General features: G+C 56.5%; 2 protein-coding genes across 6 annotated transcripts in view; both read right to left on the minus strand.

The window, feature by feature from the left end:
* Positions 1-4491, minus strand: part of LRRC32 (leucine rich repeat containing 32) — a 13665-nt gene extending 9174 nt beyond the window's left edge. The window contains exon 1 of one of the 5 annotated variants that reach the window (XM_003129671.4): positions 4004-4491. The gene's annotated coding sequence lies outside the window, so the exon portion shown is untranslated. The other 4 variants (XM_013979161.2, XM_013979163.2, XM_013979162.2 and 1 more) reach the window with 4 other exon arrangements.
* Positions 21609-56423, minus strand: LOC100523457 (olfactory guanylyl cyclase GC-D-like). Its single transcript, XM_021062551.1, is given in 21 exon segments — positions 21609-21941; positions 27241-27326; positions 28171-28223; positions 28226-28264; positions 29386-29484; positions 30432-30606; positions 37315-37507; positions 37914-38077; positions 41155-41303; positions 44641-44746; positions 44749-44789; positions 45060-45216; positions 45426-45602; positions 48654-48734; positions 49888-50016; positions 50100-50196; positions 50877-50961; positions 54641-54719; positions 54721-54846; positions 54848-54997; positions 56083-56423. Coding segments are annotated over 21 exon segments (2778 nt in total). The 5' UTR covers positions 56362-56423; the 3' UTR covers positions 21609-21628.

The following is a 70154-nucleotide window of genomic DNA, read 5'->3' on the forward strand; positions in this document are numbered from 1 at the left end:
CTGCCCTGCCCCCAGCACCGTGGCCGTGGCCGTGGACTTCCCCAGGAACAGGCTGCCAGACCTTAACTTTCACTGACACCGCCGGCTGCTCAGTGGGACACCCAGGCCTGCTGGGCCAGCCCTTCTCTCTGATGAACAGCTCGGGGGGGAGGTTGAGGGGCCCACAGGGGCCTCAGCAGGCTCACCTCCCGCTTCTGCCAGGGACTCCCTCACTGAGAATCTGGGCCAGGTGCTAGGAATACACAGCTCAGTCCATCAATTTCATTCATTCATTCATTCATTCATTCACATGTTTACTGAACACCTCCTCATGTCCAGCTCTGCACTGGGAATTGAGGACACAAACAAAGGCACACAAGTGACCATAATACATACAAAACATTAACAAGGAGAGACACATAAGCTGTCCGAGAGCCCTGGACTCAACCGCCCACACCAGATGGCTTCCTCTTCTCCTCCACTTAACCAGCTGTGTGACTTTGGACAAGTGTCTTCACCTCTCTGAGCCTCGGTGACCTCTTCTGAGGTTCAGGCCCACCTCGCCAAGTTCTGTTAAAGATCAAATGAGACATACTCTATGCAAGGGTCACTTCCAGAGCCCTCACTAAGCACCAGGCCCTCTTCTAGACTCTTCACATGTACGAATTCATGGCATCCTTACACTAATTCAATGACTTGGGTCCGTGGGTATCCTTCCCAGTGTGCAGAGAGGAGAACTGAGGCTCAGAGAACTTAAGCAACACGCCCAAAGTCACACAGCGAACCAAGGGCAGGCCCAGGAAGTCTGGCTCCCGGGTCTGTGCCCTCAACCTCTACTCTCTAAGGCCTCCTGCAGGTGTTCGATGAAGAAGTACTGAATTGTGTCTCCGAGGGACGCTTGAGAAGAAGAGGCGTTTAGAGACTCTTTAAGGGCTGAGTCTTCTCTGTTAGAACCACAAGCATTCTTGCTATGAATTTTACCTGAAGGCGGGTGCTCTGAGGTCCTTTCTTGCTCAAATAGGCAAAGGCCCCGGTGGTGACTTTGAAGCCCTGAGCGCCGCCTGGAATTGCTGTTCTGCTGTTTAAAAGGCAGAACATCTCTGAACACCATTGTGCTCAGAATTGAGTGGAAACCCCTCTGCCGGGCCTTTGAGACCCTTGGGGAGTTGGCCCCGCCCAGCCAGCTCGGCGCTCCAGCTTCATTTCTCACTGTGCCCTCTCCCGCTCTGGGTCCTGGAAGCCGCCTATTTCCTTCAGCTCTCTGAGCACCTCTTCATTGCCCCAGACCTTCACTTCCTCCCCTCTCTTGTGCGCAATCTCTCCTCATCCTTTGGGTCTTAACTTGGACGTCACCTCCTCCAAGAAGCCTTCTTGAGTTCGCCACGTCCGGGCCACGTTTTGGCCCCTCCTCCAGCACTGAGCCCTCTGTGGCTCCCGGAGCCCACCCCCAGCCCCCAACATGGGAAGTGCCCCCAGGCAGAGGGGCCTCTCTCTGCTCTGGGACCCATCTCACACGCTCCCTCCAGTGGGCAGGCTGGGGAAGGTATGAGAAGTGACACAAGGCATCACTGGGGTGACACGGCGACCTGGCGAGAATGGTTGTTCTGAGGTCCCCTTCCTGTCACACTCCTTCCCGGCTCTGTCTGCTCTCCTTAAAAAGTATTCCGCGGCTCTGCCTCCCTCCCCCATCACTGCCGCAGACTGAGCATCTCCAGGACCCTGGGCCTTGACCCCAGCAGCACCCTGTTTCCAGCCCGACCTCTTTCAGTCTGTCCCACCCAAAGCAGCTGGAGCGATGCCTTAAGTCATGTCTCAGATCACGAAGCTCACTGCTTGAAAACCTCCCACAAAATCCAGGCTCTCCACAGTCTCCTCTCTCCCGTCTACCCTCTGCCCTTCTCTCACCCACTTCTGGCTTTCACGCCATTCCTCAAACCCAGCAAGTGCATTCCTGCCTCAGGGCCTTTGCCCTTGCTGCTGCCTCCACCTGGAAGGCGCTTCCCAGATCTGCACACGGCTCACTGTTTTCCTCGCGTGGATCATTTCCACTTACTTCTTATTCTATGAGATCAGGGGTCTGGGAGGCGGGGCTCACTAAAGATCTATGGGACAATTAGCAAAGCCAGGGTTAGGTGTGCACGGCAAAGGGCGGAGTGGGAAGTGCAAAGTGCAAGAAACGAACAAGGAAGGACCTGGAGCAGTTCGGAACTTGAGGGCATCGCTGCCCAAAGGGGCCCTCCTTTTCCCCTCCTCTGCCTAATTCCACCCTAGCCCCAAGGCGGGCATCTGAGCATCCAGGAGGGACCCTCCCTGCAGCAGGTGGAACTCCGCCCTGCCATCTGACAGAGAGAGAAGGCCCGTGGCTGCGGGCACCCTTCATCAGCACCCAAGACACAGTGCCTAGAATCTGAAGGCTCAGAGGGAGGACTGGGGTCCCTGAGACCCAGGCTCCCATCCAGCCTCTACTGCTCACCAGCCCTGCTCCCTGGGCCAAGTCCCTTCACGTTTCAGTGCCTCAGTGTCCCATCTGCAGGGCAAGGAGCCTGGTTCCTGTTTTGCCACCTTTTGCTGCCAATGGTTGTGATAATCAAGCCGAGAATGGCTGTGAACATGCCCTGGACATATATTGTGTCTCCCAGCGGGGACAAACCCTTGGGCTGAGCCGCCCAGACAAGGAGAGAAAGGCTGAAGGGGAGACCCCAAGCCTGAAGACAAGTGGCCCAGAAGAGAGGAGGCAGGGGACATCCTAGAAGCCTGAACTTCAAGAGAGAGAGAGAGAGAGAGAGACACGAGGGGGAGAAATGGGGTGGGGGCGATGCCTAATACCACACTAAGCCCACTCCTACTGTTTAAGGACGTTAGACACTCCTCTAAGCACGTGACCCGTATCATTTCATTTCACTCTCACAACTCCAATGAAGTAGTTACTACAATTTCCATTTTACAGATGAGAACACTGAGGCTCAGGAAGGCGAAGTGACTTACCCCACAGTTACCCAGCTCATAAGCCTGATGGGATTCAGCCCAGGCCTACATGGCCCCAAGGCTGTGTTTTCTCCAGCCCAGGCTGAGCTGCCTGCCCCAACAGTATCTGCCCATGAGGAAAACCAGGCTCGGAGAGGTGACTTACCCAAAGTCACACAGGCAGGAAATGGCAGAATCGGGAGTAGAATCCAGTCTGTCTGCCTCCAGAGCAAATGGTTCCACAACACCAGGCCCAGATCTCACTCCCCAACCCCCTCTAATGATCCTCTAACCTCAACACACACACACACACACACACACACACACACAGGCTCACGGGGCTGGGCTCTGGGACACGCCTCTCCCACCTCTCAGCTCCGATCACCGGCAGAGTGGGGTCCTGGGAGAGCTGCTGCTGCCGGTCCCACCAGGCAGTGAATCACTAAGGGCAAGGCCCATTCTGGAGACATGTGCAACCCACGGGGGAATTAGACCTTAACCCAAAGGAATGTGGCTGTGATGGCGGAATTTCAGGCAGCTGAGGGTGGGGGCGGGGGTCCCTCACATCCTACCACCCAGGAAGACGGCTGGCTGCGGAGCCCCTTGGAGAGAGGTGGGTGCCCCGCCCCCCCCACCGCCCCCCACATCCCAGAGACAGGCAGGCTATCTGGTGCGGTGGAATGGGAAGACCACGTCCGGCCAGGGTCAGAGGGTGGGCCGAGGCCGGGATGCGAACCCTGAACCTCCCCGGACTCGCCGTGTGTTCCCTGGGCAAGGGCCGGCCTTTCTGCAGTTGTTTTCCCATCTGTCAAATGGGACCGCCAGCCTCGTCGTCCTTCGCGGGACAGATCTGCTGAGCTAGGAGCCTCGGAGACGTCAGGGGCCGAGGGAGGTTCAACCCTGGCTCCACGCGCGACGCAGGGGACCGCGATAGGAGGGGCCTGTTGGGGATCAGCGTCTGGGTGGACTTGCCCCAGCTCTGCTCCGCGCCCTGGGCTCCTGAGGGGCGCGGGACCGCGGGTTCCCCGAGGGCCAGCCTCGCCCGCCGGGCGGCTCCTACCTGGCTCAGCGCGGCCGCCGCTCCTCTCCCGGGCAGCCCCGGCACATTTTGCGCGAACCCGCCCGCCCCCCGCCCCCCGGCTCCACCCCGCGCCAGACCCCGGGGTCACGGCCCGAGGAGGTGCACAGCCAGTCCACCGCCCCACGGGAGCCCGACCCGCGAGGGGGCGGCTCGGGCTCCAATTTAAATAGCTCTCCCGCCGACCCGCCCCACCACGCCCCCCCTCGGGCCAGCCGCGGGGTCCTAGCGCCCGCCCGGCGCGCCCCCGTGACTCGGTTTATCCGGACCCCGCCAGCGGGAGAAGCATTTTCCAGAAGCTGAAACCCGGCCGGGGAGGGGGCGGGATCCGAGGGCGGGGAGGGAGAGGGGTCGCTGAGGAAGCGCAGACCGAGAGAGGCCGAGCCCGGCCACCACCGCACGTGCAGGTCGGGGCCCCGCGGGGTCCGGGGGGCGGGTGGCTCTGGGAGCCGCAGGTCCGCAGAGGAAATCCGCCCTGGCCCCGATTTCCCCCGGCCCGGTAGGCGCCGCCGCACTGAGGGGGGAGCACACAGGAGAGGTGCCGGCAGCGCCGAAGGCGGAAGGAAATGACCTTTCACTGGCCCTGGGGTGGCCGCAGAGGGGGTTCCCCACACCGCAGCCACCCCACCCCACCCCGCCCCGGGAGATCCAGGCCCGTCACTTCTCCTCTCTGGATGGTGCTCTAGGGCCTAGACCCGTCCTCCTCCTCCCCGTCTCCCGGTTCTGTGAAAAGGTGTCACCAAAGTCCCCAGAATCCAGATGGAGAAACAGGCCAGGGAGGGGCATGGCGAGGATAAATAAAAACCAGTGCCAGGGTCTGGGGAAACTGAGTCCAGCGAGGTTAAATGGCTTATGCGAAGTCACACGGATTCTAAGAGACAGGGATTTCAACCCAGTCTGTCCCCAAAGCTAAGGCCAGGCCAAAGTGGGGGCCCTTTTCCAGGCACCATCTTTCTCAGGTTGGCTCAGAGCGCTGTGCAAAAGCAGCCCCGGTGGCATCATTCTTTTACACCAGAAGCTGAGGGTCATCTTCCCCAAAGCCACCCCCTCTCCTACAGGCCATGGCCCTACCAAATCTAGCTACCGTGCCCTGCTGGGTGGGGCCCCCTGGTAGGGGTGCCTAGGGGCGGAGGGGCACAGCTGTCCTCCAGTCCTCCAGACCTAGTTCCGAGGGCAGAAGAGAAATTGTCTTCCTCGATGTCTCGCTTCCCTGATGGTCACAGCCCTGAGGGTGGCACAGGTGCCCCACTTTACAGTTGGGAAGTTGGCCACCCAAAGCCTTGTGGTAAATCGGGGTGAAGCTGGACTTAGAAACTGAGGTCCCTGAACTCTAGATGGCAGCTGCCTTTCGTTGTCGCCCCCCGCCCCAATCTGGCTTAATGTGGAGGACAAGCCTGGGAAGATGGGCACAGCCCAGAGCAGGGCATCTGTGATAGCTGGGAGGGGCCTGAGCTGCAATGAGGGCCAGGGTAGGAAAGGTTGCAGGACCTGGGAAGGGTGCACCCCCCCAACCCACAGGTTCTAGATCTAGAACTTCAGATCTAGGCTGAGGGAGGGCCCCTCTGGCCTTTGCAACCCTCTCTCTGGGCTTTAGTGCTCATCTGGTCAAAGGAAACCTCAGTTTCCCCATCTGTAAAGTGGGTAAGATGGTAGCTTCTTCCCTGGTACTAAGAATAGTCCCAGAACTAAGAATAACGGACCTCTCGCTGTCTTTATTGCAGCGAGATTCCTCTGCCACACCCTGGAGGCTTCCTTTTCCAGATCCTTGTCCAAGGGAAGCACTTCGTGGTAGTCCTGCAGCGCGGGCAGAGCATGGCTGAGTTGGAGTCGACAATTCCCGGCCTCTCGGGACCAACCCACCCCCTGCCCCCCAGCCCATCAGCGCCACCTCACTCTCTTCTGAGCTGCTGCCAAGCAGAAACCGCTGGGCTGGTGCAGAGCTTTGGCTGGGGTAGGGCGGGGCAGGGGCTCTGGCGGGCTGGGGGTTGGGGGAGCAACCGCCTCCCCGCACCGCCCCCCCCAGCCTGTGGTTGTGGTTAGTCAGTTCACAGAGGTCCACCTCACTCAGTGCCTGGATGGGGCACCCCAAGAGTTGGAGACAGATGGGCAACCAAGCGTACCTACCCGCTGCAGATGCCTCTTGGGACTGGGGGCTGAAAGCGGGAACCCCACGTGCTCAGCGCCCCTTCCTTCATCTCTTCGCTTCTTCAGCAGTCAGGTTGCTGTGTGACTTTCAGCAGGTTGCTTGATCTTTCTGACCTCGGTTTGCAGATCTGCAACGTGAAACTCATAATAGTACCTGCTTCCCAGCTTGCTGGGGAGGCGAAATGCAGCAGCGAGCATAATAAATACCTCGTCCGGGGCCTGGCCTGTGGTCCTTGCTCAGGGAACCGGGTTTTCCTTCCCTGGCAGCTTTCAGAATAAAAGCATCCAGGACCTACCCTTGTGGTGCTCCCAGACCAGATGGGAGGCAGACAAGAACATAGGATGATGGAGTCCAGAGGCTTCAAAGACCAAGTCCAGGCATCAGAACCTGATCTGAAGAGGGAACCGAGCAGGGTGAGATTTGCCTGGTGGCCCTGCGGAGGGTAGCTTTCTTTTAAAGGCCACCAAGGCCTGCTTTCCATCCAATGTTGCTTAGCTCCTGCTCGCACCCATCAGGGAGGGGGCATTCTCCTGGACAGCCAGCAATGGGCAGCTCATCTTCCCTGTGTTGGTATTTTTGTGAAAATGCTTCCGCTCATTCATGCATCTGTCAGTGAAGCTAGGAGACAACTTTTCCTGTGTCTTGAGAACCTGAGCTGAGAAAACCCTCTCAGGCACCCAGGCAGGCTCGAGGTGCCTTGGGAGGGTTTCTCAGGCCAGGATGACACCCAAGCATCTCCAGTAAGAGTGAGTGACCCAGGAAGGCAATGTTGTACACATCCTGTGTGACCTTGGACAAGTCACTAAACCTCTCTGAGCCTTGCTGTCCTTATCGAACTGTAGAAAAGAGTGGGAAGGATCATGGCCCCCTGGACACCACCTCGGGTTCCACTGCTCTTTGCTGAACACCTACTGGGGGCCAATCCTTCATCTCATAAGGTAAATCAGGATAAAGATAGCCCCAGACAGCCTCAGATGCCTTTAGTCTCAATTACTGACTAGGAAACTGAGGCTCAGAGAGGTTAAGTAACCAGCCCGAGTCACACAGCTTTGGAGCCAGGAATTGAACCTGGGTCTCCGGGACTCCCAGGCCAGATCTCAGTGCAAGGATGTGGCTCCCCTCCCTCCCTGCCCCTATTTAGCCCCTCTGCGGGCCCCTGGGAGTCTGGGAGTTCCCTCATCAGCCCCTTTTGAGGCCCTGCCTTCTGGGGCAAAACCCTGGGTTCCCCAGGTCTTCTCCTGCCCGTCTTCCCTTGCTTCCTAGGGCAAGACCTTACCAGCTCTGGGCCACCTTCTGGGGGGACAGTAGGATGGGACAGCGAAGGTTGCTAGGTGTCAGCTGGGGGAGTTTGTGAGCCGAAAAGCACCGCTGGGCGCCTGGGGAAACAAACGCTGATAGAGAGACGGGTGGGGCGTCCCTTCCTCCGAGGACCGGCTTTCGTGTTTCATGGGAACGATGCGGGCTGGTGGGACCAGGCGTGGTGCCAGGTACCGTCCTTGAACCGCCTCCTCCTCACAGCCAGCCAACCAAAGGGGGACTATCGTGGCCCCCCTTTTACAGAAGAGGGACGGAGGCTCAGAGGGATCCTCGGTCTTGCCCGCAGCCACACAGCTAATAGGGCACGGCTGCCATTGCCATCAAGCCCTCGGATGTCTGGGCCCTCCTGAATAGCCAGCGACTGGCTTGGCTGATTTTCTGTTCTCAGCGGGGGCACAAGGCACCCCCTCGTTAGGTGCTTGGAGCCATCAATTCGGGGAAAGCGGGTGCTGGTAAAGCCCTGGGTACCCTTGATTGCCACACAGGAGGCTCCTGCTCTGAATCTGGCCAGTGATAACCGGAGCTGAGGAGGCTGGAGGCTCCCCGAGGCCCCCAGGGAAGGGCGGGGGGTGTTAGGTGAGAAAATTCGAGACCGGGTGGAGCAGGCAGGACAGGATCAGAAGCGTCTCCACAGCTTGACTGTGCTGCGCTGTGGACCATGAAACCACAGCTCTCTGCACTGCTCAGGCTGCTGGGAACCTGGGGGTTTGTCCCTTTGCACCACACACAACTTTTTCATCTGTTTTAACCATTTGAAGGTGAACCTCGAGGTACCCTTTTCCTGATGACCCGGGGTTATCAGGATGGGCTTTGCTTGGGGTCCGTGACGTCATGAGGTGTCATCTCCAAGTTAGCACAACAGAACCCAGCCTGGGGTGAGATGGCAGCAAATATGTGAGTGTCCCCAGAGGGGCTTTAATTAGAGGCCAGGCTGCTGAGGGGCAGCGACCTGGGGGAAGTCATTCTTTGCTGGTGGTCTCAGCTGTCAAGTGGGGACCGTCGCTCTGCCAACTACAAGGGAGTGGCTGCGAGAAAGACGCTCTGGAAAGCGGAACGGAGTGGGGGCTGGGTCAGCCTGGCAGACATCATCTTTCCCCGTGAAAGCCTGTGACTCTGTGGCTGAGCGAAGGCACCCGATGGCGGAGGCACCAGCGATGGTGACTGGGAGGGGCTTGGTCGGAGGGACCCTAGCGCCGTAAGCTCAGGACCAGGGCAGAGGTGGGTCCTGGACCCCTTCAGGGGAAGGGCTGTGGCCCAGATAGACAACCCATAGTGGGGGGAACCCTGCCTTTGGGGGTTCCTTGGAGGTCCTTCCCCCAATTTTTTTTTTTTTTGTCTTTTTGGGGCTGCACCTGTGGCATATGGAAGTTCCCAGGCTAGGGGTCGAATCGGAGCTGCAGCTCCTGGCCTACACCACAGCCACAGCAACACAGGATCTGAGCCACATCTGCCACCTTAAGGACCTCTCAGATCCTTAACCCACTGAGCGAGGCCATGGATGGAACTTGCGTCCTCATGGATGCTAGTCAGATTCATTTCCATCGAGCCACAATGGGAACTCCCCCTCTCCAAATTCTTATCCCTTCTGGACTTTGGGTTTCTCACTGTGCTGACTCCCGGCAGGTTCCTGACTTCCTCCAGGGGTTCAAAGCCCCAAGGCCAGGTAGAACTTCCAGAAACTGGCTCCCACATAACCTGATGATCCCCAAAGATAATGGCTACCTCTTGAAGTTTCAGAGATTCCTGCTGGCCTCCTCTACTCCCGCTCCTGGAGGGACAGCCAGTTCTGGCCCAAAACACATGCGGATGCGGCCTGAGATCACGTGTGGCCGAGGGTTCAATTCCCCTCCCCCCACCTCCCTGCACGCACCTCTCGGGAGGTGCTCCCCGTCCAGCAAGCTCCTCAGAGGCCTCACTCAGTTCCTCTTAAACTCAGGAGAGTGTCAGAGTCCCTGAGGGCTTGTGAGGACAGGTGGCGGGGCCCTACCCCCGGAGTCTGGTGCAGTAAGTCCGAGGTGGGCCCGGAATCTGCATCTCGAGCCGACCCCCAAGGGTGCTGATGCTGCCAGGATGCCCTACAAAAACCCCATGCCTGTGAGAGTGGGAGGCATCCGGGCTTTGCGGTCCTTACAGAGGCACAGCCTCATCCCGCTGTGACGTGGAGCTAACGACAGCCCCTCTCCACCGAGTGTCGGAAATGAAGGGTGAAATTTAAGGTTATGGTTAACAGAATTATGACTCTTCCTTACCATGAGTGAAATTCTGAGACCAGCGTGAGGCCTCTGTACTTTTTTTTTTTTTTTTATGCTTTTTTAATTAGAGCTGCATATAGAGCTTCCCAGGCTAGGGGTCAAATTGGAGCTACAGCTGCCAGCCTACACCACAGCCACAGCAACTCGGGATCTGAGCCACGTCTGCGCCCTCACCACAGCTCACAGCAACCACAGCTCACAGCAACGCCGGATCCTCAACCCACTGAGTGAGGCCAGGGATCGAACCTGCAACCTCATGGTTCCTGGTCGGATTCGTTTCCGCTGCACCACAGCGGGAACTCCAAAGCCTCTGTACTTTTAAGTTGAAAAGGGGATGGGCTGGCCCAGGTGGCTTTCTGATGCAGCTTCCATGCTGAAACCCATTTAATCCTACAGCACTCAGTAAGGTAGATACTATTATTATTATTATTATTGTTATTATTATTATTATCTCTGTTTTACAGATGACACGTGAGGAAACCCAGAGAGGTTAGGTAATTCATTCAAGTCTGCACAGGCTCCAGGGCCTGCCCACTTAATTCTCTACTGTATTGTCACAGGATGGAAGATAAATTAATTAGCCGAAAGAGCATATAATCTAGAACTCTTTAAATTTATCGTTGTATCGCAGAAAGGGACAGAACATTGTAAATCACATAATAGAAAAAATAAAAACGGAATAAAAAAATTAAAAAAACAATTATCACGACACCCACTGTGCAGAGAGTGGTATTTCCCCCTCTCTGGGGTGGGGTGAGGAGAGACCCGAGGACAGAACCGAGGAAGAGAAGCAGCCCAGGTTTCAGAAGCGACTCACCTGAGCTCCCGTCCTCCCTGTGCTGCCCACTGCTGTGTGACGTTGAGCTGGTGGCCTCACCTCTCTGAACCTATTCTGTCTCTAAAGTGGAGCAAAGATGGACAGATGACTAGGGCTGTTTGGAGAGTGAGCCCCTTGGCGTCAAGCACCTGCCCGCCTGTGGCGCCCACTCCGGGCGCTCATCCATCCTTGGCGCTGCTTGTGATTCCTGCTGGCACTGTTACCACTGGGGGCAGCAGCTCTGTCTTCTTCATGCTGGTTTAGTTCAGGGCGGGAGAGCAGTGCTTCTGGAAGCTTCCCTTGTCTGTGCTCAGGGGATGTGGGGCGGGGACCTGCCTACAATGTACCCAAGACAGTGAGAGGAGGCAGAATCCCATCCTGCAGAGGGACAGGTGGGGCCCCCAAAGGGCGGGCGAAGGCCTGGCCACACCTGGCTCTCCCTGGGCCTGTCCTTTTCAGCACAGCGCGCTGCGGTCCCTTCTCGCCGCCACATCGCCTTCCTCCTCATGACCATAAGGCCTTTCCCAGAAGTCACCAAGTGCTGGCCTTGAGGGGAGGCTTGAGGGGGACAGACACTAGCTCAGGTCACACAGCCAGGAGAAGGTGAGGAGGGAGCTGCACCTCGGCCCCCTCTGCTGTGTTGGGCTGGCACGCCTCCCCCCGTGAATGGATTCAGAGAGGTGAAGCCACCAGCCCAACGTCACACAGCAGCGGGCAGCACAGGGAGGACGGGAATTCAGGTGAATCGCGCTCTGAGACCTGGGCTGCTTCTCTTTCTCGTTCTGTCCCCCTCGGGTCTCTCCTTGCTCCCCCACAGACACAGGGCACGGGCCAAACACACTCTCCCCCCAACACACACACACACACACACACACACACACCTTCATATATACCCTCAGAGACCACACAGGACACACGGGGCCACATCACAAAAACAGGAAGCACATATCCACCCCCCACAAAAATGTCACACGGGCAGACACGCTGTCCACAAGCATTTCAAACATTTTGCAGAGACACCGTCAAAAGTCACACAGCCGCCACACACAGACACCCCCCCCCGCCAAGCTCAACTCTCATATCTACGCTTCACAAGCACACTGAACATACACTGCATGTGCAGGGTGTGTACGTCTCCCGTGCAAATGCCAGTCACAAACACGCCATGCACGTCGCCCGCAAACACACTTCACATCCCTGATACACACTGAAGACTTAAAATACCCAGGCTCCCTCCCCAGGCACGCACGCCAGACACGGTGCACAGATAAGCACGCTGTGCGTGTGTGTGTGTGTGTGTGTGTGTGTGTGTGTGCGTGTGTGTGCACGAGCCCGTTCGCAGACCCCCAGGCACACACGGGCCCACCCTGGCAGCACCTCCCATTGCTGCTGATACTGCTCTGCTCCGAGGTGGACCACACCCAAGCCGAGTGGCTTCCCCGAGGGCTGAGTCCCCGGCGTGTGGATGGAGGGGGAAGGGCACAGTCCGGCTGCGTGGCCTCCCGGGTCCCTCGGATCATCCCCTTGGGGGAGGTGGGCTCAGGACCGCAGCTCGGAGGTGGCTGGGGCTCCAGAGCGCAGAGGGCGAGATCCTGTCCTCTGAGGAGTGGACGCCCAGCTCTGTCCCCAAAGCCAGCCCCTCTCTCTGGGTCTGGAAGCTTGGGAGTGGGTGTTCCGCCTCCCGGACCCCCGCTCTCCTGCCTCTTCTGGGCCCGGGGACTTCTGCCTGCTTCCCTTCCCCGCTGTGCACAGGGGGAGGGGGCCCGGAGGCCTGGGGTGAGGCCCGAATCAGACCCTAAAAGCCAGCCTCGCCTCTGCGGCCCCAGGGCCCGCTGGCCTCCCAGTGGGGAGGCTGCGCTTTCTGCTGGTGGAGGCCGACTCTCAGGAAGCCTTCTGGGCCGTCCGCCTCCCCCAGGTCCTCCTGTCACCTCACGGGGACATGCTCTATTTGACAGCTTTCTTCCAGGCCTCCCGGGTCCCCTCCAGCTACTGCCCACCCTCCCCGGTCTCCTCCCGGCCAGGCCCGGCCAGGCTGTCGTCGTTCTCCATCACCTCCTCCGGGATCCTCTTCTGGCCCCTTGCCTGGCTCTTCCTCCTTTTTTTTTTTTTTATAGCTGCACCTGCGCCATATGGAGGTTCCCAGGCTAGGGGTCCAATCAGAGCTACAGCCTACACCACAGCCACAGCCACAGCCAGGCAGGATCGAAGCCATGTCTGCGACCTGCACCACAGCTCAGGGCAACACCGGATCCTTAACCCGCTGAGCAAGGCCAGGGATCGACCCCGCATCCTCATGGATCCTAGTTGGGTTCGTTAACCGCTGAGCCACAAAGGGACCTCCCTCCACCTTGGCCTTGCTCGCTTCCCTCCTCGCCCTCCCCCCAGGAGAGCTTCCTGCCCTGGGGTCTCCCTTTCCCGTTCAGCCGCCGGCCAGCCATGCTCCACGTGGCGGCCAGATGGAATCTCTCGAAAACACAGATCTGACCAGGTCACTCCCCAGCTTAGAACTCTTTGATGGCCCTGGGGGTGCAAGCGCATGTCACGTTTCCCATCTTCCTGTCTCTTTCACTATGCACGGGGGCCAGAGTCCCTATCACGCGCCCACATACATCCTCCGTCGTCTGGTCTCTCCCTTCCGGCGTCTCCCAACTGTGTGCAGTTATCTGTCAAACTCCCTCTCCTGGCCTCCCTCGCTTCCCTCGCCCTCTCCCGCCCTCTCCCTCCTCTTCGTCGCCGTCTCTGTCTCCATTTAGAGTTGCCAGAAGTGAGGGCTGCTGGAAGCAACCGTGGGGGCCCCTCACAAAACGAGGCCAAGCCGTCTGATGGAAAGGGCCCTTCATGCCTGTGCTACAGAAGTCCCGGGGTCAAGAGAGGGGAGCTCGTGGCCACAGAAGTGAGAAACCCACCCTCCATGGGCGGCCCACAGGGGAGGGCACCCTGCCTGGTGCCTGAAGGCCCTTATCAGCCCTTGAAAAGGCTCCCGGATGGTCAGAGTTAATTGGCTTCCCTGCGATTTCATCCTCCCACTGCCCCACTCACACTGCAGGTTCTGACCTTGACCTCTGTCCACTGCCTCCTCTGACGTCCGGCCCATTCAGCTCTGCCCTCCGGACACCTGGCTGTTGGCCTTGACTCTCCCCCACCCCTCCCCGGGGCCCCAGGCTCACCTGCCTGCCCCTCCAGACCTCACCCCAGAACCTGCCCGTTTCCTTTGGCTGGTCTCACCCTGCGGCTGGTGACTGAAGCTGTCCCAGTGTCTGTGTCACTTTTTCTGTGTAGGAGGTGACTGTGGCTGACAAGGCAGCCTGGATGGCATACATGGTGGGGCCTTTGGAGTTGAGGTCCAATTCTGCCACCAGCTGGGTGACCTTGGACTGAATCTCAGGGGCTTCATCCAAAATATGGGGAGAACATTGGGAAAAGCAACCTAGGAACTTGTTTGGAAACAGTAATTTCATGTTTTAATTTTTTTATTTTTTTGTCTTTTTTAGGGCCGCCCCATTGCATAGGGAGGTTCCCAGGCTAGGGGTCTAATTGGAGCTGCAGCTGCCAGCCTACACCACGGCCATGGCAACGCTGGATCCTTAACCCACTAAGCGAGGCCAGGGATCAAACTCACAACCTCATGGTTCCTAGTCGGATTCATTTCCGCTGCGCCACGACGGGAACTCCAGAGACAAGTAATTTCAGAAGAATGCACTGACCATTCTGCCCCTAGACCGCTGCCCTCATCTACAGATCCTGGGCTTGCTGCAACATTTCCAGCCTCCAGCTCACCCTGCTTGCTCCAGACTGGCCTCCCCAATCTGAATTGTCTCTTGCCAACCTGTTCTGTTACTGTTTGTCCTGACATCTGTGAGTTTTGGAGACTGAAAGATTCCTTGGTTTGTCTCGAGTCCAAAATCAAGGGGAGATTCCATCAGTAACCAAGGACCTCTCCATTTGGCCTGAGCCTTTCCTCCAATTCAGGGCTTGTCCCCATACTTGTGTAAAAAAGTATCGTTACACCACCTCTTAGATTTTGTTAGTATATTACTGTGTTTAACGTTGCACCCTTAAAGCTGTCTATGTGCCTTTATTTCAAGAATCTGAACATAAGGCATGACTAGCACGGTTTGACAGTGAATTTTTTGTTCTTTTCCGGCCACCCTGTGGCATATGGAGTTCCCAGGTCAAGGATCCGATCTGAGCTGCAATAGCAAGTCACACCACAGCTGCAGCAACACTGGACCCTTTAACCCCCTGTGATGGGCCAGGGATCGAACCTGCATCCTGGAGCTGCAGAGACACCGCCAGTCCTGTTTCGTCACAGCAGGAACTCCTGATAGTGAAATCAAAATGTTCATAAAATAGCACACCCATTAAACTATATTGGGAGAATAATGTCTGCCTCACATGATTGTAGTGAGAATTAAGGTACAGATACTGCATCCTCATCAGTTCCTTCTTTTCAGTGAAATAAAGACTCTCCCAGAGTTCCCATTATGGCTCAGGGGTTAAGAGCCCGACTAGTGTCTATAAGGATGCGGGTTTGATCCCTGGCCTCGCTCAGGAGTTAAGGATCCGGCATTGCAAGAAGCTGCAGTGTAGATGGCAGAGGCAGCCGGGATCTGGTATTGCTGTGGCTGTGGTGTAGACTGGCAGCTGCAGCTCTGATTCACCACCGAGCCTGGGAACTTCCATAGGCCGCCCCTGCGGGCCCCGAAAATGTAAAAACAACAAAAAGGACCCTCCCATAGGCTGCCTATGGGGGGCCTTGAAGACCTCCTGCCTGGAGACTGGAAGGCCCTTATCAGCCCTTTAAAAGGCTCCTGGGGAATTCCTGTCGTAGCGCAGCAGAAACAAGTCCGACTAGGAACCGTGAGATTGCAGGTTCGATCCCTGGCCTCGTTTAGTGGGTTAAGGATCTGGCGTTGCCCTGAGCTGGGGTGTAGGTTGCAGACGTGGCTTGGATCTTGCGTGGCTGTGGCTGTGGTGTAGGCCGGCAGCTGTAGCTCCGATTAGACCCCTAGCCTAGAAGCCTCCATATGCCATGGGTGCGGCCCTAAAAAGCAAAAAAAAAAATTTAAGAATAATAATAATTTTTAAAAGGCTCCTGGGCCTTTGATCAACCCTGGAGGTGCTCTTTGGTAACTAACTACCAATGAAGCAGGGAGCTGAGGCTGGATCCTGGCTGACTGGGGACAGAGGGGGAGTGGGGGGGGGGGTTGGAGGGCAAGGGCGGGGGGAGGAGGAGGAGGATGGGGGTGGCCGCTGGGGAGCACCCTGGGAGGGAAAACGAGGTGTGGAGCCATGAGTCTTGGCTGCGTGATGCGTGATGATGCCATCTCTTCTCCAGCTCCCAGGAAATTTCTAGCAAACTCCTCATTTCTGATGACTGCCCTGGGACGTTGGACCTGGCTTTAGGGTTGTGTCAGAGCTGAGTGTGGGCTCAATGTGGACACGCGGGAAGAGCAAAGGCTGTGCCCACGGCCTAGCTACCCCCAGGCCACGCACAGAATGACAGCCCTGGGAACGGGCCAAGGGGCTATTTCGAGGTTCCTCGGGCTGTTAGGGTTTTGCGCCCGGACACAGCAGGGACGGAGCCAAGTCACGCAGTTTCCAGGCTGCTGGTCCCAGGTCTTGGGGGTTTATTATAACTACTGATAGGAAGACTTTTATAATGAAAATCCTCTAGGTTGAAACTGGGCGTCTGAGCACTTTGAGAGGACAGGATGGGGCTGCCCACAGGGTGGGGGAGGCTGGGCATCAGGGGAGATGGTGGGGGTCCGTGGGCAGAAGCTCCATGGCAAAGGCTGTGACCCTCAGCAGCGGGGACGGGGGGCGGTTGCTAAGTAGGAGAGCAGCCCCTCTAGGGCTGCGTGGGACCAGCACAGGCCAGAGGGCATGGGGCCTGGGGAGCAGCACGGAGGCCGGGGCCATCTGAGGACCCAGAGAATGGAGCCTGGACTAAGATACGGACCATCGTGGTGAGTGGGACAGACCCGGGGGCTGATTATGGGGGTCAGGGGAAAGGTCACGGGAAGAGCAGAGGAGAGAGAGTGGTCACCCCTGACTCCGGCCAGGCAACGGCAGGGCACAGTCACGGTGACATGTCCCCGGGGAGATGCCTGACCGGAAGCCGGGTGCTGGACTGGAGCCCAGACGGAAGGTCTAAGTCAGCAGCGGATGAGAACGGCCAGCAAGAGCCTCGCTGTCGCCCGTGTGTGGGGACCTGTGGCACCTGCCTCCAGGAGAGGGTGCGGCAGGATGCGTGAGCCAGCATCCTGGAAAGCCCCGGATACGATTAGCATCACCTACCTGTTATTTCACAGGAAGTGCAAACGCCTGGAGGTTGGACACACCTCTGACACATGCCAACTCGTGCCAGGCCTTTCGGAAGAGGACGGGGCACCAAGGTCTGTGGTCCTCTCACTGCCCACCAGTCGTCAGAGAGATTCTCCAAGCGAGGCTCCTCCGTGGGGTGGGGCCCCGCCTGCCTCTCTGGGCAGCGCCCTCCGCCCTCCCTGGCAGGGGAGGGGGCCTGGGATCTTGGGGCTGCCGGAGGGGCTCTGGTTCTTTTGGGAACAGCTTGCCCGCCCCCTAGTGGACTTCTGAAGAGTCTTGAGGACGGAAACCTTTTGGAAAGAAAAACCTCAGAGATTCAGTCCCACCTCGCACGTCCTGATGGGGAGACTGGAGCTCCAGGCAAGAGCGGCTTCTACGAGCAAGTCCAGAGGCAGAGGCAGGACAGCAGGTGGCGTGGCCGGCCCTCGGGAGAGCACCTGGGCTCTGCTGTCCCACAGCCCCAGGTGAACTCAGCAGCAGTGGCGGTGCCAGGACGGCCCCCTGGGACAGTGCACACACATGTTGGGTCCCCGTGAGGAACTTCCCTCCTGCTCTGTGTTCTGCGTCGCTTTGCAGCCCCTTGTAAGAGTGTAGACGCAGCTCTAAACGCTTTAAGCAAATCTGGATTTTCACGCAGGTGCGTTTCCTTAAAGCGAGATTCGCCAGCCGCCACAGGGTCCTCCCCCACCTCCCCTGCCCTGTGACATTTCTTCTCCCACGGAGGACGGAGAAACAGGGCGTGGATCTAACCCTGCCCTCAGGAAGCCACCAGTCTGCAGGGACAGGGCAGGACAGGATGGCAGGGGGCCGAGAGGCCAGAAGAGTACCCTGCTGCTGTAGGCAGGGGTGGAAGGAGGATTTCCAGGAGGGCTTCCTGGAGGAAGTGGCAGAGGAACAGAGACATGGAGGAGTTGGCCAGAAGGAGTGGGAAGCAGCAGAGCTGAGAAGAGCTGCCTCGGGGTTAGAGGTGAGAGCACCCAGAGCAGCAGGATGGGTGTTGGGGACGAGAGACCGGGCAGCCACGGGAGCCACGGCCCGACACGCACTGCCCACACCTACCTAGTGTGCAGGATCCCAGCTAAGCAGTTAGTCTACACAAGCCCAGCTGCAGATACAGCAGAGCAGAATCCAGGCAAGGGACCTCAGGAGCTGGCCTTGCAGGCAGGGAGACTGTTCATTGAAAACCTTCAGGCTGACTAGGTCCTTTGTCTTCTCCTCCATCCATTCAACCTCCAGGGCATGGCTCTTCCTGGGCATCGGATGAGAGGAATGAACTCGGTAAGTTTCCTACCAACTTGTGACGGGCAGGCAAGGCAACTACCAATTACATACAGAGGGCAGTTAGGAAAGGGTGTCAGGAGGAGGTGCCTTTTTAGGTGGGCCTGGCAGGATGAGTAGGAGTTCACCAACATGTTGGCAAAAGGCTAAGGTCTTCCAGGGAAACAAGAACAAGCTGGCATCATGAAGGGTTTGGGGAAGAGTCAGAAGTCTGATGCGGCCAGAGTGGTGGACGCACAGGAAGCAGAGGAGCTGAAGACAGTGTGAGCAGAGCCTTGAGTGCCAGGCTAGTGTTTCGGGTTTCCAAGACCATCCCCAGCGGTGGCTGCCTGAAGAACCACGAACCAAACAACTCCAGATCGCCCGGCCCCTCGAGGATCTGGCGCTCCATGGCCCCACCTCCCATCGGGACAACCCCAGCCCCTAGAGATGCCAGGAGTGCCCCATTTCTGGGAAGCCACCCCCTCCCCGCCCCCCGCCTCAAGGGACCGGAGGGCGGCCCCAGCCTGGTGGGGGAGGGGAGGGGACTTTATGGGGACCAGCTGGCACTGATTCACCCTGAAAATCATGACTTGAGGCCCCATCGGTGGGGACACACCCGGTCCTGTGCACAGAAGCCCCATGCAAATGCTAGGACGGCTCCTCGTGAGGGAAGGCCAGCTCCCGGAGCCTGCTCTGCCTCGCCAGGAAGCTTCTGTCCTCACTTTCTTCATAAAAAAAGGGAGCCCTGTGCCCCTGAGGCCCCTCCTCCTGGGCACCTTCCAGGAACTGTGGCTGTTTCTTCTCTGAGCTTCTGCAGCACAGCAGAACCCCCTCAGATCAGGAGACGGGGGCCACGTGGACAGCCACCTCGCCCCTCCGAGCCACTGGCTTCTCTTCCAGAAAGTGGGCAGATACCCCCTGTCCCAGGGCATGGCTGTGGTTGAGCTAATGTGCATGGAAGCTCCAGGCACAGGGCCAGGCCCACGGCAGGCTGCCGGAAATGTAGAGCAAATGAGCCCCAAAGCCTCCGAGCGCAGAGAAAACCGGCTCAGCCCTGGGGGCGGGGCGGGCAACACGGGAGCCAGGCCGGCACTGGCTGTCCGTCCCCCTGACCTTGTCCCCCACCCGTGGGCGAAGGTTGGGGAGAGGTGAGGACCCCAGGGTGTGGCTTTGGGGACCATTTCCACCCCCTGCCCCCATCCAGAGCCCCCGGGTTCTGCCCTGAGTAGGGGGTTTTGAGCTGAGGCCTCTGATAACAGAGCTGCCTCAGCCCTTCTCATCATGGCAGCTCAGAGGATGGGCAGAGTGCCAGGGGCCACTGTCCCCACGCTGCCACTCTGCAGGGCCCAAGAGCAAGGAGGCCCACGGCCTGATCCAGGCCTGCTCTGACACACCCACACGGCACAAGGCCTGCCCTGCAACACACACCACACAGGCGGACGCCTCGAGGGCATAGACAAAAATGTCAGGAGATCTGCGGCTGCTCTCAGAGTTTGGTGCCCAGACAGACACACCTGGACACAGACTGCACGTGTGCATACAGACCCACCAATGCCCACACACACCACACACACACCACACACACACTGAAGCACATATACACAGATGCACAACACACACAGCCAGAGACAAGCAGGTGCAGACACAACCACGTGCAAGGGAACACGGTCACCTGCCCACTGGGGACCCTTTTAGCATGATCACCCACACACTGCACAAGAGGCCACCCAGGCCTGGTCACAGATGGGCACCCTACATCCTGGCTGCAGCACACTCCTTGGGGACAGCGTGCTCTCACAGCTACGCCTCCTCTGACCTGACAGCATCCCCGTAATGCCGGCGGGGGTGTCTGGTCCCCGACGTGCAGCGAGGAGCTGAGGACGTGCAGAGGCCCCGGGCCAGCTCCTGGGCGGAAAGCGGGATCCTGCCTTGAATCCTGGTCTCCTGTGTCTGCTCCCCCACTCTTGTGCCCATGGATACGCACAGAACCTCATGCCAAAGGGAAGCTCGTGGGCACTGGTCCCTAGACCAAGAGTTCCTTTCACAGATGAAGAGACTGAGGCCCAGAGAGAAAACCCCCAGGCCTCCGGGGGCTGCGCAGACTCCAGTGGAGGATCCAGGGCCGCACCTCGGGCCCAGCCCCCGGGTCGGACCGCACAGACACCGTCACCCGCAGAGCCCTGAACACGCCCGCAGGCCGGCCCGTGCACACCCTCCCTTCTCAGCCGTCCCGCAGGCTCGCTCGGGGCCCTCGGGGCATTTCCAGTGCTCTCCGTTAATTCTCAAAACAACACAGGAGGTGAGGGTGACTGGTCGCATTCCGCACGTAAGGAAACTGGGTAAAAGATTAGGCCCAGGGAGTTCCCGTCGGGGCTCAGCCGTTAACGAACCTGACTAGGATCCATGAGGTTGCGGCTTCGATCCCTGGCCTTACTCAGTGGGTTAAGGAACCAGCGTTGCTGTGAGCTGTGGCTGTGGTGTAGGCCAGCAGCTGAAGCTCCGACTGGACCCCTAACCTGGGAACCTCCATATGCCGCGGGTGTGGCCCTAAAAAGACAAAAAAAAGGGTTGTGCAGGTCCAGACAGCAGGGGCATCTTCCAAAGCAAATCTAGTGCTTTCCATCACACGGCACCTTCCAGCTCCACACACATCCTTCTCACACCTACACACACACACACACACACACACACAGCCCTCGGCATTTTCCCCACGACCCCCAGCTCAGTTTTAGTGCCAGCTCCCCCTCCCAAGGGGTCTTTGGAAGAAGGACGAGTTTGTTTAGGGCTTAACCTGCCCCCCAGCCCCCACCCTCTCCCCTCCATCGAGGAAATGAATTCCACGTGCGCCTGGTCTGTCTGCTCCGAAATCAGCCTCCAGGGTTTGGAAAGTCCTCTTTGATGTTGGAAGCCAGTTTAATGAGTTGGTTGGGTGTGTTTTGGGGGTTTTTTTGTTTTGTTTCCTGTAAGACAGAAGTCTCATTTTCCTAAGAACCCAAGAATTATCACTCCCTCCCCACCCCTCCCATGAGATTCTGGGATCCCAAGGCCTGGACTCCCAATACAGTGCTCGCAGATGCCCTAGGGGTTAGGCCAGCTCGGGGAGGAGGCAGGGGCAGGGCCGGAGGCGACCTGCTCTGAATGTCTGCGGTGGGCTGAGCCCTGTGTCGGGAACAAGCCTGGCGTGGGCCCTCCCCACGCCCATTTCAGAGATGACAAAACAGAGGCTCCCAGAAAGGGTGGGACGTGAGCCTGTGGCCAGCGAGGCCCGGAGCTCTCGTCCGCCCGGCTCCAGTTCCTGGTCCCCAACCCGCGTCATCCTGCAGCTGCTGTGCCACCCAGGACCAAGGAGCTCCTCTTCTGCCCCCCGGGCACCTCGCTGCGCCACGGGGCCAGCAACCTTCCTGATGGAAGGACTGCTAAGCTCTGTAATGACCTCTCAAGCCGAAACCATTTGCCACCGCGGGAACGGAAGGGGCTAATTTCTGTTTTTATTGTTTTTGTGACAAGAGGCAAGTTGACCTGTAGAATTCACACAAGAAGACATCAATTCCTATCGCTCTAAGGCTCGTGTTAATGAGCCCCTGGGGGGCTGCCAGGGAGCTCAGCAGGAGAGTTCTTTGTGGGGAGTGGAGCAGGGAGAGGGCCTGGGGGCGTTGCGTCTCTGGGGATGCCACTGGCCCCTGCCCCTCTCTGTCCTTCTCCCCGGGGCCTGGCGGAGGCTCTCCCCAAGCTGGCGGTGCTCCTGCGGGCTTCGGCAAAGGCCACCTTGATTGTTGGTTTATGAGGTCCTGCCAGGGGTCTCTAGGAGAAAAGGACAGACAAGAAGGATGACGCCCCCAGCCCCAGAACAACAGTGGTGGGCTTTTAGAGCCCACGGCTGCTCATGACCTTTTGCTTCTCCCGAGCCCTGCAGCAGTCCTGCCACGGGTCACACGTCAGGGGACCGAGATCCCGGGAGGTGCAGGGCCACTCACTCCTGTGCCCGTGTGGCTTTGGGTCCAGAGGCCTCCTAGGGGATGGGGAGCCAGTCCCAGCTCTGGCCCCCGCAAAGCGCTGGGGTGAGGAGCTCTGTGACCCTGGGGTGCAAGGCAAATCAGGACGGGTCACTGGCCCCCAGCCTGCCACACTTTCATTTTCTCTTCTGCTTCCCACATGCGCCCAGAGGAGCGTAGAGCAGGGTTACTGCCTTTGCACAAAGGGAACAAGGCCGTGAGTGACAGCCAGGACCTCATAGCAACCTGGCAGGGGACACTTCTTCTTTTTTTTTTTTTTTTTTTAAAGATTTTTATGTTTTCCATTATCGGGGTTGACAGTGTTCTGTCAATTTTCTACTGCAAAGTGACCCTGTCACACATACGTATACATTCTTTTTCTCACATTATCCTCCATCCTGCTCCATCCCAAGTGACTAGATACGCAGCAGGATCTCATGGCTTATCCACTCCAAAGGCAACCGTTTGCATCTGTTAAGGCAGGGGACATTTCTAAGCCTGGCTGTCAGAGGCAAAGCTGAGAGAAGAGGCCCCTGTGCGGAGGGTCTCTGGGACACTTCTGTGGGCACTGCTGCCCCTGGGTGGCTATGCCAACACCCGAGAGGAGGGTTTTGTCCCCTTCTCCGGATCTCCTCTAGCTTCCCCGACATCCCCAAATATAAAACTAAATAGCTTCTCCAGAATAGCAAATACAGAACCTGAGGATAAAAGCATCTTTAAAAAACTTGACTTTAGGAGTTCCCGTCATGGCACAGTGGTTAACGAATCTGACTAGGAACCATGAGGTTGCAGGTTCGATCCCTGGCCTTGCTCAGTGGGTTGATGACCCGGCGTTGCCATGAGCCGTGGTGTAGGTCACAGACGCGGCTCAGATCCTGCGTTGCTGTGGCTCTGGTGTAGGCCGGTGGCTACAGCTCCGATTCAACCCCTGGCCTGGGAACCTCCATATGCTGCGGGAGCAGCCCTAGGAAAGGCAAAAAGACAAAAAAAAAAAAAAAAAAAAAAGACCCTTGACTTTAAAAACAATCAAGCTATAGGGGTTCCCACTGTGCCTCAACAGGTTAAGAACTCGACCAGTATCCTTGAGGATGTGGGTTCAATCCCTGGCCTCACTCAGAAGGATCCAGCGTTGCTGCAAACTGCAGCATAGGTCACAGATGCAGCTCAGATCTGGCGTTGCTGTGGCTGTGGCTGTGGTGTAGGACGGCAGCTGCAGCTCCAATTTGACCCCTGGCATGGAAACTTCCATATGCCACAGGTGCAGCCCTAAAAAGAAACAAACAAGTAAACAATCAAGCTATAGTGCACAATTCAAGAAACGTTTGGTACCTGCTTCCTAATATCATGACAAGTCCCATCCAGCCGGCCCTTCCTGCAGAGATTCTGTGTCTGCCTGCGGGTCTGTCTGTCTGCGGTCTCCTCTCCAAGTAAACGGGGGGTCGTTTGGTGGTGTTTCTGCTTATGTTTATATGTGATGCCGAGAGGCTGGATGTGCGTGTATGTGTGTGCGCATGCGTGCACTTGTGTGCTTGGCCCCTGGGCGCCCACCTGCTGGATCGGAGCCTGTGGGCCTGGGTGTGCGTGGGATTCTCCCTGCTGCCTGGAGGCCTGCGAGGCTCTCTGGGGTGAGCTCACCAGGGCTAATCTCCGCTCTCCTCCCTCCCTCAGCCAAGAAGATGGAAACATTGCTGGCACGTTCCAAAGTTTCTGGCACATTCCACAGTTTCTGGCACGTTCCACAGTTTCTGTCTTGGAGCAGAAAAGTCATCAGCTGAGAGAGCTCAGGATGACAAACGGCTGCCAGACACGCTGGTTGCCACTCCCGGGCAGGGCAGGTGGAGAGAGGCCGGGAGCAGGGCTGCCCGGGGCCCGGGGGAGCTGTGGAGCTCACCTCCCAGGTTCCTGGCCCTGGCAGACCTTCCGGCGCGTGGGCCAGCCGGGCTCTCGTGGGGCCGGTTCCACAAACACATCAGCAAGAAAACAAGCGCGACAGGGACCCCGTGTTGGGAGATGGGATGGGGGGTGGCAGCAGGGCACTGACTGGAGTGTGTGACAAGAGCCACCTCACGAAGGAGGCAGCAACAGAGCTGAGGCCTGCTCTCCAGGCACAGGGGACAGCGGGAGTGAAGGCCCTGAGGTGGGGAGCTCGGTGTGTCCTGAGGAGCAGCAGGGAGGCCCTGAGCAGGTGACTCACCGTGGAAGGTGCTGGAAAGCTGAGCCAAGGGGCAGGCCCAGGCTGGATGGAGTGGGACCTCAGAGGTGGCATGAAAGAGTTCGGGTAGGAAGCCCAGAGGGTGTTAAACAGAGACTGTCCTTATGAACTGTATTGGGGTTTTTTTGGTTTGGTTGGTTGTTGCTTGCTTTTTGTTTGTTTTGGGTTTTTTGGGTTTTTTTTTTTTTTTTTTTTTTTTTTTTTTTTTTTTTAGGGCTGCACCTGTGGCATATGGAGGTTCCCACGCTAGGGGTCAAATTGGACCTACACCAGAGCTACAGCCACACAGGATCCAAGCCTCGTCTGCGACCCACACCCCAGCTCATGGCAACGCCGGATCCTTAACCCACTGAGCGAGGCCAGGGATCAAACCCTCATCCTCATGGATACCAGTCAGGTTTGTAACCTGCTGAGCCACGGTGGGAACTCCGTGTTTGTGTTTTACTTAAAGATCCTCGGCGGATGGGGGGACAGGCCAGGCGGCCCTGCGGTGGCCAGGAGAGCAGGGGTAGGGCTGGAGGAGCCAGCGGCCGGGGCCGCGATGGAGGCAGAGCTGCGGGACTTGCTGAGGGGACCCCAGGACAGCAGCCAGCTTTCTGGCTGAGGATGGCGAGGCCACCATGAGAAGAGAACTCGGGTGGAGGCCAGGCCGTGAGCGCTCCAGAAGCAACTGTTGAGGGGCAGCGTGAGCTCCCCAGCCTGGAGCTCGGTGGGGGGTTGAGGGCCGGGGCCCATGAGGGGTGTCATTGGCATCGGGGTAGGAAGGGATGGCCAGGGGCTGGGGAGTGGAGAGGAGCCAGCGGGGAGCCCAGGGCGGAGGAGCTGGAGCCAGGAGAGCAGAGCCGGGCCACCCAGGAGGCCTCGGAGAGTACATTTCTAGGCAGAGGGAGGTGGGAAACGCTAGCTCGCAGTCAGGCTGGGCACTAAAACTGCCCACGGAGCTGGTGACACGGGCAGAGGTCACCGGTGAGCCCACAGAGCCTTCTGGGCGGGTGGGGGCTGGGCAGGGCGTGGGAGGGAGCAAGTGGAGTCAGCAGACGGGCCTTCTTCTAAGAAGAAGGCAGAAGCGGGGTGGGCGATCGAGGGCTCTGAGCTCAGGGGACCACTTGCTCTTTGAGACCAGAGAGGTGGCCAGAGCAGAGGACTGGGACGGAACAGGGCCGGGGGCTGCAGCGGGGCTGTGAGCTGGGGCTGCTGTGGCGCGTGGGAAGGCTCGGAGGCCGGGGACCTGCCCAGGATCACAGAGCCAGTCTTGAGCCGGGCTGTCACCCAGCAAGCCATCTACAAAGGATCTGGAGCTGTGTGGAGGCTTTTCTGGGAACACAAGCAGATTCTGCGCCTGCGAGGCTGGCGTGTCCTTATTCAAAGGGAGCATCTGGGGGGAGTTCCCATCGTAGCTCAGTGGAAACGCATCTGACTAGCCTCCATGAGGACACGGGTTCGATCCCTGGCCTCACTCAGTGGGTTAAGGATCGGCATTGCCGTGAGCTGCGGTATAGGTCACAGACATGGCTCGGATCCCGTGTGGCTGTGGCTGTGGTGTAGACTGGCGGCTACAGCTCGATTGGACCCCTAGCCTGGGAACCTCCATATGCCACAGGTACGGCCCTAAGGAGACTAAATAGATAAATAAAAGGGAGCATCTGTGTGTCCTGCCCCCCGAGGGCTCCTCACAGCACAGGACATCCCCATCCATCCCCTGCCTCCTCCCTACCTCGCTGGACCCCCGAGTGTGTGGGGGAGAGACTCAGAGATGAAGATGGGTAGGGCTCTGTGTGGCCGCAGCCACTGCTCCACCCAGGTTCCTGGGGGTCCTGAGGCCTGTCGGGGGGGGGGTTGTCCCTTGACAGCAGGGGGCAGGAAATGGCTGCTCTGACTGTCCATGGCCCCTGTCCCCATGGGTCCTTCTGCTTGGAGGACACCCGGCCTCAGCTGCTTTAGCACTGGTCTTTTCCTAGGAAGCCCATGTGTCCCCACCCATTTCTTATCTTTGAGAGATGGGAGGGGGGCAGCCTGGGGTAGGGTCACCCAGAAGAGCGGAGAGGAGCCAGCTGGAAGTTCAGATGAAGGCAGGGCCCTGGGCAGGACGCTCTGATGCAGTCGTGCAGTGGGACCCTGGTGGGGTCCGGACCCCGGGTCGGCTGCCCCCGTGGAATGAGCCCATGAGGCCCCGGTGCTCCCCACAACCTCCTCATTTACAGGAAATGAATTCTCCGCAATGGGCAGCCTCTGTGCCCTCCGGCCCTCCGTGGACTGTCCACGGCTCGAGAGGAGGGAACTCAGAAACAGCACCCGGCAGCCAAACCCTTCCTGCTCCCCTGACCCCTGCACCCGTGTGGACACTCAGAGGACAAAGGAAAGAGCCCAATGGCAAGGCAGGCACCAGCTCTCCGGGAATCTGCTTCTTCTGGCCCCTAAAATAAGAGGGCCTTTGATCTGTCAGTTCCTCATCTGCTGAAATCATCTGCACGGTGGCAAAGGCCCAGTGGCATCTATCACCTGTCACCGGCTCAGAATGGGACGGTTCTACCTGCTCAGGGACGGGGGACCCAAGCTAATCACGGCGCACCCGCACATGGCAATCCTGCCGCCCCAGGCGAGAACAAGGGCTCTGGACGATGCGGGAGGGCGCTCAGGACGTTGAGTGGAGGCACGGACCCGAATGAGAAGTTGTGCAGGCAGCGTGACCGCGCTCACCGCAAACCCGTCAGAAACAGGCCAGCAGGAACCAGTGACTGTCTCTCAGGAGCCCAGAGGTGGTGATTAAGCATTAAAGAATTCGGTATTTTTCAAGTTTTCCCTACGAGGCAGGTAATACCTTTACGATCAGAAAAATAACAGATATCAAATTTCAAACAAAGGAGGCCAGGCTTTGCGGGAAACTCCTCTTACTCACCCGGGTTTGCTGTCCAGAGGTGTGGGGAGGGACCTGAGGAAGCCCGCCTTTCCCACCAGCCAGTAGGTCTCCTCGAAGCCCTTCCCCTGGAAGAGAGAGGAGAGGGGCTGAGCAAACCGTCTCAAGCGGAGAGCAAGGCCGGAGGCATGAGATTCCCACGGCTGGCAGGAGAGCAGCCTAGAACCTGGAGTCAGACGGTCTGGGTCGCCCATTGCCAGCTAGAAAGACAAAAGACCAAAAATAAATAAATAAATAAATGAAAGAGAAGGCCGAGGTGACAGACGCATCCCCGCCTTTGTGGTGCTCGGGAGCAGGTACCACCCAGTGTCACGCCTACAACCGCACAGGACTGGCCGGGGACCCCCTGTGGGTGCACAAAGAAGGCATGAGAGTTACTGCCAGGGGGGCAGGGGGGAGGAAGAAGAGGGGTGTTGCTGGGTCAGGGCAGGCTTCGGCAAGAGCTGAGGTCTGTGCTGGGGTTCAGAGGGATGAGTAGGATCCCAACAGTGCTATGGAGAAGGCATGGGCTTTGACGCCTCCAGCCCCGGGAGACAAGCTACGTGACTTTGGACAAGTACTTTGCTTCCCGGATTTCATTTCCTCAGCTGTAAAATGAGGGCACAGATCTTCTCGTCATTTTTGATCTGGTGATAAATATGTTCGTACAGGTTGTGCACCAGCACCGTGCCCAGGACGGCCACTGACAGAAGCGGCCTCTCTGCCTTGTCCCTTCTCCCCGTGAGAAGCCAAACAAGGGGGTGGCTCCCGGGCATCAAAGTGGCCTTAGAATTTGGGGAGTTTAAAGGCGATCCGCTCCCTGGCTGGAATTTCTTCCTGCCACATCAGTCAGATGAGATTCTTTCTTGCTGCCCATAGAAACTGGACCTTTGGAGACATTTCCCATTAATCCCGGGAAAGAAAGTCTCTCACCTTCAGCTCAGTCTGGCCTCGAATGTCAATTTTATAGCCTTCATCCAGGCTGACAGTGTCTGGACGGTGCTTCTGCTGACGTGAATTCTATACGCTGAGAAGAAAGATAATAGTTGTTGCCACTTGGTGACAGCATACCTAGGGTTTGGCCAAAAATCATTAAGAGCCTGTACCAGCTCCAGTTCCAGCCAGTAATGCACACAATTTGGATTCATGCAATATCCTTCCCTGGCCTTCTTGTCCCCCTAGTAGATTGCTGGTCACTAAATCAGAAGTCTCAAGGAAAAGCAAATGACACAGACGGAGGGATAAGAAGAACTTGAGATGAAGTCAGAATCCTAGGAACACCATCTCTGCTTATAGGGCAGTGTGTGATGGCTGAACCAGCACAGATAGGCATTCTGTTTCTTTTAAGGGCAGGACTCCCCACAAGGGCCCCACATCTGGTTATGCAGGAGGAGTCCTGAGTGACATGAGGGAACCCAAACCTGTGACGCCAGAGGCAGAAGCTAACTTTTTTTGGCTGCTCTAATCAAGCCATCAGGGTGGTTCCTGCCACCAGCAAGGACCTAAAATGGCATTTTTGAAATCGAAAGGGGGTCTCCTCACTGTAAAGCTGGGGAAACCGAGACCTGGAGGAAGAGCATTGTGTTCAAGTTCACTAAGCACTGGCGTTCTCATCATGGCGCAGTGGTTAACAAATCTTGACTAGGAACCAGGAGGTTGCGGGTTCAATTCCTGGCCTCGCTCAGTGGGTTAAGGATCCAGCGTTGCCGTGAGCTGTGGTGTAGGTCACAGATGCTGCTCGGATCCGCATTGCTGTGGCTCTGGCGTAGGCCAGCAGCTACAGCTCCAATCAGACCCCTAGCCTGGGAACCTCCATATGCTTGGGAGCGGCCCTAGAAATGGCAAAAAGACAAAAAGCCAAAAAAAACAAAAAAAAGTCGCTAAGCACACAGACCCAGTCAGGGCAAGAACCCAGGTTTCCTGCCTCTTGCATCATTGTTTTCTCTGTAATTCTCTCATCCCAAAAACCCCATAGAAAGTTAAAAGAATCAGGGACATAGCACCGTCTCCTTATAGTTGTTTTACTGATAACTAAGGTACGCTGCCACCAGGTGGTGATTGGTTACTAGGCACTGTTTCAAACAGCCAGGCTGCAGGAGGCATTGAGGGAGTCCTTCCGGGGGCAGAATAGAAATACAAGACACTCACGCAGCCCTGTAGACTCCATCCGAGATGCGGTGTTGACAGTGTCCCCAAAGAGGCAGTACCGAGGCATGGTGAGACCCACGACCCCTGCCACGCAGGGCCCTGAAACTCAAATATGCCCAGTGAGCTCCAGCAGGTCCTGGGCCCAAGAGAAGTCCCTACAACCGTCTGGTCATTTCCACCCCCACCCCCCAAATGTCTGTCTTTTCCCAACCTCTTGGGCTCCAGAGGAGGGGTGAGGATGAAGCTGTATGGAGTCTCCAACACCACCTAGAGAGGACAGGGCATCTGTGCTAGGCTCCGGGCTGGGGGTAGGCGGGCGCAGATCAATCAGAGCCGGGCTCTGCTCTTAGGGAGCTCCCAGTCAGGTCTGGGGAGGCGGGTAAACTTTAAACAATGAAGAGAGAAGGCCCCAGGGCTGTACCAGCCCAGGAAAGGAAACCTGACCCAGTCCGGAGGACTCGCTGGAGGGGGCGGTACATAAACTGTGTCCTGAAGGAGGAAAGAATGATGCAGGGAACAGCAGGTGCAAAGGCACAGAGGCAGCGAGTCCACGTGCCTGTGGGAAAGGAGAGGAGTTCCCACCATGGCTCAGCAGGAACGAAACTGACCAGTATCCATGAGGCTGCCGGTTCTATCCCTGGCCTTGCTCAGTGGGTTAAGGATCCGGTGTTGCCGTGAACCATGGTATAGGTCACAGACACACCTCAGATCCCGCATTGCTGTGGATGTGGCGTAGGCTGGCAACTGTAGCTCCTATTCAACCCCTAGCCTGGGAACTTCCACATGCCACAGTGGTGGCCCTAAAAAAAAAAAAAAAAAAAAAAAAATTAAAAAAAGGTACATGAATCTGAGCATCACAGATTTTTTAATTTATAACATCTTAGAACCTTAAAATAATAGAAGAAAAAAAGAACTGTCAAACATTTCTATTACGGAGTCTTGGAATTTTAGAATTGCGGAAGCATGCCACAGGGGTAGCCCCAGCCAGGGCCGCGGGCGGGTCGGGACGTGGGCTGGCCCATCCCGGGCACAGCCCAAAGCCGTACCTGAGTGCAGGCCGGTCCTGATGTGAATGGGCACAGTGGGCGTGTGCCTCATGCGGAAGTCGCCCACGGAGCCGAGCATGTCCAGGGCCATGTTGGCGATCTCAGTGGCGTGCCAGCTCCCGTTGCGCCGGGGCAGCCCCGATGCCACCATGTAGGCATCCCCGATGGTCTCCACCTAGAAGTCACGGCCTTCCTGCTCCAGCACGAGCACACGCCCTCCGGGGGCTGACGCACGTGCGTGCCACACAAGGCCACCTCCCGGGAGCCCCTGACCCACCCCTTGAGTCTCTGCCCCACGGTGCCATCTCTACCGGCCTCCCACCGCAGCTGCTCTGGCCACGATTAGATCTGCACGTTTCAGATCACCTTGGTCTGAATTGCAAGCACCTTTGCCTGTCTCATCTCTTCGGAGCAGACCATGGGTCCCTTGGCAGCGGACCTGGGGGCCCATCTGCAGCACGGGGCCGCAGCAGCAGATCAGGGCTTCCCCTGCAGGGGCGCGCATGGATGCTGGATCTATAGAGAGCCTATTTCCCAAACCCTGGGCCCTCCAAGGTATACTGAAAAGAACGCAAAAATCCTCGGAGTTCCCATTGTGGTGCAGCGGAAATGAATCCGACTAGGAACCATGAGGTTGCAGGTTTGATCCCTGGCCTTGCTCAGTGGGTTAAGGAGCCGGCGTTGCCGTGAGCTGTGGTATAGGTCGCAGACGCGGCTCGGATTCTGCTTTGCTGTGGCGTAGGCCATTGGCTACAGCTCTGATTTGACCCCTAGCCTGGGAATCTCCATATGCCACAGGAACAGCCCTAGAAAAGGCAAAAAAAAAAAAAAAAAAAAAGCAGAAATCCTATAGAAGTGGATTCAAACCCTGGCTCCGTCATTTACCTTGGTCGGGCCCACTTCACCCGTGCAAGCCTCAGTTCCTCTTACACGGAATGCGTATGAGAGAAAGTCTTGTCATTTAGCGACATGGATGGACCTAGAAATTATCATGCTAAGTGAAGTCAGTCAGACAGTGAGACACCAATGTCAAATGCTCTCCCTGACATGTGGACTCTGAAAAAAGGACACAATGCCCTTCTTTGCAGAACAGATGCTGACTCACAGGCTTTGAAAAACTTATGGTCTCCAAAGGAGACAGGTCGGGGGGTCGGGGGATGCGCTGGGGGTGTGGGATGGAAATCCTATAAAATTGGATTGTGATGATCATTGTACAACTACAAATGTAATAAATGCAGTGGGTGATAAAAGAATAATCATAACAATAAAAAGAGAAAGTCTTGTCATAGATGCTCAATAAACAGACATGTCTCACCATCATCCTCCTCACGGCCACCAGCGGCAGCAGCAGCGCTTGCTGGGCTCATGGTTTTAGAGTCGAGAGAACCCCAGAGTCTCATAATTAGGAGGGACTCTAAAGGCCCCCACCTGCCTCCCTGCTGGCTGTCCAGGCCTGCCTGCATCTCCTCCCCGAGGCGACTGCTCCAGGCAACTCTGATTTACTAAAGTTGAGCTCAGGGCCACCTGCTTGTCACCCGCAAGTTCCAGCTCTGCCTCCTGAGCTCAAGCCACAAACCTTTCCTCTTCTGAAGCTCACGCTCTGTCCTGAAGGCCCTGGTCCGGGCGCTGGGGACACAGATGGGTACCGTGGCTTTCTCCTGGGCCACGGGCCAGGCCAGCCAGGTGAAGACAGAGACTCTATCCTCTATGTCATCCCATCTGTAGGCTAAAGAGCCCAGCTCCTGCACTGCCCCTCCTGCAGTGGGCACCTGCTGGCACCACGTGGCCCTGGGGAGCAGAGTGGTCCCTCTGACCCTGCCTGTCTGCTCTCCCTGAGCACCGGGTGGACACCACCAATGATGTTTCCTTGCCCCTAGGGGGCGCTGTAATTCAAGCGCTCTCACACACCATTAGCTGTGAGCCGTGCCTTACTCCCTATGTCGCCCAGCCCAGTCTCTCTCTCACCGACTATCTTTGCCCCAAAGCTGGACGTGTTCTGTCCTAATTATGCGACATTCTGCTCCGATACCAAAATCCGCTCCCCATGGCAAATGCTTTAAAATTCACTCCCCATGGAGCTGGCAATCAGGGACTCCCAGGAGTTGCAGACTTGCCTGCCATTCCTAACAGGGGCTCCTAGGACCTCCTGCTTCAGCCAAATGGGAACCTTGCTGCTCTCCGCAGAGACCCTCGGTGCTTGTCCACCTCGGTGCTTTGATCGCCTGCTCCTTCTGCCTGACATGCTCTCTCCCAGTGCCTGTCTGCTGTGATCCGAGCCTTCCATCAGCCCAGCTCACACTTCATCAAGTCCATAAAACCTCCCCGGCCACCCGCTGGGAAAGAGATGCTTCCTCCCTGGGGGCTGTGACCTCCATCTCCCTCCCGAGCATCTGCTGTGGTCCCCGCAGCACCTGCTTGTGGGCTGGCGTGAAGGCGGTGGGGTCACGGGCAAGGCTGCTCCCCGCTGTGTCTATTTCCACAGAGCGAGACCTCCCACCCCACAGCCCTGGAAGGAAAAATATGAGCAAGCCCTGGCTTTCCCTCTGCCCACGTCCTTCTTCCCCACAGAAGGACAAAGGCACCACCCGATTGGCAAGAATGAGAACTAAGTGCTCCCTTAAACACTCATACAGCAGTTATTATGTGCCAGACACTACCACAAACCCCTTACAAATATAACCCATGAGAGCTGCACAAGAATTCTGGGAGGTCGGCACTAGCGCTATTGCCATTTTGTAGATGAAAACTGGGCCAGAGAGGTGAAGGCACTTATCAACGTCACACAGCACAGATTTGAACTTGCTCAGTCCAGCTCCAGAGCCCGTATGCTATGCCGCCTCTTGATGCAAAGGGTGTGGGCCCTTCCTCTCTTTCTTTTGGGAAGAATCTGCCTGTTGAGTGGCCTTTCTCTCTGTCCCTGCCCGGGCCGTGGTCGGCACATGTGTCTGGACCAGGTCCTGCCTCCCAGAGGCGGTTCAGGAGACCTACTGCTCTCTGGCCCCGCTTCCAGCCCGCCAGGTGTGCAGCTGCACTTCAGGAGCAGTACACCTGCTCTGGGGACGGCACATGGGTGACCCAGGGTCCAGACTGGGGAGGAGGAGCAGCAGAGAGCCCCAGGCGGCCACACATCCAGACCGCACATTCTCCAAGCTGCTAGGCTGACCCAGAGCCCTCCACCTGCCGGGCCCCCTGAGCTGGAAGAGAGAGTTTGGTGTAATAAATCACCACCCCGTACAACCCCAGCAACAGAAAGATGACCAGGCACAGACTCTGCCCTCTAGGAGCTCAGACTTATAAAAAGGCTCACGCCAAGACTCCTGTCATCGGCGACACTCGGCCACAAGCGAGGGCCAAGCTCCTTGTATAAAGGTGTGGTCCTTTTGCAGCTGGGAGAACAGAGCCAGAGGAGAGGCGGGTACAAAGGATTCCATTGTAACAAACACAGGGGTGCATTCTAACTCCACCACTGGCTTGCTGTGTGACCTTGGGCAAGCCGCCTCCCTCTCTGAGCCTGTATCTTCATCTGTACAGTAGGGAGAATCATGCATCCCTCTGAGAGGGCATGGCGAGGGTTAAATGAGATACCCTGTGACAATGCAGGGGCCTGGCCAGTCCTCTGTAGACACTTACCCGGTGCTGGCGCCCACTCCCCATGCTGTGCTTTCAGGGGGAGGCCTCAGCGCCTGCCCATCTGGTGCTCATGCTGGTCTTGGTAGGAACAACCGTGCTTCCTCTCCCCGCTTCTTCAGCAGGACCACCCTAAGCCATAGGCTCTTCCACCTCTGTTCTACAAATGGGAGCTTGAGGCTCAGAGATGTGCAGCGATGAGCCCAGAGTGGCTCAGCAGCGTGGCGGCGCTGAGTGATGGGGGTAAGCCCTCTCTGCCGCCACAACCCACATGGGTCCCAATCCGAGGTTCTGTCCCCAAAATGTGCTCGTTCAGCACGTGCTGGGAGGGATGTGCAGACCCCTGCGGAACCAGGAAATGATCGCCTGGCTGCCTCCCAGCCCAGACCGGATTAAAGAGCCGTAACCCGATCCTGCTGGGACGGAGGGCGACCGGGGCGGCTGCGTGAGCGATGAGAGACGAGCTCGCACGTGGGGAGGACACCCCCCTCCCCGTTTCCCCACATCTGGATGGGTGTGCGGGCCTGGCTTTCTTTCCTTTCCCTCGGCCCGAAAGAGGCAGACCTCTTGGCCAGAGTTCAGAGCAGATGAGAGAGCGTGATTCAGAGCTGGGTGGGACGCGTGTGTGAGAAAAGATTAGCAGGGGAGGAAGAGACCAGGCCGGGGTGACTCAGGGCACATCAAAGCTGCGGGGCTCAGCAAGACGGGACGAGGAATCTTCTCCTGGGGCCCACGGCGGCGGCGGCTTGGGAGGCAGGAGGGGAGCTCAGCCAGCGTGAGCGAGAACGCCTCCGACCACGGGCTGGGACAGGGACGTGGGGTCCTGGTCGGGGAACAGGAGGGAAGCTGTATGGCAGGAGGGTCGATGGCTCAGGGCCCCGCGGTCAGCATCGGGCAGCGTGGCGCAGTGGACAGAGCGGGGCGGTGGGGGGGACGTGGCAGGTTCCTGTCCTGGCTCTGGCATCCACCAGCTGTGTGCCCTCGGGTAAGTCACCTCCCTCTCTGGGCCTGAGGGAACTCCTCATTTAGTCGGCACGCATTTCCTGAGGACCTAGTATGTGTGGGACATCGCCAGGGACAGAATGGTTTAGGTTAGAACCGACAGGGCCAGGGGCAGTTAGGAGAGCATCACACAGGAGCACCTAACCAGGAGGGCAGGGACGCTAACCCGAGACCAGGAGGAAGACCAGGAGCGAGCAGGAGAAGAGGGAGAGCAGGGCTTCCAGGAAGAGGGAACAGCATGTGCGAAGGCCTCCTGGCTAAAGAGAGGAGCAGAGAGGCCCAAGAGGAGATGGAGTGGGGAGGGCGGAGGGCCCCCTCCTGGAGGGTCTTAGGGGCCTCTGTGAACCTGTGGCTTTGCCCTGAGGAGGTCTGTGTCCTGGGGGGGTGAGCCCCTACGAAGGGGGCTTTCAGGACCAGAATGCCCAGGATCAAGTCTCAGCTTCACATCTTGTGAGGACTCTATAATTACACAAGCCACATAACCCCCTGTTTTTCCATCTACAAATGAGAGGAACCATTACCTACCCTAAAGCTTGTTATGAGGATTGAATGGGTTAATACATATAAGGCCCCTTGTCTTGTGTGTGGTATACAGTAAGCACCCCATAAGTACTGGTGAGGGAGTTCCCTAGTGGTGCAACAGGTTAGGGACCTGCCGTTGTCATGGCTGTGGCTCAGGCTGCTGCGGTGGCGTATGTTCGATGCCTGGCCTGGGAACTTCCACACGCCATGGGTGCGGCCAAAAAAACCCTGGCAATTACTGTCACTGTCAGGATGCGGTGTGTGATGCTATCAGCAGACTGCCTGGCACCTGAAAGAGGCGGTTCTCTCGTCTGAAACTTCCCATCCTGGCTTCAGCCCAGGGCCTGCCCCCGCCCCAGCCCCAAGTCCTGAGCTTCCTGGAGGCCAGTGGTGAGAAGGGGGGCTGGTGGATGGATCACACGTGAAGATGAAGGCCCGGGGAGCCCGAGGGCGGCTGTTTCCTGGGAGCTCCCTCCCCGCCTCCTCCTCTGTGCCTGACTGGCTCAGGACTCCCAGCTACTGGATGAGAATGGCATGGGGTGGGGGTCTCCACCGCAGGCAGAGAGAGCAGCAGGCTATCTTCACAGGCTCACAGTCTACACAGCACTTCTACCAGGGGATGAGGATCTGCCCATCATCTGTGAATCCCCAGGGACTGGAGTTGACAGTCCTGTTTTATAGACGAGGACACAGAGGCCCAGAGAGGGGGAGCCACTTGCCCAAAGTGACACAGAAGCTGGTGTCCAGGGTGGGACTCAAACCTAGGCTTGAGAGGAGCACAGGGACCAGATCATGGAGAGTCTTGATGGCTCTGCCAAGGCCCCCACCGCTCCCTCCAGCATCTCCCCTCCACCACCCTCTCCCGCGGCTGGTCCACTCAAGGTTCACCCATCAGATCCCATTTAGCATCCCTCACACTCACTAGGCCACGTGAGAGAGGCCCGCCCTCTCAAGCCTCAAGCTCCGGCACATTGCTCCCCCATTGCTTGCCTAGAACCATGCCCAGACTGAACAATGCCAGGAAGACAGCACCTCCTCCAGGAAGCCCTCCTTGCTCTTTACTCCACACACCTACCCCTGGCTACACGGGGGCCCTCTCAGCCTCCTCTGCCTCCCCCATCATCACTATCACAGTGGCTTTTCTTTGTCTTTTACCCACAGCATTGAGAGCTCCCCGAGGGTGGGCACAGAAGCTGACTCATCTGTTGGTCCTTGCCTGGCACAGGTGGAATTTGACTTCCCCACTTCTTGTATCTGAGCTGGCCTTTTGACTTGTTTGACCAATAGAAAATGTCAGAAAAAGCAATGTGCCCAATCCCAGCTTAGCCTTCAAGAGCGTCTGTCCGTCTGCCTGCTCTCAGACCTCTGCCACACCAGGGAAGCGATACCAACTAGCCTGCTGGAGAGTGAGATCCCCTGTGGACCAGAACTGAGCTGTCTTAGCCAAAGCTCCAGGCATGGGAGAGGGTCCAGCCAAGATCAGCAGGGCTTCCTCTAATCCACAACTGACCACAGCTGTCTAAGTGAGCCCAGCTGAGTCCAGAGAACTTGCCAGCTGGACCTACGGGCTTGTGTGCCTATCCTTGTACATTACGGGGGCGGGGGGGAGTTATTTGTTACACAGCAATAGCTTACCGATTAAAACACAGAAATAAGTGACTGGAAGTAAACGTATCCCACAAACAATGATAGAAGAGGGAGAGACGGAATGCCTGCCTCCGGGTCCTCTCACCTTGTACATGTCGTGGCCGCTCAGAACAGCATCAAAGAGCGTGTAGAGGTCGTTGAGCAAGCCCACCACCTCGATGGGCTCACTCAGGGCTGAGATGATGGTAAAACCCACAACGTCACTGAAGTATATGGTGACCTGGTCAAAGTACTCCGGCTCCACAGGCGCCCCCTTTTTCAGAGCTTCAGCCACAGACCTGAAGGGATAGGAAGGGCCAGAGTCACGAGTGAGTTAGCAGTGAGGGAAGGATATTTGGGGGAAATCCTGGGTTGAGTATCAGGGCATCTGGGGCAGGTCTGCTGGTGTGCTGGCTCCCCTTCAGCAAATACCTGCCCCCTCTCTGGACGTTACATCCTCTGGAGTCAGATGGGGGACCCTGTGCCCTCTCCTTGTTCCCAAGGGAATGAAGCAGCAGAAATGCAATGCGCACGTGCCCAGCACAGTGCCAGATACATACAAGGGCTCTATGAAGAGATGTTGGATCAACAAACAATGAAGGAATTGAATGGCATCATGGAACCCAGATTTACTGAGCACTTACTATGCCCTGGGTCCCAGTACTCAGAGCCAATGAGGCTAGAGGTACAATCAAGTCCACTCACAGTGGGAGCATCTGAGAGAGCAACCTTTCCGTCTTCTGTCTCTCCAGCTCCAGCTCCTCAGTCCGCTCCTGGATCAGGTCTTCCAGGTTCTGGGAATATTTCTCCAGCATCCGCAGCATAGAGTCAGCAACGCTGGTCTTCTTGCCTTGGTTGATGCCTTTGAACTGAAAATGGAATGCAAATCCCAATTCGCCCCTGCAGGTCAGCACACTTGGCTCTCAGGCGGAGAATCTGGGCCACAGGAATGAACCAGACATAGTCCCTGCCTCGAAGAGCTGGATAGTGGGAAGCACATATGTAATAGACAAGGGATGCAGCTCCGACAAAGGAAAGCACAGACGGCTAGGAGGAAAAATGGGTTCGTTCTGTAGAGGCAGGTGGGCAAGGAGAGAACTTGGCAAAGGAACCCATGCCCAGCACTGCATCATCATTAACAAACACACTGGTTCTTACAAAAACATGGAGACATGGCCATTCTTTGTTCTTAAGGAAAAGTGGATGGATGGGTGGGTGGGTGGGTGGGTGGATGGATGGATGGGTGGATGAAGAGATGAGTACGTAGATAGAAGCAATGCATGTTGGTTATTTATGTATACAATCTAATCTACCTCTTTATTGCTCTTCTTAGTCAACAAAAATGCCTATGATATAAAATATTACCTGCGTAAGGACACTGAGACCAGAGGAAAATGAAGGTTTAAAAAAAGTTAGGTCAGGATTGGTTGATGCTTTTGAATGATATGCATGCTGGAATTTGGTCACAGTTTTGGATATGGGCTTCCTAGCAACAAAGCAAAGAGGGAAATATTGATAATGTAATCTACGGCGTCCATAAGACAATGCCTATTGGACTAGTTGCTCAAAAGGAACACAGCTGCTGCTAGTGCTCAGCACAGAGAAGTACCTCTTTTCGGTCTTCGTAAGAGGACATTCACAAGTTGCTAAAAACTGTACCTTCAGCAATAACCCTGTAGGAAATATGGCAGCCTGTTTCCTAGGGAGACTTCCTAGAACTTTCCCCAATGTGATTTGCACCTTCCCAAAGTGCAGTGGGTCGGAGAAACAAAATTAATGATGATCAAAGTGGAGGGGTTAATTCCTTTCACTCAGCATCTTGACGTGTGTGTGTGTGTGTCTGTGTGTAGGTGTGCAGTACTAACCTACTTCTCTCAGGCAAATACCTATAAGGTGGGGAGTGATAGAAGCCCCTGAAGAGCACTTCTTTGTCTTTTCAGGGCCGCACCTGCCGCATATGGAGGTTCCCAGGCTAGGGGTCGAATTGGAGCTGCAGCTGCCAGCCTTCACCAGAGCCACAGCAACGCTAGATCCAAGCCAAGTCTGACCTACACCACAGCTCTTGGCAATGCCGGATCTTTAACCCACTGAGTGGGGCCAGGGATCGAATCCGTGTCCTCATGGTTACCAGTCGGATTTGTTTCCACTGAGCCACAACGGGAACGCCAAAAGCACTTATTTTTTATGCCCATTAAAAGCAGAGGCACAAGCTTTAGAGGTCTGTTGTCATGGGTGTGACAGCTGCTGACCTTGAGACAGCAACATGGACAAGAAGCTACGATCCCCAAGCACAATCACCTCTGCAAGGAGGACCCTCGCTTTATAAATGACGGAGCAAAGATCTGGGAAGTACAGCTTGCCAAGGACCACACAGTGGAGGAAGTGAGCGGCAAACCGAGGTCTATCATACATTCATTTTATCAGCAGCCGTCCCACTGGATGACTGTATCATTCGGAACATGTTTCCCTTGGGTCGCCCAGGAATGAAATCAGAGTGTCTACAAACAATCACGTCCTTCCTTTACGACACTTATTTTCTTGCTTAATTGCTTTGGCTGGTACTCAGCGAATGTTAGAGGAACGTGACCCAAGTATTCGGGCTTCAAGGTCAGGGCTCTTTCACCTCATTCTCTCCTCAGAGAACTGCTTTTTGGTTTGGTTTGGTTTGGTTTTGCTTACTTATTTCACTGGATGGTCACACCAATATGTCAGGTGAAACCAGAGTTAATCTTTCTAGGAATCATCTGAGGACAGCTGAGGCTCACCAGTGCAATCAGCGTGGCCAAGGTCAAGTAGTAGCTAAGGGGCACCATAGAGCTGCCTCCGCCTTCTCTCCCGAAGAGCCTTAGATAAGCTCTTTTCCACTGTCACCCCTCATTCAGGGCAAGAGCCTTCTCCCCCACCTCACTGGCCATGGCGATCTCTGATCCCTGGAAAGATCCCAGCCTGGTGTCTAGGATGGCTGCCCATCTTAGCGCTGCCACCCACCCTCGCAGTGGCCGCTGAGAGCTCACGGGCTCCGAGGTCCAGATGCCCCATCTGTGAGATGGGACACCACCCCTGATGCCAGAGCTGCAAGGGAGGAGAGGTGTGGAGAGAGGGACGTGGGGAGGCTTTTCCAGAAGACGCCTGGGTGTTTCTCCTGTCTTCCTGCCTCTCGATCCCCCATCACCTGTCTGGACAGCCCCTCCTGCTCACTGAGCCTGTCCTTGGCAATGTTCCACTGTCGGGGGTGGGGGGTGAAGGGCAGGAACAGGAGGCGTGAAGATGTCCCCTCAGGCTTGATGGGCTGGCCCTGTGGGAGCCATTAGCTGGCTCAGTCAGGTCCACACGCTCCAGCACCATCCTGTGAACTCTGCGCAGGCTTGCCTGGCGCCTCCCGCTGCAGTCCCCAAGGCAGCCCTGGCGGGGGGGGGTCCCCCTTGCTGGCACCATCCACTCCCTGAATCAGGAAACCCGCGCTGCCTCCACAGCCCCAAATGGCCCCTCTGCTCTGGTGCCAGGAAGCCCGGCACAGGGCTGGGCTCCCCGCATCAGCTCTGCAGACAAACCTGGGTCTCGATTCGGCCCCAGCCTTTACTCTCTCCGTACTTTAGCAAGTCCCTTAACCTCTTCATGCCTCAATTTCTCTCCTACTGAGCCCAGATCGTAACAACGCTGCCTCGGAGGGCCATCAAGAGGGTTAAATGAAGTAAGCCCAGCACCCAGCGCAGGGCGTGGCGCCCAGGAAGGCACCTGACAAATGTCCCCGGGCCCCCAGCTCTGCGAAAGCTTTCCTCCGAGGGTAGACCTCAGGCCCCACCTTCAGAGGTGACGATGCCAGTCCGCTGCCCCCTTTCTGCACAGAGTTTCCGGGTCCTGGGACAGCATGGGGCCCCCAGCGGGCTAGCGAGGTGAACTGGTCTGCTGTTTCTCGCAAGCAGCCAGCTCCTCTGGGGGCACTGACCTGGGTGTAGACCTGGTCCAGGGTGGGTCTGTACTCCGGAGCCTCCTCCCAGCACTGCTCCATCAGCTGGATGCACTCGGGGGGCCCGTGGTCAGCAGACACCCGTGGTCGGCACAGGGGAGGGGGCGACACCACCTTTCCCATGATTTCTGCAACAAACACGGAGTGGGCTGAGGTCCCCAGGAGGCTGGTGGTAGGAGGCAGGCCTGGGATCATAAGAGAGAGGGCACGGGGGGCCTGTGGGGGTGCAGGTCTCAGGCGCTACGGGTATTCCTGGGCCGTCCTACTGTGGGGACCATGCTGGCCAGGGGACCCAGGCTTGCTGCTACCCAGGGTCCGCCTCAGAGTATGGCCAGAGTATGAGAAAGGGTCTCAGCCGGGGAGCCAGGAGAGCAGGGCTTGAATTCTGGATCCGCCACCACCTCTCTAGGAGGTGTGGACAAGACAGTGGTCTCTGTGCCTCAGTCTCCCCATCTGTGAAATGAGCTTAAAAAACTGCTTTCTGGAGAGAGATGCCGAGGTGCCAAGGGAGGAGAGGATAGATGTTAGCACCTGGCACCTGGTAAGTTCACCCCAACCCCTGAACCCTGTACCACTTGCTGTTGCTCCATTGCCAGCAGTGCCCACGAAAGGGTTCAAGACCTGGGCACCTCGGCTTTTCAGCTCTGCCACCTGGAGGCTTCTGGCACCGAGTCTCCGCCAGTGTGAAGCAAGACGCTGCTTCTCGTTAGCACCGTCATGGTGACGGTTTTCCCAGGACCACCCCTGCTGTGGACCTTCGTGTCCCCGCCCCAACATGATAAAGACCAGACACAAAGTCAAGATCAGACAGATCAGCCTTCCAGCTCCGTCTCTGCCACCTACCATCCATCACTCCGAACCTCGGTGTCGCCAGCTGACCACGGATGGAAATAACCCCGTCTCAGGAAGCTGGAGGGGAGCCTGGGGATGCTGAGGATGCACAGGTGCACCTGGAGGAGGAGAGCCTGGGTACCAAGCTCAGGCGCTCAGCGGTGCAGGAGGGGACTGCGAGATCACCACTTACGTTCTGTACAAGTTCTGCCACCGGTGAGTCTCGGGTTGCCTCGCCTATCAAAAGGGCATCATAACAGCACAGACCTCTTAAGCGGCTAGAGGTAGAGCAGGTCAGCGTCTGAGGCCTTGGATTCTTCCTTGGAGCCAGTGGGAAGCTCGAAGCCTCTGCCGGATCTCCCCGTGCCAGCCTCCCTGTTGCGGGTGGCTCGTGAACCACTGTCCCATTTTACAGACAGGGAAACTGAGGTTCCCGGGGATGAAGTAGGTCACCCACAGCCACAGGGCCGGTAGAAAGCAGATGCCAGAACCGGGCCTGATTTTTCTCTGCCCAAAGGCTCCCTGTCTGTAGGCGTCTGGCCCCGAGGGCCTCTGGGGAAGGGTCTGGGAAGCGGTAGGTGCTTACAAAGGGGTGCGTGCAGATGGAACCAGTAACACATCACACGCACACGTCCAGCTCTTTCTCAAAAGGATTCAGACGATGGTGTTGTGATGAATAAAACACAAATCCATTTCAAAGTGTGGCTGACTTCAGAGCAGATTTTTGTCTTGGGGCATTTTCTCAGTCTTGGGATATTAAAAGTCAAAGAGTAGCACGCGAGGCTCCAGACTTTCTTTGTCGTTAGAGTGGCGGCCTCACAGCAAGCTGGGCACCGCTGGCCCAGGCCAGGCCAGGTCTCGTGTTCCTTGCCCACCCTGGGCCCACTGTCCACACCCAGTGTGTCGTGGTGATGGATCGGCCCTGCCAGCGGCTGAGGGGAGGCTCCGTGGATGAGTCCAGGAGATTTAGGGCAGGAGCATGGAGCTCATGCAAAGCCCAGACCCACGGCTCCTCCGGGGAGTCCCTTCCCTTCCCTGAGCCTCAGTTCATTCATCTCTGAAAAGACTGCACTTCCCCCACCCAGGATGGACCAGTGGAACAATGCAGATGAACGCGCTTTGGAAACTACAGGTATTCTCTCTATACACACACACAGGAGCTTACGTAATGCTGCTTCTAGGAGCAAGTCTGCCTCTAAGCGGGAGAGTCAGGAGAGAACCTGGGCTTCCCGTTAGCACACCCTAAATCCCCAGCCCCCAGGCCCACCATGTGCCAGGCATTTTGTCTAAAGCATTTCACCAATCCTCACATACTCTGGGAGGCAGGCATCATGACGCCCACTTTACGGATGAGAAAACTGAGGCACAGCGCCTAAAGGGGGTTATGAGCTGACGTGGTGTGGAGCTGGGGTTACGTCCGTGACCCCCAAAGACATTGGCATTTTACTCCCAGAAACCAGGAGGAGCGCAGCCAGGAAGGAGCAGGTCCGGGACTGAGGGCCCAAGCCGGGAGTGGCCCTGGGGTTCCAGACCTGGTCCCTAGAGCCTGAGGAGCCCCGGTCTGAAGGGCCCTGTGGCAACTTGCCGAATCCCCCTGGCCTGGTCCCCCTCTCTCAGCAGGCAGATCCGGCAGCAGTGGGAGGCAGGGGGGCAACGGAGGAGGTTTGGACAAATGGCCCGACCCAGCCCCCTCCCCCCCACTCCTCCACCTCCTAAATGCGGGGGCTGGAATGCTCGTCATTCGCTGAGCAGTGCTTTGGTGGAGAAAAGAAGCGAGGCTGGGCCTCCCTGTGAGCTGAGGATGATCACGGGGGGTGGGAGGGTAGCTGGGCTCTGCTCTGTCACCGCCTGCACCGTGGGCCAAGCTGCAGCGCATCAGTGGGACAAGGGGACAGAAGCAGCAGGGGGACAACTGGAGGAGCAGCCTAGGGGCCAGGGAGCCCTGACAGAGAACACAGGGGAGGGGAAGGTTTCCAGAGCTGGGTCCTGGCACTGGGTCAGAAGAGAAAATATCTAAGAGCAGGTGATGATGGCGGAGGCGAGGGGACAAAGATGTGGGGACAAAGATGCTCTGAAAGGAGCCCCGCTCAGGCCGAGACACAAGCCCCCCCCACCACCTCCCAGGGCCGAGCAGACTGGCCACATCACATGTGGACTGGGTGTCAGACACCTTTCAAAATTTGATTCTCACTATACAGATGGGAAAACCGAGGCTCGGAGAGGCTAAGTGATTTGTGTGAGGTCATGTAGTAAGCAAGCGGGAAAAGCTACAGGGAAAGCACTGAGGTCCATATAGACACAGTCTGTGCAGAGCAGCAGTGGGGCGGCGGGGGGTGGGGGGGAGGTTAGGGCATGAGCGCCTCTGGACGTGGCAGTGACACTGGGAGAGGAAGAAGGGAGTTGGGCTTTCACCCAGAAACCCAATGCCTCTGGCCCAGAAGCCGCTCAGCTGCTGTGCTGGCAGAGCTGCTGAAGGCAGCCCGGCTTAAGCCAAAGACACCCAACTCTCATAGACAAAGCAGGCGATGTCTGGGTGGTTATTTTCAGGCCCCACCTCCTGATGGTCACGGAGCTCGTCAACTATGTGGGGATTCAGCCAGGGACAGGCCAAGGGCGGAGGAGAAGGATGCTTACCTCCGGCTGAGAGCCCCGAGGAGCCGTAGGGCGGGCCCCGAGTCAGCACCTCCTGCAGGATGATGCCGATGCTGAACGAGTCCCCTTTGAGGGTGCCCTGCCCGGGGGCCCGGGCCCCCGCAGCAGCTCCGGAGCCGTCCACAGCAGCTCTGCAATCACAGGGCAGGCCACACCGCTGGCCGCTCAAGCTGCCCAAGCTGGGCGCGCGCTTCACACCTGGGGTGTCACTGCCCTGTCCCCACAGCCCCGGAGGAGGGAGCTGCTTCTGTTCTCCCCAATTCACAGGTCAGGGTCCTGAGGCTCCCAGAGAAAAAGCCATCAGCTCAAGGTCACACCACAGACCATGCTCGAGGGGTCCCCCGCCTCACAAACAGAAGCTTCAGAACCTACTGGCAGCCCCCTGCCCACCCTGAGCTGACCTTCAGGGGCTGGCCGGGGGCGGGGAGCCCACTGAGTGTCCAGCAGCGCCGCGTAACCGTGGTCAGTGACCTTTAGCACAAAGCGTCCGTCCACCACGCAGTTTCGGGACTTGAGGCGGCCGTGCGGGAAATGCCGCTGGTGCAGGTACCGCACCCCCTGGAGTGGAATCGTGGGGGTCCCTTGGGTCTGCGGTGCATGAAAGGGACCCCAGGAAACCTTCCTGCCTCCCCCCACCCTTTGCCACACAGATTTTTCTCAGTTAGACAAAGTGGAAAGAGCCCAGGCCTGGGGAAGATCTGAGCATCTCTTGTCCCCCTTCCATCCCTCTTGCCTCCCACAGCTCCAGGCCTGGAAAAGGTTCTCACACGGATCAAATCCAGCAGCAGGGAGGCCTTGAAGGTCCAGTCCAGCCGCAGAGCCTCATTCCTCAGCAGATCCTCCAGGCTGCCCCGGGCACAGTACTCCAACACCAGAGCACTGACCCCAGAGGCCACGAAGAAGCCCAGGAAGGTGGTAACGTTCTCATGCCACAGCTCCCGCATCTGCCGGGGCAATGGGAACCTTAGCAGCCTCCAAGACTGGACAAGACATGATCCTCTACTGAGCACCTAGCACAGGGTCGAACACGGAGAGGCATCGGAAATGCTGGATGCATGTGATTGGTGGATGGACAGATGGATGGATGGATGATGAATGGATGGGTGGATGGATGATGAATGGACGGACGGGATGGATGATGAATGGATGGACGGGATGGATGATGAATGGATGGGTGGATGGATGATGAATGGATGGACGGGATGGATGATGAATGGATGGATGGATGGATAGTGAATGGATGGATGGATGATGAATGGATGGACGGATGGATGGATGATGAATAAATGGATGGATGGATGGATGGATGATGGATGGATGGATGGATGGATGATGAATGGATGGACGGGATGGATGATGAATGGATGGATGGATGGATAGTGAATGGATGGATGGATGGATGATGAATGGATGGATGGATGGATGGATGGATGATGAATAAATGGATGGATGGATGGATGGATGGATGGATGATGGATGGATGGATGGGTGAGCAGATGAGTGGATGAATGAGCCAGTGAAACCAGCAAGTAGAAGCATCATGAATAAGTGACTCAGCTGTAGCCAACTCCACAGAATAGGGATTCGGGCTTATTCCCAACCCAAACGACACTATGGACCTGAAAGCTGTGCAAAGTCTCTCCCTCAAGACTCAGAAACTAATGAGAAGAAGAACAGAAGGGGTCAGGCACAAGCTGAAAGCAGCCCAGCAGGTCAGAAATCATGAGCCCAGCCAGCGAGGCTAGCATTTGGCCAAGCAAGAAAGATGGAACCATTGTCCAGCACGGCCTTCCTCACAAAGACAGTTCAGGGGTCACATGCTTATTCACATATGCGGTGAGCTAAGAATGGCCTCAAGTCCTTGGATACTCCTGCCATCAAGAGATTGGCCCTCTGGAGTTCCCTGGTGGCTCAGCAGATTAAGGATCCAGCATTGTCACTGCTGTGGCTTGGGTTGCTGAATTTGATCCCTGGCCCAGGAACTTCTGCATGCCATGGGCGTGGCCCCCCAAAAAACAGAGATTGGGCCTCTGACCCCTCCCTTTGAATCTGAGTGGGTTCTGTGACATTGCGACCAACAAAACATGATGAAAGTGGTCGTGTGTGCTTGGGGCCCAGGTCTTAGGAGACTGATGGCTCTCGTTTCCCCTTTCTTGAAGGCCTCTCTGGGGGAGGCCTGAATGGTCATAAGAAGTCCCTCTACCCTGAGTCACCAGAATGGGGAGACCACGTGGAGAGGCCCGGAGGCGACTCAGAGCGGGAAGGCCGATCCTGCTGGGCCTCCTCTCCAACCACCCAGCCAAGGCACCAAGCACAAGTGAAGCCATGGAGGCCCCCTGGACGGAGGGTCAGCATGATTTTCTGTACAAGTCCAGATGGCAAATATTTCCGGCTTTGAGGGCCTTGAAGTCTCTGCCACAACCCTCCCTTCTGCCGTTTCAGCATGAATGCAGCCATAGACAGTTGCATAAACGTGGCTGCGTTCCAGGAAAACTTATGTACAAAACAGGCCGTGGGCTTGACTTGGCCCGAGGGCCAACCACCGACAGCCCATGTACAAGCTGAAAACCACCGAGGAACCCCCACCCAAGGCCCAGCAGAATGAAGAACTGCGGGTCTGAGCCCTGCTCGAATTTCCTACCCACAAAGTTGTAAGAGATTATAAGACGGTTGTTGTTTTAAGCCACTACATTTTGGGATAAGCTGTTGACAGGGTCAGAGAGAACCCCAACAGCATATTAAAGGTTCTGAGACGTCTGCGTCTAAGCCATGCGATTTCCAAAGTCCTCTGGCCCCACAGAGGACCTTCTAAGAATCAACACACGCTGGTGGCAAGACGCCCACTGGGAAATGCCTAACCTGACCGCCCATCACTCATCTCCATGAATCTGATTTTAGACCGTCGTGATGTGGGAAGTGATAATAAAATTCACCGTTTACCAAGGGTCCTTGATTGGCCAGAGACATTTCTAGGTTGTCTCGTATATTCTCTCCAATCCTCACAACTGCCCCGGGGGGTGGATTTCATTAGCTCCATTTTACAGGAAAGCCGAGCATGCCGTGGTGGCAGGGCTCCCTCTGGGATCTTCCAGACTCAAATCTTATGCTCTGTCCTCCACCCCACAGTGCTCTGCAGGATGGTGACAATTTTGAGGGTGAAGGGGTTTATGTGGGTAGTGATGACAAGTGACTGAAAGCGCCCTGGGGGAGGAACGCTGTCTCTCTTTTCTCTTTTCTGCTATGTCTCCGAAGCCCAGGGCATAGATGGTGCTTGATAAATAGTGGACAAATGGGAGTTCCCATCGTGGCGCAGAGGAAACGATTCCGACTAGGAACCATGAGGGTGCTGGTTCGATCCCTGGCCTCACTCAGTGGGTTGAGGATCCGGTGTTGCCATGAGCTGCGGTGTAGGTTGCAGACGTGGCTCGGATCTGGCATTGCTGCGGCTGTGGCATAGGCTGGCAGCTACAGCTCCAATTAGACCCCTAGCCTGGGAACCTCCATATGCTGCGGGTGCGGCCCTAAAAAGACAAGACAAAAAAAAAATAGTGGACAAATGAATGGATGCGGGAAGGGATGGAGGGTACATGATGAGGTCCTTCCGCGGTGCCAATTATGCCATGCCATGACAGTGATGGAGAGGACTGTGCCCCTGGGCGTCGTGGTGATGATCATACGGGGATGTGACTTTGGGGACACGGGTGTACGACAGTGACAGTAATGCCGTAGCTGTGATGAAGTGCTGGCCGTGGGGCAGGGATCATGAGGACAGGAAGCACCTCCTCTTTTTTTGGCCACGCCCACGGCATGCAGACGTTCCCCGGGCCCGGGATCGAACCCACGCCACAGCAGTGACCACGGATCCTTAACCCACCAGGCTGCCAGGGAACTCCGAAGCACTTCCTTTTTGGAGGCTAGACGCTTCCCCATTGAGTAGGGACCAAGTAGGGACCAATCCCGACCGGTGGGGTCTCACAGCCCCGCGGCACCCCTACCTTTCTCAGGAGGCTGAGGCAGCTCGGCCGCAGCTCAGGGGCTGTTCCAGCTTCAAACTTCTTCAGCCACACCCACTCCCCCTGTTTAAGAAAAGACAAGAACTCCCTGCTACTGGCCCCCAACTCGGGTAAATCCCTCAGCCTGTCTCAGCCGCAGCTTCTTCCCCATAAACGCACTTTTTCTGTGCGCCCCAGGCCAGGGAGACCCCGGCCAGCAGAAATGAAGGTCAGACTTTGTCTCCTTTGGCGGACAGGCTTGATTTGCAGTCTTAACTCCACCACCTTCTAGCTCTGTGACTTTGCACAAGGGACTTCACGTCTCTGAGCCTCAAGTCCCAATTCCGTAAAGTGAGGACGGCAACCCCACCCAGACTCGAGGGCTAACAGATGGTGGATAGAAAGCGTGTGAGCTCCGGGCCCCGAGGTCAGCTTTAATCTGCAGGCCTCAGGCCCCTAGGACACCCCAGACCCAGTGAAGCGAGGGGAGCTCCATCACCTGGGGGCTCTGGGGCGGGGAGGGAGGACAGGCAGAGGCCTCAGGCTGGGGTCCTCGCCCAGAGCCAGCTGTCGCCTCAGCCCTCTCTTCCTTCCTGCTCGGCCTGGCCCGCAGCGCACTCAGGGGAGCAGATAAAACACACTGACTCCATTAAAGCCTCCCTTCAGCCGTGAGACAAAACAAAATAAAACAAGATGGGCTTCCCCAAGGGGGAAGGTGGAAAAGAAGGAACCAGAGATTCCCGTGGTTCCCGTGGAAACCATCAGCCCAGCTCCTGGGCCGCCAGACCCGGGAGAGTCAGCATCCGTCAGCTGTTGCATCTAGAACACAGCTCCCAAGAAGTCACAGCGGCTCTGACTTCTGACCTTCCAGCCTCCCTGTCGGCTGGTGGCCCAGGCTCTGCCTGGAGGCTGGCTGTCCTGGGCTGGGTGCTGCCCTGCATTTCAGGGCCTCAGACCCTTGACAGAAGCAGGCAGGAGGGTGACCACGCTGGCAGCGCCCAGGCCCAAGTGGCCAAGGAGTGACCCACGGTCAGGTCACAAAGCACTTGTGACCAGGGGCTGGGAATCCTGCCACCAACTTACTGTGGGACCTGGGAAAGTCAGTGTCCCTCTCCCGGCCTGTTTCCCATTCTGTGGCAGGAGTAGGGCACACAGAGGCCCGAGAGGCTATGGGCTCCCTCAGCTTCTCCCAAACAGATGACACCTGCCCCAGAACCCGGGCCTGGGGGGCCCTTACCTGGAACAGAGCCACGCTGGTGGGCTCCAGGGGGGCTGGCAGGCTCCTTGCCGACCCCTGGGCTGCTGATGTCAGGGCCCCACCATCCGCCACGCTTCTTGACTCACTGGCATTGTCCCCGTGTAGCCTCTGGAGCGGGCAGGTGCAGTCAAGGGCCCAGACCGGCCTCAGGCCACTGCCTGCCCCCCAAGCCCGGTGCCTGCCCCACCCACCCGTCTGCTCGGGGGCCGGTGGATGAAGGTGAGCTCCTGGGCTGTCAGCAGGATCCGGTGGGGGCCCCGCACCAGCTGCAGCTGCTGGATGCCCAACCTGGAGGTGAGAGAAAGAGCAAGACAGGGAAGGTGGTGCCAATACCCCCGCGAATGGCTCCCTGGACCTGCCTCTGACCCAGAACCCTCCTGCCCACTTGGTTTCCCCTCCCGTCTCCCCATCATCCCCAGCTGGGCTGAGAGGCCACCCCCGAGCACTGTCCCCCACAGAGCCCCTTGGACACGCTCAGGGCTGGACCCGAGGCCTGATGTGCCTGCTGGTCCCCACCCTCGCTGTTTTCAGCTCGCCTGGCGGCCTCCCGGGGCGCTGAGACCCTCGGGTAAGGGCTGGGCGTGGAGGGTTGCCCCTTCTGGATGTGGCTGAGGCTCAGGGAGCCCAGAGGACCTCGGACCCAGGAAGAATTGTTTGCAAAGTTGAAGGGCCCCGGGGGACACCCTGGCCAAGCCCTCGCTGCACAGACGTGTAGCCCGAAGCTCAGGGAGGACAGAGTCCTGTCCAAGACCCCAGGCTTTTTCCCCGAGTCTCCAAAAGACCTCCCGGGAGGCACACTGGCCTTGACAGAGCCCTGGCCGAGGCTTCAGGATGGACAGGCACGCAGGGGGGTCCTGAGGTCTGGGATGAAGACTGCGGAAGCTCCCTGCGGGCGGCCAGGGCTGGGTACACAGCTCAGAGGCCCTGTGGGGTGGGGCCAAGCCAGGCTCAGGCACACGGGGACTCACCTGGTGAGGCCAGCGAGGGCCGCGCCGGCCAGCAGCAGGACACAGGCCAGGGCCGGAGCGAGGAGGCCGCCGGGGGGCTGCTCACCTGCAGGAGAGCGAGGGAGGACATGAGGCCCACCGGTGCCAGCCGCTTCACTCACTCTGCCCCTACTGCTGGGCCTCCTCTGGGAAATGGAGACGCAAACCCTGCCCAGCCCCCTCCCGGAGGCGAGGCTCAGAACAGCCCCAGACCCAAGCTCTGCTTGTGGTCTGGACATCACACACAGATGCTGACTCCCCGCACTGCTGCTGGGGTTCTCACCACAGGCTCCCGGCCTCCCAGGCCCCACAGACCCTGCTCGGACCCCATCACTGTCCCGACCACACTCTGGCCCTTGTCTGCCAGCATGTCAGGCCCTTTCCCACCAGACTGAGAGCAGCTGGAAGGCAGTGCCTGTATCTGACTCATCTCGGAGTCCCTAGGCCCCTAACACAGGTGCTGGACAGGCAAGAGGCTGAATAAAAATTGTGGATCCCTGTCAAAGATTACATGACGTCTTGCACACCCCCCATGATGGGCCACTCACTACCTGTTTTGGCAGCTAATTTTGATGTCATTCACTTTGTTAGAAGAGCCTTCATTACACTGAATCCAAATCCCTTTGGCCCTCCTTTCAGGACTGGGTGTGAAGAGGCCGCTTAGGACCGCTGGGCAAGGTGGGGAGGGCTACTTCGTTTGGGCAAGGCCAGCATCAGCCTGGGCTTGCCCGGTGGCAAAAGGCCAGGCCCGTTCTGAAGAAAGGACGCTGACCTCCTCTGCCACAGGAGCGGGGCCATCCCTTCCTTCTTATTCCTCGCCTCCCTCCCTTCCTCCCTTTTCCGGAAGGCCAAGCGCTGCCTGTCTGCCCGCCGAGGAGCCTCCCCCAGTCTGAGTTGGGTCCAGATAACAAGAGCCGCAGTGAACACCTTGGAGGACTTATTAAACTGCTCTACGTCGCAGCGCACTAAGCATCTATCCTAAGGACGTCACGGATTTCAATCCCATTATTCTGCACAACAACCTCGGGAAGGACAGGTGGTCATGATCACGATTTTATGGACGAGCAAAGAGAGGGACAGGCCACAGTCCGTGAGGGGCAGAGCCTAGGCTGGCACCCGGGCAGCTTTTCTCAGGCATCTGGGCTCCCAGCCACCACCCACCCTGCCTCCCACCCAGGCTCCTAAGAAGGCAGCTCAACTCGCGACCTGGAGGAAGTGAGGGAAGAAGCAGAGACAGGAAAGCGGTCCGGGGCTGGGGAGCGGCCAGCACAGCGGTTCTGAAGCAGGAGTGTGGCTGGTGTGCTCAACGGGAGGGCAGCGCAGAGTGTGCCAAAGACTGAGGGCAGGGAAGCCGAGGGCGGCGAGGGCTCTGGCTGCACTCTGGGTGAGACGGAGCCTCTGCAGCCTCCGGGCAGGGAGAGCCGGATCTGGCTGTTTGCCAAGGATGCTCCAACCTGCTCCAACCTGGATGAGGTCCAGGGACAAGGGCAGGAGCAGAGTGGCCTGTTGGGAGGCCACTGAGTAATCCAGTGAGAGATGGCGGAGTAGGCGGGGACCTGGATGAGAGAGGAGGCAGGGGAGTGGTGGGCAGGGCCCTGGTTCCGGGCAAATTCTTTTTTTTTTTTTTTTTTTTTTTCGTCTTTTTGCCATTTCTTGGGCCGCTCCTGCAGCACATGGAGTTTCCCAGGCTAGGGGTCAAATCGGAGCTGTAGCTGCCAGCCCATGCCAGAGCCACAGCAACGCAGGATCCAAGCCACATCTGCAACCTACACCACAGCTCACGGCAACGCCGGATCCTTAACCGGGCAAATTCTAAAGCTGTGTGCTAACAGGCTGGGCATGGGGTGTGAGGAGGGGGTGCCGGAGCCTTGGGCAGGCTGCGATCGCCACTACCTGCAATGGGAAAGACGCTGGGAGGAGGCTGGGCAGACCAGGAGTTCAATTTCAGATAATGTCATATTGGAGATGCCACCTAGGCATCAAAGCATCAAGTAAGAGGGGACACTGCGAGGTGGCAGGATCCTGAAGGACACATCATCCCCAGCCTCACAGAGCCGATGCTCTTGAAGACCAGCCCCAGGCTCCACGCTCCAGGGGCTACTGTCTAGTGGCGGAGACAAGGGCAGCAGAGATAACATCACGCAATGTGCTCAAACCCATGATGGGCACAGCCAGGGGCTGAAGGAGCCCGGAAGAAACCTTTACAAAACTCCTCCTGCATCAGCCCTGGCTCACAGACCTCACCCTCTGACAGGTGTTCCTTCCTTCATTCAGCAAATCCATCAGCAAACATTTCTGGAGCATCCACTGGGTGCTGAGCTCAGTGCCAAGAATTGAAGATGCGATGGCAGATGAGGTTCACGGTCACTGCCAGCACTGTGGTGCAGCTCACCTTCTACTGGGGGTGGGGGGTGAGGGCTGGTGCTCTAAGCCAGTGCAGGGACCATGGTTCATTCACTCCTCTATCCCGGGGGCTGAGCACAGTACTTGGTACCTAGTAAGTCCTCCATCCATATTTGTGGAAGAAAAGAGGGGTAAATAAACAGGCAAAGGCTTCTTTTTATGAGTGCCCACCAGTCTGGGGAGAGATGGCATGGGTCCTTTTCAACATAGGACACATACCCTACGAAGCTGTGCCCCAGGGGCTGTGGGAAACACCGAGGCAAGGCCCCCCAGCCCTGACTGCAGCTGTTCTGGAAGGAAAGGAAGGATTTAGCCAGGCAAGGTGGGGGCACTCTAGGAAGAGGAAATGCATATGCACGTGGAAACCCAAAAGGTGGCAGGTGTGTTTGGGGAAAGGTGAAGAGGAGAAGCGTGGGGAGATGGAGCTGGAAGAGCAGCAGAGCCTAGGTATGGATGGGGTGGCTGCTGAAGGTTTGGGGCAGGCAGGGATGTAAGCAAGTCTGGCCAGACCTAAATTCATCCACCACCAGCAGTAACAATAACCAGGTGTGCATCTGGGGTGCACTTGTGTAGACACATAGGTGTGTGTGTGCTCATCTCTGCTGATGCACTTGTGTGTCTGTGCAGTTTTGTCAAAAATGAGAGGCTGGGTGGATGAATGTCAGGAATGAGAACGTGTGGGCCTCCTGTCTCACACTCTGCCGTGGTCAGGGGTAAAAGGAATTCTGTACTGGGAGTCGATAGACCAGGGGCTCCCTGTGTGACCTTGGGCAAGTCACTTAACTGTTCTGAGCTTCGCTTTTCCACTGGGACATGTGGAGGACCTTGTCACAAGGCTGCAGTGTAGTTTAGGAGGGCAGAGAGCTAGGAACCGGCTCTGTAAGTGCTTTGGCTCTGCTTGGCCTTGGGGAGGCCTTGCTAGTCTTCCCTGAGGCATAACAACCCTTGGTTCAGTCTTATCAATGGAGGGTCAAGCCTCTTCCTTGTTCCTGCTCCTGCCCCTCACCTGAATGTCCACATGGAGAGCCTTAATGAATGAATGATGGATGGATGGATGAGTGAATGAATGCTGAATGTATGGGTAGATGGATGGATGCATGCATGAGTGAATGAATGATGGATGCATGAGTGAATGAATGATGGATGGATGGATAGATGAGTGAATGAGTGATGGATGGGTGGATGGATGGGTAGATGAATGGATGGATCATGAGTGAATGAATGATGGATGCACGAGTGAATGAATGATGGATGCATGAGGGACTGAATGATGGATGGATGGATGGATGGATGCATGAGTGAATGAAAGGTGGATTAGACAGACGGAGGGACACATGAATTACCTCTCATGCATAGTGTGTTGGGATCATACCAGCAGCTGGAGTCACGTGCCGGAGGGACACCTCCTGGAAAGTGTATGGCCCCTGCCCAGGGACTGCACCTGCCACGTGCCTGTGTCCAGGATGTGAGTGGGGACCAGCTGGCTTCCCCGACCATCTGTGTCCAACACGACGTACTGAGCCAGCCTCCTGCCCTTCTCATCTGATCTGGATCCTCTGGCTAAAACCAGCCACATCCAGAGACGCTGTGTGGCCCCCTAAGGGGGCTCCTGAGAGTCCTGGCCCACAGCTCTCAGAGCGGTTCAGGGCGTGTGCCAGCAGGACAACGGCATCGTAGATGGTTCCAAAGAGCGGGGACACCTGTGAAAGAGAATGTCTCTCAACCTCAGAACCCCAGGGCATAAGCCCGCAGGTATTTCTGAGTCCTGGCCCTTCTTTTAGTCCATTACCTTGGTCCCCACACAGAAGCCTCGCCATCTCCTCGGCCACCACTATCGTGGCAGCCGCCACCCCACATGGGCATCTCAAACTCACCCAGTATGTCCCAAACAGAACTCCGGGTTCTGTAGGGTTCTTCCTGGCTCTACTGCACCAAACCCCACTCCCCCAAATTTCAGGAAATGGAACGACCACCTGCCCAGGTTCTCAAGCCTGGCACCTTCCTGGATCCCAGCGCCTCTCCTTCCCTCTTCCAGGTCATCATCCAATCTTTTTGGCTTTATTTCAGAATCGATTCCCAATCCAACTGACTTTCCCTACCTCAACTCCTGTCACCTGGGGCCGAGCCCCCTCACTGCTCACCTGAACCACACAGGAGCCTCCTAAGGGCCTCTCTGCTTGCCCTGGCCCTCCTGAGACCACTCCCCATCAAGCAGCCAAACCATGGCTTTAAAAAACAGAAATCAAATCTTTTCTTACTTCAGCTCTGCTGATGGTTTCCCTTTTCATTTATGGTAAGTTCAGACTCCTTACCCTGATTTACAAAGCCTCACAAAACCATGGCTTTCCTGTTGTGGTGCAGCGGAAACGAATCCAACTAGTATCCATGAGGATGCAGGTTCGATCCCTGGCCTTGCTCACTGGGTGAGGATTCAGCCCTGCCCTGAGCTGTGGTGTAGGCGGCAGACAGGTCTCAGATCCCACGTTGCTGTGGCTACAAGGTAGGCTGGCAGCTGCAGCTCAGATTGGACCCCTAGCCTGGGAATCATATGCTGCGGGTGGGGCCCTAAAAGGCAAAAAAAAAACCCAACCAACCAACCCAACAAAAAGCTTCACATGATCAGGCCCCTAGACAGACACACACACTCACACGCACACACACCTATGAGAGAAAGACAGGCACACACAGTCATGCACCCAGGGAAGGCCCCGCCTGGGTGAGGAGCACGTGCACACCGGCCCACGGCCCCACACCCTGGGCCCCACGAGGGGCCGCGCTGACCCACCTGCTCTGGGTCCAGGCGCGCAGCCCCTCCGCCTGCACCGGCCGCTTCGAAGGCCTTGTCTGCCACGCCGGACTCCAGGCTGACGGTCAGCACCGTATCGTAGGCCTCCCGCAGGGCCCCGCCGTCGCCCAGGGCCGGGTAGGAGCGGTTGCGGAAGGGCAAGGCGAAGAGCAGCGTGTCGTAGCGCAGGAAGACCAGCCTGCCGTCCGCCAGGCCCCCGGCCCACGCCCGGCTCATTAGCGCCGTCTGCTCAGAACCGCCCAGGAGCGCCGAGTGCATGCACAGCACCACGACTGGGGGAGAGGCGGAAGTTCAGCCGGGAGGCTGGGAGCGGGGCTGGGAACTCAAGGTCCACTCCGCCCCCTCTGATGCCCCGCCCCTCTGATGCCCCGCCTCCTCTGATGCCCCGCCTCCTCTGATGCCCCGCCCTCCGTCCGAGGGAAAAGCGGACTTTCTCTTTTTCCCGCTCCCCCTGCAGCAATAATAGCCAAGGTCACCAAATCTGGGTGTGGCTGACCTAATAGGGAAAAAAAAATCCTCTCCGCTGAGGATACATTTGCGTTAACGTTTCTCTTTACCCTTCCCAGCACATCAGTGTGAGCGACTTTCCGCCCTCCCTCGACCCCACTGGCTCTGACGATGGCTGCTATTTATTGACGGCTTGCTCTGTGTTGTCCTAAAGTACTTCGAGAAACATTTAGTCATGCAATTTACAACACAGAAAAGTATGTTCTTCGTGATCTCTACTTTCAGAGGAGGAAACCAAGGCACAGAGAGGTTAAGGAGTTGCCCTAGAACACACAGCCCTCAGGGTGAGAGAGCCAGGGTTGGAACCTGGGCAGACTGGCTTCCAGTTTATCGTCTTTTCATTTTTTAAGATTTTTTTTTTTAATTTAGATGATTTATCATTTGCAGCAACATGGCGGGACCTAGAGATGATTATACAAGTGAAGGAGCCAGGCAGAGAAAGACAGATATTATATGATCTCACTTATATGTAGGATCTTAAAGAAAGGATACAAATGAACTTACAGACAAAACAGAAATAGACCCACAGAGGCAGAAAACAAATTTACAGTTACCAAAGGGGAAGGGGAGGAAGGAAGGGATACATTAGGAGTTTACTATATATGAAATAGGAGTTCCTGTCGTGACCCAGCCGAAACGAATCCCACTAGGAACTAAGAGGTTGAGGGTTCGATCCCTGGCCTTGCTCAGTGGGTTGAGGATCCAGCATTGCCTTGAGCTGTGGTGTAGTTCGCAGATGCGGCTTGGATCCTTCGTTGCTGTAGTTGTGGTGTAGGCCGGCAGCAACAGCTCCACTTAGACCCCTAGCCTGGGAACTTCCACATGCTGCAGGTGTGGCCCTAAAAAGACAAAAAATAATAATAATAATAATAGTATATATATATATATATATATGCTATATATGAAATAACCAACAAGGACATATAGTATAACACACAGAACTATACTCAATATTTTGTAATAACCTATTAGGGAAAAGAATATATATATATTCTTTGTATATATTTATATAAAGAATATATATATTCTTATATATAATAATATATATTTAAATATATAAAAATCATTTTGCTGTACTCCTTAAACTAACACAAGATCATAAATGAACTATACTTCAACCAAAAAAAAAAGTTTGTAAATCAGCTATGCTTTAATTAAAAAAATTTTTAGAAGAAAGGAAGAGGGAAAAAAACATGTGACAGGAAAGAAATATTTGCTTAAAAATTTCGATAATTTGAAATACCATAAAACTCACCTTTTAAAAAGTGTGTAACTCGGTAGTTTAATACACAAAGTATGAAGCCAGCACCACTGTTTAATTCTAGAACGTATTCGTCTCCCCCAAATAAATCCTGTGCCCATCAGCGGTCACTCCTCGTGCCCCCTCCCCCTAACCCCAGTCATCCTCTGAGCTGCTTTCTGTTTCTATGCATATGCCTCTTCTGGACATTTCAGGTCAATAGAATTGAACAATATGCAGGCTTTCATGTCTGGCTTCTTTCCCTGAGCACAGCGTTTTCCAGATTCTTCCATGTAGCAGCCTGGATCAGTGCTTCATTCATTTTTATGGCTGCCCAGTATTCCACTGCATAAACATAGCCATCTGTCTTGGCTCGTCCTCTCAACTGTGACCCTAGGTGGCCTCTTAAAGGTCTCAGTAGACATGGCTACATTCCCCTTTGCCTTCCTCAAAGAAATGGGCCCAGGAAAATAAAGCAGCCGATTTCATCTGCAGGTACCAAATGGGAAGGGCAGAAGGGAAACCCACCTGAGGTTAATGGTCTCTGCATCGTGGGGCCCTGACCAGGGTTGCAACTCCAGCCAATAAAGGACCACCGCATGCCCATGACCGGGGCCCTGGTTCCTACTGAAATCCCTTGCTCCAGAAAATCCAGGAATATGGAGCCACCAAGGAAGACCAAGGGTCTCCTTGACAAGGAGGAATTTCTAACCAAGAATGGGGGCCTGAGAGCTCCTAGTCCTGCAGACGTCAGAGCCTGGAGCCCTGGACTCTGCTGAACCCCCCGGGTGGGCACGCTATGTGGACCATAGCCGGGAGCCACCCCTTCCTGACCCCCAAGTAATAGGGAGAATCCACTGGGACTGAGTGGAAGCAGAGCCAGAGCTACCTTGGTCACATCTCTGCCCCACTTCTGTCCCAGCTTCTGCCACACTGCTCCTTTCTCTGACCAGTCAGAGGCGCTGTTCTGCATCTGGCCACAAGGGGGAGCAGACCCACACATGGAGGGAGGTTAATCCGCATGGATGACAAGCCCGGCTCACTACCTGCAGGGCACTGTTCCCAGTCCTTTATCTGCAATAGCCCATTTCATCTTCACAGCCTCAGGAAGTAGGGGCTTGTTAATCCCACGTCATTGACAAGGAATCTATAGCACAGAGAGGTTTAGTGACTTGTCTGAGGTCATACAGCTGGTAGGAAATGGGGCCGGGAATGGGATCCTGGTGAGTTGATTCTAGAGGATGTGCCCTAATCACTCTGCCTTCTGACTTCGAAAAGCCAACACGTAACCAGAACTCAATCCCCTGCCCACGGCCATGGTGCTCCAGCCCCGTAGAAATGGCCATTCACTCTCCTGGTCCCGCTGGTACGCACCCCATCCCTTTGCTCTAGCCGCCCCTCTGTCTGGACCGCCTTCCCCTTGCCTTCCACCTGCAATCAACTCCTCACATTCAGTCCCTGCCTGGTGTCACCTCTGGGAAGTCCCCCAGCTTCTGGGCTCCTCTGTCCCCTGTATCCACATCTGTCTCCCATCAGACTCAAGCACCTCACTGTGGGACCCGCCAGCTCCTCCCTGTGCCCCCGAGCCCAGCCAGGGTCAGACACAGAGCAGTGCTCGGGGACCTTGGCTGAATGAAGCCTGTACCCTGTGCTCGGTCACATACACATGCTCCTCGTGACCCTATGAGGTCGGTCACCTGATCCCCAACTCACCTACTGGAAAGCTGGGCTCAGAGAAAAGAGGCGCCCCTCCTGAGGGCTGGTGAGCCCAGGTGGGGCCAGGCCTCATCCTCCACTCAGCTCTAACTCACTGCAGGCCACACAAGCTCGGAGGATGCCATCCTGCCTCTCCTCACTGGTGCCACCGCCTCAGCTCCCTCAAAGATGGAACTTGGCAGTTGGGCTCAGTGCCTCTCAAACTCTTGCCAGCGCCGACAGTAAGAAATACATCTGACCTTGGTGGGCTTGCAAAGCTGAGTATATAAGAGTACACTCGCAAAACTGGAAATTTCGCAGAATGATCCCTTCCCGGCTGCCGGCACCGCACTCTCAGCTAAGGTCCCTGCTGTCTTCCAGGTGCCCCCTCTTCTCTAGACCTCACCCCACTGTGCCCTCCCTGCCTACTTACTTCCTTAAAGACAGGTCAAGTGCCGCCTCCTCCAAGAAGCCTCCCACATCCCCCAGGGTCCAGCCCCACGTCCACTTTTGTTCTCCAAGTCTCCACTCCCTGGGGTGACCTTGGCCTCTCTGTCATAACCACCTGCTTGGAGTTCCCATTGTGGCTCAGCGGGTTCAGAGCCCAACTAGTATCCATGAGGAGGCGGGCTCAATACCTGGCCTTGCTCAGTGGGTTAAGGATCCAGCATTGCCATGAGCTGCGGCATAGATCACAGAGGCAGCTCGGATCCAGCATTGCTGTGGCTGTGGCGTAGGCTGGCACCTGCAGCTCCGATTCGAGCCCTAGCCTGGGAACTTCCATATGCTGCATGTGCGGCTATTAAAAGAAAAAAAAAAAAAAAAAAAAACCAGCCGCTTATACACCTGTCTATCACTCAGTCATGCCCAAGAGACCAGCCAATCTGCCTGCCCTGCTCACCCAGGCAACCCAGCACCCAGCACAGCAGGGGCTTGATAAATGCAGGAACCAACAAATCCATGAAGGTTCTGATTCTAACGCCAGGAAACTAAGAATAGCTCTAAAACCTTTCCTGGGGCTCAGGTCCTGCTACATGCTTGTTCCATTGACAGCGCCAGGCAGGCACCAAGAAGCCCTTGGCTCCCACTCTGCAGTTAACACACGCATCAGAGCTCACAGTCTGACTGTACCGCTTACCAGCTGTGTGATTCGGGCAGGCCGCTGACCTTCTCTGAGCTGCAAAGTGCAGACCTCAGCAGGACTAGCTCGCAGGGATGCTGTGGGGTTAACTGCGGGGCTTTTGTCCAAGATCTGGGGTGAAAGCTGTGTGAAGCTCTTAGTGGCCATGTGAAGTCGAGGCTGCCCGTGGGAGGGCACTTACCTTTCAGGCCATCCACTCCACACAGCTGCTTGAGGACCTCTGTGATGCCCTGCTCCCCAGGTCCCAGAGAGGTCACCAGCCGCACGGGCAGCCCATGGGTCCTGAGAGTCATGGCCACCTGCCGGGCGGTATCCCGCCAGATGTCCTGGTGGGAGGACACGATGGCCACGTGAGCCCAGCCAAAGTGTCTCATGATGGACAGCAGCACGTGGGCGGCCGAGGGCAAGGTGGGCGCCAGCTCACCTCCTCCCTCTGGAGCCCCACACGCCCAGGAGAAGAGGGTCTTGCCCCAGCTTTGGGCCAGCAGGGCTGCCGCTGGGCAGAAACCAGGATTGACGGGGCCCCCAAAAGCATCTACAGTGTTCTCGTGGGTCAGGAAAGTAGCCAGGGCGTGAGCCATGTCACAGCCCGTGGGAAGGACCACGGAAGCCAGCCGTGAGCCCAGCGCCAGCGAGGCATCCTGATTGGCTCAGTCCACCACCAGCTTCACACACACACACACCCTGCCCAGTGCAGCCACACTGGGGAGGGCCTGGGCAAAGATGGGGTCACAGTCCCAGGGACCCAGCACCCCCAGAGTGAAGGTCCCCGCCCCCTGGGCCAGATCAAGGAGAGAGTCAGCCCACAAGAGAGACCCAGCCCACAGGAGAGGCACAGGGAGAAGTGGCAGGAGAGGGACTGTCCCTGGACGGCCAAGGGTAGACCCCCAGAGGCCCTGGCAGGGTGGGCCGGCCTTCCCGTGCAGCGGTGTCCAGGACCGACCTTCAGGGGTCAAGCCCCCTGCAGTCCTGGGAAAGAGGCATAAAGACAAGGATTGCTTTCTAGCATTTTCTGCCAGTGCTTTCGGCATGATTTGGAGACAGACACCCCTCCCGCCAGAAGCTTAGATTCCTCATTGGTAAAACGAGGATTTGGAGCCATGATGTCCAAACACCCCTAGCTTTGGGGGCTTCACACACACACCCCGCCCAGGACTGGCTCACAGCCCCGCGATGCTCACTCACGCAGGCCTGGGCCGGAGCTCAGTGGCTCACTGTGGGCTCCAGGTTAGAGCTGGCCAGACCCGGCTCACTCCCTCCCAGCCTCTGAAGCTTCTGACTTGTCTTTTCCTCCATGTGGATCAGGAAACCGACTTTCTGGAGCTACGGGGATGGATGATTCCATGACAAAATGTGGAGCCCTTAGCACAGTGCCTGGTGCCCAGTGTTCAATAACTCCCCACTCTTTCCACCTACTGCTATTATTTCTTCCCTCACTCATCCTCCGGAGGGGCCGGGTTCTCCCACTCAGCTTCCCCTGCCTCCTGCCCTCAAGCCCAGCACCATCCGCAGCACTTAACTCTGCCAGACTCCGTGCGCCCCGAGCACAGGCAGGGGCTGGGTGTGGGTAGCTCCCTCTGCTGTGCGTTTGTGGCTCGAGGGCTTACAATGTATGCCATAGTCCCATCGCCAAGCCCTGTTCAAACAAAGGTCCTTCTATGTCCATTGTGTACAGATGAGGCAATCACAGGACACTGGCGTTCCCGTCGTGGCGCAGCGGAACCATGAGGTTGCAGGTTCGATCCCTGCTCTTGCTCCGTGGGTTAACGATCCGGCGATGCTGTGAGCTGTGGTGTAGGTTGCAGACACGGCTCGGATCCCGCGTTGCTGTGGCTCTGGCATAGGCTGGCGGCTACAGCTCCAATTGGACCCCTAGCCTGGGAACCTCCATATGCCACAGGTGTGGCCCTAAAAAGCAAAAAAAAAAAAAAAAAAAGAACTCTGAGCCTCAGTTTCCTCATCTGCACAATGGAGATGACAATAGCTAGCTGGCAGAGCCATGGTGGAGACTAAAATGTGTAGAGTGTCTCCACTGGGGAGGGTCATTGCGGTGAGAGGTAAAGAAGCAGGCGGTTCTTAAACAGAACAGCACCGTCATCACCACCTTTGGATCTTTGAGAGGAAGCAGGTGTACCGTGGTGCCCAGAGAGCTGGGCGAGGAAGAGGAAAGGCTGAGTTTCAGCCCCAGTCCTGCCCCTGCCCCTTCCCCTCTCAAGGCCTCAGTGTCCCCATCTGTAGAAGAAGCCAGTTTGCAGGGCTGGCCAGCCCCGAGCCCTTCTGGCCTGTGAGGCTGTTTCTCCAGCTCAGAGCCTGCTTGAGTGGGGGAGGGTTGCTCTCTACCCGTCTCCGAAGGACCCGCTGTACACCCTCCCCTCCTCTGCAGTCTGCACTCTAAGTGGCCTCCTAGCATCTGCCTCACGGGATGAAGCCCTCAGAGCAGATGGGCGTGGCTTGTGCTTACAAAGAGCTGATCACGTTCAGCTGGAAACATAGGCACATGCACCTGACACGAATGACAACCCCCTCTCCCCTCAGTCTGTATTTCCCGAAGTACCCGTGCCCCACTGCTTTGCCTGGTGCTCTGAGACGCCCCACGGGGAGACCTCTTATCCTCTTTCTCGGAGGAGGAAACTGACCCTGGGCAGGGCAGCGACTTGTCCAAAGTCTCATCAAAAGTTAGGGCTGAGCTGAGACTGGAGCGTGTCAAAGATAAAAATCCCCTTTTGCTGAAGCCCTAGAACATCAGAGCTGAAGGATCCAGGAGATCGTAGCATCGGAACCAAGTCCTCTGTGTACGGATGGGGAAACAGGCACAGAAAGGGGGGCGGCGCTCCCCCGTTCCCACGGAGCCCCAGCAGGCCCCCCTGGCCCCGTGGCCCTGCTGGTCATGCTCAGCTTCATGGGGATTCTGCAGCGGGTGGTCTGCAGGGGGTCGCAGAAGGCTCAGGCCCTTAGCAAGGCCAGCCTGTAGCCAGGGCAGAAGCTGACTGTAGCCCCACCTCTGCCTCTGCCTTTGAGACAAGATCCACGCCCTTTTCTCTGCCATCTGTACAGGGAAGACTTGGTTTAGTAGGTCTCCAAAGATCCTTCATTTTTAGTGTTCTAATTGTCAATAAAATTCAGGAAACAGGTGACTTTTTGGTCTCCACAGCTGGCCACATCCCCTCTTCCAACCCGTCCCCCAGGAGGGTGTGAGCTGCCCCTGCTCCCACCTCTGGCACAGTGGGCTCGTATGCCAGCCTCCTAGGGGGAGACTATGTGCCATTTGACTCAATGAGATGCTCACTGTGGATAAGCCACAGAGAGCTTGGCTCATAGAGGCACTTTCATGAAGCGAGTCAACTCTGTATTACCATCACCCCAAAGATGAAATGCCTTTCGCTGCATGAACAGACAAATGCCCACAAGAGGGATGGGAACCCAAGGAAGTGGGGCAGGGTCTTCCCATCAGAGCCTGGGCCCCGCCAACCCCTATAGTGAAGGGTCACTCTCCTGAGCCCCAACCTGGTCCTTCTTGCCTTCCTTCAGGGCAAGCCCCCAAAGACTCACCTGCCATGTCTGCCTCTTTGCCGGTCCTAAGTTTCCTGCATGAGGGTCCTCGGATGTCAGACTCTCCAAGCATTCCCACCACAGCCTGCACAGTCACACAGTCACCACTCCTGCTGCCTGTCAGCTTCCAAATATTCCTGCCTGGGGAGTGCCTCCTATATGGCTTATTCACTCCTGTCCCCCTCGGGGCCCTGAAGAAGCCACTTGGAAAATTCAAACTGTTCAGACTCTAGGGCTCTGGGGAGCCAAGCACAGAGAGGAAGGAGGGAATGAAGGAGAGAGGTACTGATGGAGGAAGGAAAGAAGGCTGGGAAGGAGGGTGGGATCAGCACTCCGGACAGCTCCTCACCTGGCTGGGACTCCCAGGAGCAACAAAGAATGGGTGAGCCCTGGATAAAGCAGCCTTGCTGAGCATCCAAGCCCTGTGCTGGGCACTATTTATGCAATCCACTAAGACAGGGACTAGGTTGTTGCTCTTGTTGTTGTTATTCCTACTTTATATATATAAGGAAAGTGGAGCCCAGAGAGGCTAGGTAATGTGACCACGGGCACAGAACTAGAAATTGGCAGGGCTGAGTATACGTCCAGGCTTCCGATCGTCACACCACATGGATTTGGGGGCCATTGTCATAGAGGTTTTTCTAGCTTCTCTTTTGACGTGGACCCGTCTGTGGAGAAAAACACCAGCATCCAGGCGACCTTTAGCCCCTCCTCTTCCACCTGCTCTCTCCTACCCAGGTGACATTGACCTTCCGCCCGTACACGCAGGGTCTACTGTGTGCCGAAGATTGGACACACCCCATGCATCCTGTCTGGGCCGTAGGTGGTGGACGCTCAATAATGCTCTTTTCCTTAGTGCGCATCCATGCTTTTGACCTCCCGGGAGTCCCAGAAACCATTGTTTCTGACAGTTAAGTGCTGCCGTCTCTCTAGCCTCCTACTATGCACATTGAGGTCAGGGACCTTCCATTAGGACAGCCCCAAGGCCATCTCTGCCCTGGACGATCGCCACAGAGGTCTTCAAAAAGGGGAGGTCCCCCCCCCCAGGAAGGCACTCCTTAGTGCCCGGGTGAAGGGAGTGGCCTCTGGCTCCTACAGTGATGTGCAGGTTGCATGTAATAGATCCAGAAGCATTTTGTCCCTTGGAATTTGGGGGGAGACAAGCAAACTGTGGTGTGTGTCTCTAGTTAGCTGTGCTGGAACACCGCCTCAAATTTAAAAGCTTATCACAACAGCAACCATTTATTTTGCTCATGAATCTGCCCTTGGGCAGGGCTTGGCAGGGAAGATTTCTCTGTGCCACACAGCATCCGCGGAGGCCACTGCCCTGAGGCAAGTGGGGGGGTGGGCAGGTCTAGGACCAGGAGGCAGTTCCTGGAGAGGGTAGTCAGGTCAACCATTGGTCTCCTTGGTCCCGGTGGAGACGGGGTCCCAAGCAGGGGGCAGTTGCCCAGCATCTTGTTGGGACCGGGAGGGGGCAGCCAGATGCTCTGATGAGGACCGCCTGGGGACAGTACTGCCCCTGCAGGGTCAGCTCCATCCTGGAACTCTCTCCAGGGCTCTTAGAGTCCACTTCCTCTGTACCCCAGAAAAATGGAAGCCCTTAGCATGGAATTGGTACCCCAGAAAATTTTTTCTATATCCCAAAAAAATAGAAGCCTGAAGTGTCCCCTATGCCATAACTCAGATAGGACAGGAACTCCGTACCCTCTGCCCACGCCTGCACATCTCAGCTGTTCTCTGGCCTCTCACTGCTCCCTGGACGCTGCCCTGCTGTGAGCCACCCTGCTGTTAAGGCTTCTGTCCTGTCACGTTGAGAAAACTGCATCCCTCTGACCTGCACCGCCTGGTCCCCACGCCACATTCTGCCAACAGAGCAAGCCTGCCCCTCTGGCCGTCATCGGCCCCAGAGAGTCAAGAGGCATCATCAAACACAAAGTGCCAGTAAACACCACCCGTAGGGCCTTGGCAACAGCCGAGAGAGTCACAATGGCAAACGCGCTATGTTTAGGACCATTATAGGGGCTTGGGATATAATGATTCATCCCATCATCACACTCCTATGAGACAGAATGGGCCTTCCGTGCCTTGCTCATTTCTGGGTCCCCAAGACACTGACCAGCACTTATTAGGCATAAAATAAGTACACGTGGAGTTCCCGTCATGGTGCAGCAGAAACAAATCTGACTAGAAACCATGAGGTTGTGGGTTTGATCCCTGGCCTCACTCAGTGGATTAAGGATGCAGCGTTGCCATGAGCTGTGGTGTAGGTTGCAGACGCAGCTCGGATCTGGCGTTGCTGTGACTCTGGTGTAGGCTGGTGGCAACAGCTCTGATTCGACCCCTAGCCTGGGAACTTCCATATGCCGTGGGTGCAGCCCTAAAAGGACAAAAGATTTAAAAAATAAAAAATAAATAAAATAACATAAGTACGCGTTAAATTGCTATCCCCATTTTGCTGATGAGAAAACCAAAGCACAGAGAGGGTATTGCCTGCTGCGGATCACAAAGCTCGCAAGGGCCAGAGCTGGGATTTCGAACGAGGCGGTCTAGCTCCAGAGCCCGTGCTCTCACCCTCAGCACGTGCTGACTTTATTTTTTAACATAAAGTCAAGCATCGCCTCGTCTCTTCTCCCAGGGAAGTGCCTCCAAATCCTTTCTCATTCCTCACGTAGGTAATAACATGATGTGACATGAGTGGCACATCGGTGGCACTGTGGTATGTTCTCATCTCATTTAAGCCTCATTATAACCTCCATAGTATAAGCTCGAAGGGGCAGGAGCTTTACTGTAGCCCCAAAGCCAAGGCTGGCACACAGGATAAGCACATTAAATATAAGTTGGGTGAATTAACTTCACAAAAGAGGGACTGAGGTTCATAGAGCTTAAGAAACTTGCCTGAGGTGACGGAATTAATAAGTGACAGAACCCTGATTGGCAACCAGTCTCTGTCTCAAAAAACTGTTTCGACTGCACTGTGCTGCCTGGCCTCACTGGGTCTGGGTTTCCTCACCAGATAAAATGGGGATCCTCCGTCTCCTTAGGGGTGTTGTGGGGACAGAGGGTGCAGTGATGCGGAGGCTCTCTGCAAGCAGGAGAGGGGCGTGTGGATGCAGGGCTGTCTTGTCTTCTCCGCATCACTGAGGCCCGCAGGAGGCCTGGTGCCCAGCAGGAGCCCCAATGAACGAAGGTGACACCTCCAGACACAGGTGAAACTGGGATGGCAAGGTGGGTGGGTGGATATGCGGGTGGATGAGTGAAAGGAAGGATGGAAGATGGATGGGTGGATGGGTGGATGGGTGGATGGATGGATGGATAGATGAAAATATAAATGCCCTTTTGAAAAAGACATGACTGTACCAGTGCAGACCCAGACTGGCCTTTTAGTCTCTATCCAGCAGAGGGCACCAAGGCTCCAATAACTGGCCTAGACGTGGGTTTCCTGGGAGTAAAAAGCCTCCAGCAGGAGGGCACCCTACCTGGCTCTAGTCTTGGCTCGTTGGCAGCTCCGGCAAGTGAAAGGATAGAGACACAGAAGACCAGGTCAGAGACCGGGGGCACCGGGTGAGGCTTAAGACAGACCCCCTCACCAGCCTCCAGTAATAGGGGTTTTGGGAGAGTGCTTCACACGCCAGAGCCCAGGTTCCTTTCAAAGCAAAGGGATAAGTGTACCTTTTAGGTTTGTCCTGAGGATGAAATGAGATATACGAAAAAGTCCTCGGGATTCGGAGTTCCCATCATGGCACAGGGGAAGCGAATCCAACTAGGAACCACGAGGTTGCAGGTTCGATCCCTGGCCTTGCTCAGTGGGTTGATGACCCGGCGTTGCCGTGAGCTGTGGTGTAGGTTGCAGATTCGGCTCAGATCTGGCATTGCTGTGGCTGTGGTGTAGGCTAGCAGCAACAGCTCCGATTCGACCCCTAGCCTGAGAACCTCCATATTCCGAAAAAGACCAAACAGAAAAAAGAAAAAGTACTCAGGATGCTGCAGGTCCTTACAAGTGAGGTAGTCACAGGAAAAAGTACTCAGGATGCTGCAGGTCCTTACAAGTGAGGTAGTCACAGGAAAAAGTACTCAGGATGCTGCAGGTCCTTACAAGTGAGGTAGTCACAGCTCAGAGAGGTTGTATGACTTACCCGAGGCCACCCAGCAAGTACAAGATGGGAAGCAAGGATGGTCTCTAAAGACCCTCATGAGATTTCTACTCAAATGGAGAAAGTTCTACTAGGATCTAAATGGTTCTGAGGACTGGAGCCGGCTCTAGGTGAGTGTGGACGTTTCGAGGGTGGAAGCTGCCCCAGGGCTGGGCAAAATTCTTGGAGACAAGCACTGATTTAAGGGAACTCATCCCGCCACCAGGGGTGAGCACCAAATCACCACTTAACTGCCCACCCAGGAGCTCCAGCGGTGCCTCCGCATGGTGGGAAATTAACATTTTAATGTGGAACTTGACTCCCATCTCCTTGGGCGGCTGGGTGTAAATTGCCCATCTGTTTCAGAAGGCTGCGTTTGTCCTCAGGCTTCTATTTTATGTGTTGCTGTCACTCCCGATCCCTGCCAGGGATTTATCATGGGACCAGGCCTGGCTTGAATGGCCTCGGAATGAGTTTGTCGACTGGCAGCAGCAAACGGCAGAAAGCCAAGACTTTCCCAAAGTGAACAGAAAATCAGCGTTGTGTTTCCCTGAAGCAAGTCCTGCCCCGAACACAGAACAGCAGGTGGGCTTTGGCTCTTAAGCTGGTCCCCTGGCCCTGATCCTGAGGAGGAAATGTGGTCCACCCTGCAATGATCCTGTTCCAGAAAGGGGCTTGCAGAGGGCAGGGCTTCCTTGGGGCTGGGAGAGGGCCCGAAGAAGGAGGAGGCTTGGTTTGCCCTTTTCCTTTTTTTTTTTTTGTCTTTTTAGGGCCACACCTGCGGCATATGGAGGTTCCCAGGCTAGGGATCTAATCAGAGCTGCAGCTGCCAGCCTGCACCACAGCCACAGCAACACCAGATCCAAGCCGCGTGTGTGACCTACACCACAGCTTGCGGCAACACTGGATCCTTAACTCACTGAGTGAGGGCAGGGATCAAACTTGCGTCCTCATGGATCCTAGTCAGATTCATTTCCACTGAGCCACAACGGGAACTCCCCTTTTTGCTTCTCATAAGGCAGAGTCTGGAATCTGCCAAGCTGCCAAGGTCCCGAAGGCCAGTAGAGACTTGAGCAGGACTGTACCCACCCTGGTTTGAACCTGCTTCTGCAGCCCCCAAAGCTGCTCACCAGGTTGAGTGACAGGCTGTGCCACCTCAGGGGCTCCCTCTTCCGCCAGCAGCACATGGCCCCACTCCCTGTCCTGGCTTAGGCAGGATCTTTGCATTTGTTTTTGTTTTGTTTTGTCCTTTTAGGGCCATGCCCATGGCAGATGGAGGTTCCCAGGCTAAGGGTTGAATCAGAGCTGTAGCCACTGGCCACAACCACAGCCACAGCAACGCCACATCCTAACGGCATCTGTGATCTATATCAGAGCTCATATCAACGCCGGATCCTTAACCCATTGAGCGAGGCCAGGAATCGAACCTGCATCCTCATGGATAATAGATTCGTTTCCGAGGAGCCACAGCAGGAACTCCTGAGTTTGTTCTTGATAAAGCTCTTCCCATTCATAAGTCCACCTTGATGAGACGCACCCCTTCATGCATCTGGGACTTCGGGGTTTTCTGAGCCCCTACTCTCTGCCAGCTCTGGCCTTGGGAGACTGGACTACTAAACCAGGGTGCCGCTCTCACCCAGTCGGGGAGTCAGGGGATGGCAACCTAGAGGAGGGTATGTGCGAGGGAGGAACAAACCTGACTCCATATTAGATTTACGTTATCTTTGTATTCTGTTGCTTTTGCTTAGAATTAAGAATGTTATATAGAGCCTGAAATACACAGGAC

The sequence above is a fragment of the Sus scrofa genome, chromosome 9, assembly GCF_000003025.6.
Source record: "Sus scrofa isolate TJ Tabasco breed Duroc chromosome 9, Sscrofa11.1, whole genome shotgun sequence".
NCBI lineage: Eukaryota > Metazoa > Chordata > Mammalia > Artiodactyla > Suidae > Sus > Sus scrofa.